General features: G+C 40.4%; 1 protein-coding gene across 2 annotated transcripts; it reads left to right on the top strand.

Moving 5' to 3' along the window:
- Window positions 1–4,536: 4,536 nt before the first annotated feature.
- CAND1 (cullin associated and neddylation dissociated 1) lies at window positions 4,537–34,091 on the top strand. Of its 2 annotated transcripts, XM_059816534.1 has the most exons (15): window positions 4,537–4,618; window positions 8,536–8,679; window positions 20,339–20,493; window positions 22,309–22,432; window positions 22,856–23,112; window positions 23,195–23,300; window positions 23,812–23,957; window positions 25,023–25,315; window positions 26,009–26,150; window positions 26,784–28,277; window positions 29,008–29,103; window positions 30,786–30,955; window positions 31,050–31,214; window positions 31,438–31,545; window positions 32,623–34,091. In XM_059816534.1, exons 1-15 carry the CDS (start codon window positions 4,551–4,553, stop codon window positions 32,845–32,847), a joined length of 3,693 nt encoding a protein of 1,230 aa, XP_059672517.1. In that variant the 5' UTR covers window positions 4,537–4,550; the 3' UTR covers window positions 32,848–34,091. The 2 variants fall into 2 exon arrangements, with proteins under 2 accessions (XP_059672517.1, XP_059672518.1); XM_059816535.1 differs by lacking the exons at window positions 20,339–20,493; window positions 22,309–22,432 and having other exon boundaries at window positions 30,858–30,955.
- The last annotated feature ends 37,998 nt before the right edge of the window (window positions 34,092–72,089 follow it).

Genomic DNA, 72,089 nt, shown 5'->3' on the forward strand with positions numbered 1-72,089 from the left:
TGGTCAAGCAAAAAGAAAAGCAACCTGGACTGATTTTCCGAAGAGGTATTAAGGAAGAAAAAAATCTTTTGTTCTGTAAACCGAGTTCATTTGGCATGAAAATAATACAATGATAAAAAGCTTTGAATCTAAGTTTCTGGCTCATATGTCAAATCAGATTTCATTTGAATGATTAATTAATTTCCTTTTTTATTTTTGGGTGGTTGTGGTATGTATTTGAAAAGTTTTGACCACAGACGCTGCAGAAAGCTGTGCAGTGTTTAGGAACCAGAAGGGAGATTTCTTTCAGCATTTTTGTGTTAGGTTTTTTTTTTTTCTTTTAATTAAGACTGTTATATTTTTTTCTTCAAGATATTACGTTTCCTGAAACTTAATCTTATGATGATGGTGCTATTGGAACTCTCTTCTTTTAGAGAGGCAATTTCAGTCCATTTGACAGTTGCTTCAGTCCATTACTTAACCAGATGCATATATTATTTTCAGCACTGTGTTCCTGATCTTTCTCTTTTTAAAGCTGAGGGAATCAGACACTCAAACACTTTGCTTTGCTTTACGTTGCTTTACAGAAGTGGATTACCTGGGTTAGGAAGGAAAGGCCAGGCAGTTCACAGCTGTAGATATTATTTATTCTTCTTGGTAAGTGTGTAGAAGTCTCTCCTAAATGAGACCGACAGTATCTTCTATTGACCAGAAATGAAACAGTCTTATGCGAGAATCAGCACAGTAGCACCAACTGCTTTTGGAAAGATGCTTTGGGATTCTTACTTAACTTGCATGTGAACAAATTTTCAGCTTTAGGAAGAAAGAAAAATGTAACTAAAACTTTGGCTTATGAGGTGAAAGGCAATCTATTTACTTCCAAATGTGCCCTACTTTGGAAATTGCTATCATTTGCTATGGAATGTCATTTAACTTTAAAAATCAGGAAAACAGAAAATAAGGGGGTGAAAACCCCCACCCTTAAGAGAGCATTGCTGTGATTAAGATTCCAAAGCCAAGATTTTAATTCTACAGTTAACGCATCTTCATCTCTTGGAACATAATATTTCATACAATGCTATACAGTGATAACCTTAATGCCTTGAAACACACATTTACCTGTGTGACTGTTCTAGTGTAGGTTATGCTGCTTTTTCAGTTTGTTTGCTTTAACTTAAAGATTACCATACCATTCCTTTTTGTTTCTTTCGTATTTAAATCTGGATCACTTCTTTGACACCATCTGTGGTTTGTTAATATAATCAGCCAATACATTTGTAAAGACTTCCTTTCCAGGCATCTTTTTAAAAATTCAAAGTTCCGATGTACAAAGCCAGTCATGTATCTAAGTGATAAACCACGACTGTGATGTTCTCTGGCTCAAATATCTGCTTGCAGCGGTGAGCAGCTTTTGACTTAGAACAGCAATTTTCCTTTTATTTCCTCAAAACCAGCTGTAAAAAATGATAACCAGCTTTAAACTTGTCATCCTAAAGGATTCCCTTTAAGCTGAGTAAAGCTGTGTGGTATAGCTCTTTCCTCACTGATAGATGAAGATGCACCACATTCCCAATGTCCTCTGCCGATCAGTGGGTTCACAACTCCCATGTGAAGTGAAAGGGCAAATTGGTGAGGGTTCAAATTCTAGTGCTGTGAATGCACCTCTAAACTAACTCAGCTCTTCTCTCATCTTCAGCATTTGGGGAATATATTTGCAAGTCTAAAGCAAGATAAATCCTTCCAGGTTCCAGCATTTAATTAAGCTTTCAGCTATCTTTGTGAATGAACCAAGAGCATCTAATATGCATGTCTACAGGGAACAGATCAAGAGTACCACTCCATCTGTGAAGTTGTTTGCTATCAGCTGGAAAAAATCTCTTCTCAATTAGCCTCTCTGTGTCTGACTTCCTCTGGAACATCCCATCTACTATAGCTGAATCCCAATTGTAATAAACGTACTTGAACAAAAAAATACTTTGACTTTCACCATGATGGCCTGTGTTTCTGGTAGTAATAGGAAATCAGATTTATGCAGTGGCAGGCTAAGCTGGCTGAGGTACAGAAACCAGCATGGGAAGGATGATGTTAAATGATTTAAAAATAATTTAAAAAGTGTTCAAGGTTGTATAGCAGACCAGAGCAGAATCATTATGTAATTGTTCTGGGTTTTTTTTTTTTCTCTCATACACTCTCTTATTGTAAGTAAATGTATGTATGATTCCCTAAGTGGCAAGTAGCTTGGTTTAGTGTCTAATTGGAGATTGTAAGGATCTAAAAAGTTAAATCACAGCTTGAGTGGATCTGCTTACAGGGACCGCTGGCAATGCTTTACTCCACAACAGCAATCAACATAAAGACCTTACCTACCATACAGATTTCTCTATCATCTGGTTGGTCTAACATGCTTATCCAACAGAATGCTTCATGGCAACCACGTAGGCAGAACATTTTTGGAACAGATGACCTTTCACTACCCCATAACTACCTGATCCCCATTTAGTACCAAATCCAAAACCAAAATCATGAATGTAAATAAAGACCAGGTTAGAACGGTCTTTTCCCACAGTATGTGAGGACTGATAATGTGACACTGACATCTCAGAATAAAATTGTTCCTGGGAACTGCAAGATGCTCAAAAGTCACGGTCACCAAAATGATTTAGAATAGCGCTAACGTTCACATGGCAAAATATGAATCAATGTGCCAAACGTCAAACATCTGTACTTCCAACTTTTAATGTCTTAACTTCAAAGAGGAGCTACAGAGTTTTTCTGTGTGTGGTATAATATCATCACAATTCAGATGTCATAAACCATTTTCAGCTGTCACAACCGTGTCAAGACTGAGTCTATCTTCATCTGTGTTGTTCCAGCTGGCTTCCTTGAATATCCAATACAAGCCTTCAAGGAAAATGAAGTCATGCATTTCCTTCTCTAAATGTAACATCCAAATTAAGTATTCCCAAATCAATGGAGTGAATGGCGTATTTAGAAATCAGTCAGCATTGGGCCAGATCTCCTTCTGAGTGTTCCCTCACTGCAGTTCCTCTACCCATACTGACATTCCCCCATTTCTCCTCAGAACACTTGCCCCAGTCCTGACTACTCCCATCTTCTTTATTCCATCCCTACATCACATCCCACCTCAATACCACTAATCCAACACCATGCTGCCCACCTCCTTCTTACCCCATCCATCATTTTGCTGCACAGTGTTAACCTACCACCAAGCTGCTCTGGGGAATGAGACCAGTACTTATTAAGCTCTCTCTCCAACGCAGCTGCCAGACAAGTAACAGCATGAGTCTCTTCCAAAATAGCTGCTTGTACACTGTAGCTGGGTGACAGGCCGTGGTGGTGACACACAATTTCTCTCTACCGACTGAGTAAAGAGCACATGCTGTCCATCAGCTGCTGTGCAAGGCTGCCTGCAAGCTGCATGTAATAAATGCCTGTTTTAAAGAAATTTCCTTTTTTTAAATATACATAAAGGGATCAAAAAGCATTTCTTTGGGAGTTCTGCTGTACACACATGTAACTGAGAAGGATTAAGGCTATTTAACATTCTCATATTTTAATATGAACCTTAAGGAGGCTGGAACACATGGAAATTCTTCCCCAGTTCTCCTACTGCTCCGTATCATCTACACAAGCATAGACAGATCACAGGTTCAGCCTAAAAAAGTAATGAGATTGACATCAACAGTAATGAGGCACACACAAAAAAATCTCTCTAAAAGGTGCCCTTCGGCTTCCAAGACTTCTGAAAGCATTCACATCACATTTTCAAGCTGCCTGCTGCAAACCGTGACCACAACTCAGTGCGTTGGTGAACCCTTTTGATGCGGACAGCATCTAGGTTGGAGGAGAAGTTTATTTACGACTCCCTTTCAGCCGGCTCGCCCTCAAGCCCAGCCGAGCCGAGCCGAGCCGAGCCCTCAGAGACACCAACGACCACCACCTCCCACCGCGCGCCCTCCAGCCTGGCACCAAAACGAGGCTCCACATCCCAGCGGGCAACGCGCCGCGGAGGCCCTGAGGTCCCCCTAAACTACAAATCCCGACGTGCACCGCCAATAGCCTCGGTGCGACGCGGGCGCGATGCACGCTGGGAAACGTAGTCCTCGTCAGCCTTGCCCCCGTCTCCCGCCGCCGCCCGCCCCCCTCCCGCCACTCTCCAACGGCGGCCTAAACTTCCCGCGCACGCTCTGCGCCACGTACGCTCTGGCGTCACACGGCCGCGGACACCTCCCGCCCGCTCTCAGAGCCAATCAGGGGCTCCGGTAGCGCGAGGGGGCCCCTATCGACCTTTGACCCGGCGCCGAGCGCGAGCGGCTGCCCGCCCGCCTGCCCGCCCATCCCGCCGTGTCAGCCGCAGGCGCAGGAGGCGGCGCAGCGCCCGCCTGCCCCCGCTGCCCTCGCCCCTGCCGCCGGCCCCGGCTCTCCCCGCCGAGCGCCGTCCTCAGCAGCGGGCGAAGTGGAGCCGGTGAGGCCGGGAAGACGCCGCCTCCTCTTTCTCTCCTCCTCCTCTCCCTCTCCCTCCCCCTCCGCCCCTGGCCGGGTCCGTCAACATGGCGAGCGCCTCGTACCACATCTCCAACCTGCTGGAGAAAATGACATCCAGCGACAAGGACTTCAGGTGGGAGCCGCCGCCGCCGCCCCCCCCGCGCCCTCCGCCGCCCGCCCCGCCCCCGCCCCGCCGTGCCCGCCGGCCCCGCGCCCGCAGGCCCCGCGCCGCCCTGCCCCCACGCCCGCCTCCGCGCCGGCCCCGGGCCCGGCGCCGCGGCTGTCAGGGCGGCGGCAGGTGCCGGGCGGCGGCGAGGCCTGCGGGGCCGAGCAGGCCCCAGTGCAGCGAGCCCGGGCTGTGCCCTCCTCGGTGTCTCTCGGGGTGGGAGAGGGCCCCCCTCCCCGGGCCGCCCCTGGGGGCCTGGGCGCGAACCTGCTGCTACCCCGGGAAGAAAGTTCCTGGGAGGGAGCGCCTTTTCTCGCTGCCCGTGAAGGACGGGGCACGGCAGTGCCCGAAAACCTGCGGCCTCCACGCGCCGTGGGCAGAGATCCCAGGCAGCAGAGAGCAGCCGACCTGTGTGGGGCTAGGCGAGGAGGAGGTCAGCGGTTCAGTTTCCGTCGTCGCAAATGCTCAAAAGCCAAATGGACGAAGCCCTGAGCAACCTGCTGTAGCTGACTCTGCTTTGAGCAGGGCGGGTGGGCGAGATGGCCTCCCCGGCTTCCTTCCCAGCCTCAAAAGTTACGGATCCTGTCATTCTGCGAATAGGAGCAGCGGGGCCCACCCAGCACATCAGGCATGAACATTCTAAGCTCACATGCTTCCCGGATGCTGCATCTTGTAGACAGAGGAGTTTTGTGCTCCTCGCATAATTTGATACTGCCTCTAAAAGTCTGTGCATCCAGAGAGAGAAGTCCAGTTAAGCCTTATGGGGACAGGATTGGTGTATGTAATTTTGAGCTTAGGAGCTGTCACAAGAGCACTACTTTTTATTGGATCACTTGCTTGCTTTGTAATAAATTAATAGCAGATAAAATGCAAACATTTGAGTATCAGGAAATGAAATGGTATAAGCAGGCTATTAAAAACCAGCAGAGACCATACATTTACACAGCATTTCTAGCAAAGCATTAGGTTGAAAATAATTACATTTCTTTGTATTGTGTGCAACCAGAAATTCACATTTAAAGCCTTTATTTGCCAAAGAGAATACAGATAGGGAAAAGGCATAAAATACACTTGGGTTTTGTTGCTTTGCTGTGTATTACAGTGCTTAGTTTGTAGTTAAAGAACATGTTGATATCCAAACAAGTCTCCTGTTAATAAATTAAAATCTAAAGTAAAACAGAGGTGATGATTAAATAACCATTGAGTTGGATTTTGAATAATCTTGTTTGGTTTTGACATACTGTTCTGGCACTGAAAAATAGATTCAAACATTTTTTCCTCTAAATGTTACTGAAGATTTTTTTACTTACATCATGCTAATTTGTTTCTCTGATTAAATGAGCTTTCCATTTTGTGCTTATGGGGAGGATGACTTACAAAAATTCTAATGGATTTGCAACTAAATACTGATTTTGATATGTTTAAAACTTCCTGCGTAAAAGGGGGAGGTCACACCTGTCAAATGCAGTTGTAGCAAGCACTTTTTTTCCCCAGCTACATGTAGTTAAAACTTGTGTTGTAGTTGCTTTAGGAGAGCACACTTTTTAGAAATTACCTGTTCTACGAGCTTTGAACAACTTTGTAATTCCCAAATATTAAAAGTTTTTTTCTCAGCATAGATTAAAATTTGACTTTACAAACCACAAAATGAGTGATGATAGACCTTTACAAACTGGCTGTTAAGCAGTAACACATTTTATGAAACTTTGTGTATTTGCATAATGGATAAAATAGTGTTTAGTACTAATAATTGTAAGTGCATTTATTCTTAGATCATGTATATTTGAAGAGGGACACTGTAGTTAACTTGTTGATATCAGGGAGCTGAGTATAAACCACAGTTCAAGTAAACAGTTTACTGTAAAATTTAATCCTCTGTTTTTTGGATAAGCCGACTTGTCCAATGCAATTGTTTGTGGCATTTATTGTCTGGAAACTCGGACTTAAATTCTAAAATGGGCAGTAATGTAAGGTGGCAGCCACAAAGTAATGTGGCTGTGGGAAAAGTAGTGTCCTCACTGGAGGAGGACAATGACTTCTCTGAGTACAAGGTATGAGGAGCTGCTGACATGCTGCTGCTTTGCACCAGGTAAAGTTTGATGTGCCTGAGGAGGAAGCAATTGTGACTAAAGGCCACATCTAAACTACTCAAAGCCATGTTTCTAAATACCAGCTACTTTCAACTATAGTTGCCAGGCCTCCCCACACCATTGTGGGGTTTGGGTTGGGCTTTTTTTTTTTTTTTTTTTAAATGGAGGAGTCTGCCAGGAGGAGTCGTCAGTTGTAGTTGAGTGCAGAAGCTGCTAATGCGCTGAGGATGCACAAGCTCTGCTTAGTTTAGGAACTTTTCATGAGTAAGTGATGAGGGCGTGTGAACTCGTAAGGCTAGGAAATGGGAGCTATTGACCAAGGAAGTGACAGGAGGCTATTAAGAAGGTTTAAGAAGAGGAGGTAAATATAGCTGTAACATGGAGACAGTTTTTGAATGTTCTAGTACTGTGTGACTTCGTGTATATCCTTATTCCTATCCTATCTGTCCATTACCTGTACTTACCAAGTAGCTTTTTTCCTTGCTGTGCTTAAAAGCTGATGCCATTCGCGTTCATCATCTGTTTATGCGCACATCTGGTTCCTGTCAGATTACAGGCTTGCTTCAGTGGGACTGTTGGAGTGAATGAAAAATGAGTGAGGTCTTATCTTAGAAACACCTTGAGACTGTTAGACTAGAATTACTGTATTAAAAGACAGGACAAGTTGGGGTCCATTATGTGAGGGCAGGCATCTGGCATTTGTGATGCATATTAAGATTATGCAGTCTTGGCTTACATTTTCAATAAAAAAGTATCTAGCACGTCAGGCTGTATAGATAACCTTCCAAGTATGACCTGAGCTCAAGTGATGTCTGCTTGAGGCTGATGTGCCTGAAATCCAAATGTCAACCTTAACTGTTTAATTACAAACCATTTTTGTCTGGGGCTTTGAATGGGGGTTGGGATTGGTACCGAAGCCCATGGGATTTGTAATTGAGTAATACATCTGTATTACTTCTTCTGAGAAGAGAGGACGTTTACAAAAGAACAGATTGGAAAACAGAAGGAAAAGAAACAAAAGGCATAAAAGCAATATTTTTGGAAAGTAATTTCTCAGTATGTTCTTATATTGGTGGATATGACAGTGTTATTGAATGGTAAATTAATGGTTATGAAAGATTATTTTATTTGCTTGTTCTCTCAAGAATTAATCTTGGTCTCTAATGTGGCACCCAGGTTTGAGGGCTGGATAAATGTGATCGGCTGTTGTCTGGACTATAAACAAGCTAGTCCGTACAGGGGAAGAAAATTAAAAACACGTAAAACATAGCTTCGCTTTTATTTCTCCCTTCATTAATGTTTGGCTTTTGTGAATTTCATGGGAGAATGTTTGAAAAACTCTGTATTTTTCTTCTTGCTTAAAAGTTGTTTTAAAATAAACTCAGAGCAGAGATTTAATTTGTTTTTAACAAACTTGAAAATAAAAAAAGCCTGTTTTTTACAACATCAGCATAGCTAATGAAAGGTCTACTTAAAATCCGGGAAAGCGTCAATTTTTCTTTGTGGAGATCATTTGGAATATAATGTAAACAGTGGAAGTAAAATATGTAGCTGTTCTCATCAGGGAAGGATGATGACCTAACTAAAAGTTATTGTAATTTTTAAATAAAATTTTTCTCCTTTTTATTGTATAACTAAAACAAATGCTACTTGCATCACAAAACACATAACAGTAATCCAACGTTAAATGTGATTTATTTGATAACATATGGTGGAAACTGAGAATCTTGAATCCCGAGCACTGTGAATAACCCATATCCTTTTAGCAATAATTATCTAACTATCTTTTTTCAGGTTTATGGCTACTAATGACTTGATGACAGAACTACAGAAAGATTCTATCAAGCTGGATGATGACAGTGAAAGAAAGGTGGTGAAGATGATTTTGAAATTACTGGAAGATAAAAATGGTGAGGTGCAAAACTTAGCTGTCAAATGGTAGGTATTCTTTTTCTGTGGTGTAAAGAATTGTTTAATGACTGAACAACATAAAGCACTTTTAAAAAACTTAAAGGACTACTGCTATGCAAAATAATTGTGAAATTGATGTTCACAAAGAAACCCTTGTACTTGTAGGCTACGTGCCTTAATTGTAGTTTCTTACAGAACTATCTTTTGTTGACGTTGTGGATTAACATTTGGGGTTTCAGGTGACAAATAGCACATGCAGTCCTTGCTGAAAGCATATGAATGACATGCCTGTTCTTTGGTGATAATTCCTGAATGCTAAATAGATTTTTAAAAGATTATAATTCATTGGTAGTTGCCACATTGACATTTGACTCTGAGAAGGTAGATGATGTGTCGGGGAAGAATTGTAGTATCGGAGTAGTTTTCAAGCAGAGATGAAAACATAAAAAGATAAATATATGGTCTTGGTTATCAACTATGGAACTTACCTCTTCACTAACATTCAGAATATTGTGTTAATGGTTTTACATTCTTTACAGGAACTGTAAATGTTTTATGGGGTCAAGGTGCAGTTACTTGCATTTCAGAGACTTCTGTTGCTTCAATACCCTCTTTCCCTCATTTTATTTAACTTTACATGTGATGTGGCTTTAAGGAGGACCTCGCTGTTAAGAAGCTTCTAGTGTTCCTGAGAGTCTTTCTTGAGCTCAATTTTTTTCTTTTTAATATTCCATCTATGCTACTTATATTCCATGAGGCATGGATTGAAGTAAACTTGCTACACAAGAGCTTGGGACAGCTTTGAAGAGAAGTTTCACATTGTGACTAGCTGAGTTAGTTTGGTTTTTTTGTTTTTGTTTTTTTTGTTAGTTTTTGTGGGTTTTTTTTTTATGGTTGGACTTGATGATCTTACAGGTCTTTTCCACCTTAGTGATTCTGTGTTTCAGCTTGTTATTCTTTACAGTTTGCCCTATCAGACTAGCAAAGCAGAAAGTTAAAACCTGTGTGTACATCTGCTTATGTACTTAGAAAAAGTGCTTGCTTCAGCTTCTGAAATATTTTACATGATGGTGGCCAAAACCTTGCACAGAGAAACTAGTGTAGGCATAGCAAGTTTCAAGCCAAAGTTTAATATTAGCAGTATAGGAATATTATTGTCGCTACTTTTTCACTACTCTAACCAGGGTTGCAATGTTGTTAAAATGTATCTTGCCCCCACCCCCCTGCCTTTTTAAACAAACAACACAAAATGCCATGTTTCTTTTGAATTCAGACTTCTGAAATGTTAAAGTTTTCTTGTGGTACAGCTTAAGTTCTATGCCTTTGAAACAGATTGCTTGTATTCAATCAGAGGAGTGGATTATTATGAAACTTGGCCCAGGCTTAGAATTGTCTTTGTGTGAAATAGCATTTTGTGGAAAAGTTACATTGCAGCATACATGCAGTACTCAACTTTAGCATGTACATCCTAAAGTTATCCTGAAGTTTAGATTAATGCACATAGACATCGCTTATATATGACAATCTTTAATGGCAACATTAGAATTTTGGACCTAAAGTACAAGTAGTTGTTATTAAAACATTAAAGAAAGATTGCAAAGGGAAGAGAATGAGAAAATAGATGGCTGCCTACGTGCGCGTGTCCTGTTCTTTTCTTATTAACCATGCCTCTATTTTTAAAGTTTACTTTGACATACTGATAAAATTCTTGGATTTAATTAAAATGACAGGATCTATCTAAAGTTTTGGAGTCTTTTCGATAAATCCAAATAATGTTAAAGAACAGTGTTAAATTTACTGTAATGGGGCAAGAAACATGATGGAAAAGTTTTCAGGTAAATTGTGAACATTCATCTAGAATGTGTACATTCTTGAATGCATCAAGGTTTTTTTGGCAATCACAATCACTTGCAGATACACTTTGAGTACAAAAAACCCACCCTAAAAGAGTATTCTCTTCTTAAGGCAGCTTATACTCATGGTATAAGTGAGTCTAACCTGCTGCTGCTGCTGCTCTGCTGTTCTCGCCCTCCTTGTCACTTTTCTTGTACTGTTGCTTATCTGATTTTCTTGTAGACTGGTCTGGGGACTCAGTTTTCTTCTGACTTAGTGCTCTCCTGCAATCAAATGAGCATTAGTAGAAACACTAGTGGGGGTGAAGCATGGGAGAGGTTCAACACTATTAAGCTGTAGTTTTTCTAAGATGGTTCAAGCTGATCTAAAGTCTTCCATCTACTACAATACTGGGTGTAAGCCCAATTCATTGGGAATTAAATTCAGGCAGCATGTTTTTCTTGACTTCTTGGTTTTTACGTATTTTGTGTTGTCTTTTTTTACTTGTGTTTACTGTTACGGATTTGCTGGCACTTTCAGCTGAGCAAAGCATAAACTGTGTTTAGATCTCTACTAATTAAATGCTCTGGTGAACTTTAGAGACCATCAGCAGGAACTTTGATCAGACTGGTACTTGATGACCCATTTAAGTATAGATTCCCTCTCATAGAAAAAGGATTTAAGACAACCCTGTGTACCTTTGAATCTGTATTTGAGACAGATTTTTCCTTGAGGAAGGGAGGAAAGGTTTGCAGTTTGTTAGGGGAGCTTCCTCTACAGGTAGATCAATGGAAACACTGTGAATGGCAAAGGATGGATCACTCCTTTAGCAGGTAAGCATCTCTGCAGGATGATCACTCGTTCAAGCTTTGATTCTTGAGGTCACTGAACAGAGCAGATTTAAAACAACTCAGAGCAGCCTTAAAGCAGCGTTTATTTTTAGGAGAGCGTAGCAACAAGCAAGCAGTGTTCGTGGTTTTGCCTTATCTGCTGCTTGCTTTCATATTTGGGTAGGAAGGGCTCTATTGGTTAAAATGCTGATGAACTTGTTTCTTATTATCTCTTGAAAGCTCACTAGTGATTTTGTTCTTGATCCTTTCAGTTACATTACACTGGTTTTGGACAGGATAAAACATGTTGTTCTTTGGTTAGCAAAAGTCAGGTTGAGTGTTCGTGGATATTTGGGTAGCTACTGTGCAAGATGATTGTGCAGTTCATTTCTGAATAAAAATGAAAATTAATGAGCTGCCTTAGTACTCTTGGAGTAAAAGTCAGCCTGCTCTAAGCTTTGACCCTACAAAAAGAAAAGGAGGGTATTTGTCAAGCTTCTGTTATTGCAGGTAGTAGATGCAAACTAGTTCAGTAACTGCAGGTTGTTCACCTTGTTTTTCTTAAGAGCATCTAAAATTTTAAATGTATTATTGTTGTCTACATTTTTTTTGGAGTTGTTTTTTGCTTCATCTGATAGTCATAGGCTGTTTTACAGTCAGCCAATACAGAAAATGCTATTGGACATTCTTACAGCATATTCTTCATTTAAGGCTGTTAGCGTAGTCCGGCATGGTATACTGTGCATCTTATGGCAGTGGTAGTTAGATGGCCTGTAGCTCTATCCAAGCTTATGTGCATCTGGGTTAGGCAAGGGGTATGGTTTGTCTAAGCATAGGTATTGTGTTGGATGGACTGTTTGGTCTTCATTGCTGATAATGTTGTTAATGTTTTGTTGGCCCAAATTGCATGTTTTAATAGTTTCATATGTTGATTTTTAATAGTTCATTTTTAATAGTTTCATATGTTCATTCTTGCAGTTTAAGGATGAACTGCTGCTCATTTTGAGCAGTTATCTATGATTTGATATTCTGCCATATAGGTTTATACTTAGAAATTTTTGTTTCACACTGTGAAATGTTTCCTGAAACCTGTAAAAAAAACTCAAACACGCGCGCGTGCACACACACATATATATGGAAAAAAAAAGTGGGATTAAAGTAAGTACTTTCAGTGATTCCTTCCTTATGATACTGTAGTTTTTCTGCATTTATCAGTGTGACTTCTCTGGGCAGTAGTTCAATACAGGAAACCCTGCTTGACGCTGAGTGTGAGTCATTAGTGTGAACAGGATGATGCACATATTGGCTGTTGTGTGGCTGATCCGGTTCAGCAGCTTTAAAGCATTTTGGATGCTGTGGTAATGCACTGCCACACATCACACTATACTGGTTATTTGAACAATTTTTTTTTTCCATTTGTGAATTTTAGCTCTTCCCAGTAAGTAAATGTGCTTATTTGATAGCCATTAAAATATGCCAGTTTGAGACTATAATTGATTATGAGTTGGTGTCCCTCTTCCTAATAAAGGAGCTACACTATGAAAAACCTTTATATCAAATGTGTGTAACTTGAAGCAGACAGTGTGTTATAGTCGCTGTTTATTTCCATAGGCAGCTGAATGAGCTTTTGACATTAAGAGACACTGGACACGAATTATTGGTTAGTGAAAGGGAAAAGATCAAAGAGCACTTAAAACAATATCTGAAACTGCTTTCAAATGTGTAAAATACATGCTCAAGTGCAAAAGCTTTGTATTCAGAACTGATTTTATAAAAGAAGGTTATAGTTTATTTTCAATTTCTGATAAGCTTAGTTTGTAATCTGGGACTAATAATAATGTATGTAAGTGATATATACTGATTTTAAAGGCCAGAAAAACTTGAGGCAATCTTTTTTAAAATTTACTTCATAATCAGTATGTCAGCTTTATTGAACTACTGGGCTGAATAAATAGGACTGAAGACGCTAATTCAGGTAAAATCTGGTTTAACACTTTCTAGAAACTGTAATTTCAAGTGTTTGTGTGAATGACTTTGTCATTTCAGTGGTTTGGTCATCTCTAAAACATCAGCAAAAAAGTTTCCTATACTTAATTGAGATGGATCTAGTTGACCAGCCTTTGCTGTGATTATTTCAGTCACTCACAGAGTACACTTGAAAAATAAACATATTTAAATCAGAAGAATTTAGTAGTTGTTCAATGGTCAGGTTTAAAAGAAATCCTTACCATCATTTCAGGTATTTTCACTTATGGAACAACTGTTTTTGGTGGAGATCTGCTTCTGGTCTGTCAAAGTCAATGTGTAAAAGGATGGTGTCAGCTGCAGATCTCTAGGATGTGGAAGACTGTAGAGCTGCACAAGTCATTGCAAACTGCAAAAAGCAGAAGACATGACCTTTCTAGCAGTGAGAGGAGGGATGATATTGCCACCTGGAATCTCACCAACCAGATAGCAAACTTGCTCGCTACTAATCAAAAGCAAACTTTCAGGATTGCTACTCTGAAGGCTTGCCATATTTTTGAAAGGATACTGTTAGTTTTATATGAATATGCTTCCATAATTGTACATGTGCTTGTTCCTGCTTCCTGGTGCTTCTATTTACAGTACTTCTGTAATGCTGCATGCTCCAACAGATGTGAAATGGTTTCTACAGATTCTGCATTTGCACCCTTGTATACCATAGTCTGTTGACTGAAACGCACAGGGAATTTGTTTGGACTACTGTGGACAGTCATCATACCTTGGAGTTGTAATTGTTTCTGTTCTAGGTGATTTGTGCTTGTGTTGCTTGCAAAACAATTTACTATGCACCAAGGGTAGACGAGTGCAACAACACTGTGGGTAGCCACTGACTGACAGTGGTGTGTATTTGAAGAGAAACTAGTGATGTGTCAATGAAACACTCTGAAGGGAAAGCTTGGCTGAAGAGTGAAATCAAGTTGTGCAGAAAGCTGTGAGCTTTCTGAGCAACTGGAGAAAATGTTTCAACTTTCAGGAATGCAGTCAGGGATGGCTTGATGTATTAGAGGCTGGGAGATAATTCTTGGTAATAATCTGTGTGTTGGCAAATGCTTGTGTAAAAATTTATCAGGAATTTATCCATTGGAGGAAAAAAGTCTTTACCAGTGTCAGTGTCCAGAAATTATTTTAATAAGACTGTAGTATTAATTTAACATGATTGAAACAGTAAAATGACCAGATTAGATTGTGGATGCGGTCCTCTAAACCCCTACTCTCAGGGGTTTAGTAGCTGTGGAGATGGTTTCTTGGAGTCTAAAGATTCCAGTACAGTGCCCTTTTCCTAAATTGAAGGGCAGTGAGGTTTGGCTGCTTTTAACAAAGGGTGCTCTGTCAGAGCTGTTCACTTCTGCAGGAGTGGGTGTACCTGGTGAAGCAAGTGAGAAACCATTCCATTACGTTTTTGTTTCTGTGCACTTAAAGGGCTTCTTTTTATGCCTGTCATCAGATACCAGCCAGTATCTCAAGTAACAGTTCTCTTGAGATTACCTGTATGTTGTATCGTCTAGAAATGTTGCACCAAAGTTAGTTTTGTGTATTTATTTTGAAGATATCTGCGTATCTCTGTAAAATACTCTGCAAAATGAGTAAATTGCAATCTTCCTGAATTTGTGTCATTGGGGTGATCATAATGCATTGCTTTCAAATGTCTGTGGCCTAATTTGACTAATGTCAAATTAGTTCCAAGTTTTGTGCATTAACAAAACTGAGTTAGTTGTATGTGATATTTCAGTGCATGGTTTTGGTAAATGTTTTGCCTTTGGTGCTTTTTTTTTTTTTTAATTCCCAAATTGTCAGTATTTTCAGCAGGTTTTACTACACAAGTAGGGTGATGGTGGGTAAGGAGAGAAGGAAACCAAGCAGGTACAGTTTATGAAGGAAGGCATGGAAAGCAGTAGGTGTGATTGTCTTGGGAGTTGCATATTGCCTCAAGTGCAAACACTGGTCTGAGTTCATGGGGGTAGGGCATTATGAGCACGGGCATTGAAAGAGAAGCTCCTAAGTTTGCCTTACTAGGTGACAGAGCACTAATGACAAAACTTTGAACCTTACTCTGGTTACTATTGTATTGTAAGTCACACTTAGTGCTTGAATGCAAGGGCTTGCTTTATATAATAGATAAATCTTCTTTGTTCATGTCCTCCTTCTGTCTGCACTTCTTGCTTGCTGCCTTTTGCTTCTGTTGGGCGTTTTTTACGATAACTAGCTCTTACTGCTGTGAATTCTTGGACCTGGGAAAAAAGGGTAGCAGCAGTGGGGTACATGCAATAAGTTTTGGGATGGAAGATGTATTTTGGTTTTGTCCTACTGCATAGAGCCATGTCTGCTAGCTGTCCAAGAGTGAAGGCCATAAGTGAAGGCCTTTGAGTCCAGCTGGAATTACTGGCTTGCAGTCTTCTGAATCTGAGCCTACTCCTCCAGTCTAGCTCCCTCCAACAGCTGTGTGTAATGGTTTAGTTTGAGCTATTGGAACACTGTCTTTTATTTTCAGGAGTGAAGAAAATGGGTGTCTAGATTGGGTGGAACAATGATTTCTGAGGGTCTACAGTTGTCCTGCGGTGTGAGCTATATGGTGGAGAGGGATGGCTTTGGAACGACTGAGAGGACTTCTAAGGCAGGAAGTGTGAAGGGTGTGGGGAACTCCGAGTGTGTGTGGGAGCCTTTGTAGCAGAAGGAATGGAAAATGTGATGCTTTGAGACTGAAGAGAAGACTGAGTTTCAGAGGAACTTGGAACACGTGGGTTTGGATTTAACCTGTAGGTGCTTCTAAACTGTGTTTGACCAGACTGTTCTTTTTTTCCCCATGCACACTTGAAAGGACAATTGCTCTGACCAGAAGTGGGGATTGCTAAAGTGATTTGTTCAAAATGAACAAATTCATTGTCAAGTTTGACTATAGACGCGGAAGTTAATTCAGTGTGGTCCAAGGTGCCAGGTCACATTAAAAAATGGTGAGATAATACAAAGTATGTATAGGTCAACAAGTAAAATTAATACAAGATAACATTTCCTTGTTAACAGCACTTTGGAATTAAGCTACTCATCCTCAGATCTCCACTGCTAAAGCAATGCAGGAATTTGTCTTTTTTCCCCAGCAGTACCAGCAACGTGGTAAACATGTGGGGTTGTCTTGCTGTCATTCTTGGCAAATACAGTACTAAGCTCCTAAACTAACTTCAGTGCCTTTACGCTGAATGCCATAGCCTCAAGTCTTCCCTTCTGAATAGTGATCTGTGACCTGTGTGTTCCCTTGCAGCCACCTGGCTGACAGTTTTATTAGCTAGTAGTGAACCCAGGGTCCAGCTGTGTTCTTGGAGAGTTAGACTTAAACTTCAGAGCCATTTCCAGTAAAACAAGAAAAAACGTTTCGCTTGTCTCTCAATACATATAAATCAAGAAAGGAACTCTCCTTTAGACTGTAAAGACTCAGGAGTGATTTTTCTGTCTTAAAACACTTGTGGGTTTCTCTAATACAATAATGTGGGAATTAGATGATTTAAGCACTAAGAGTAAAATAAGTTTTTGCCTGAGTGACATAACTTAATTTGGATTTTGGACTATCTACTTTCAGAATAGTAGTCTTCATTGAGAGCTTTGTATCTTGCTAGCTTGGACAGAATTTCTGCTTGCCTATAGATGCCCCCCTGCCTCTAGTTTTGTGCAGTTGACTTAATGCCTGTGCTTTTTTTAATGTGAAACTTGCTCTTAATTCCGAATAATTTTCAAAATCTTACAAAATAAAACCAAAACATTTTTTCCCCATTGTAATCACTAAGGTCTGGAAGGAAGTACTTTGCATTCAGATAGTTTCTTTGCAGTAATCTGGTACAATTGGAATATGAAGTATTGAATTTACTAATTTTACTAGAGCTGCATACTGATATTTGTTAATCAGGATTTAGCTCTGTACCATGATCTGGCAACTCCATTATTACATAGTACAATCAAATGTATGAAATTGGAAGTTCTCTTCCCACCTCTTTCCTAATGTCTTGAGCTTGTTTATGTAAAGTGCTTTGAAAGGCTACTTTTGGGAGGAGGAAAAAATATTTACCCTTGTGTATCAAACTAACTTCTGACTAAACTGTTTTTAAAAGTTTGATAATTGCTATTTGTTTCAAATCAATGACAATTTAAGTGCAAATTAACATATTACAACTTTCCAAATATTACTGTTTTTTCTAAGCATGGGAAACCAGTCCATCTTTGGACAGCATACTCCCTTTGCACTTGACAAGTAGTTAAACTAGGCAATTAGTTCTAGCTGAAAGTTGTTTTATTGTTAGTTTTGTTGATCTATTTTACAAGTAATTTTATCATCTGCTTGTAAAACTTCTGCATACTTCTGATGTTTCAATAAGATCGTGACCATATGGTCTTAAATCATTGCAGTCTCGGAAGTCTGACATACTTGTAGTGAATGGTGGCATATATTTGAAAATTTAAACTTTGCTCTCTTGGTCTTAGTCTTGTTTTGATAACAAGTTAGTTCCTTCATTTTTCCTCTAGGGTTTCAGTTTGACTTCAACTCTCCAAAATTAGTGTTTACTAACCCTGTAGGCGTCATTTTAGTCTCAGTTAGCTTTGCAAGAATCAACTTTAATGAAAAGCAGATGTATACAGTATTAAAGTTCAGTGTGGAAAAAAATAAACTTTATATGGAGGCATCACATTCTAATGTAGCCCTAATATAATCAGTTTGTGATTGGCTTTAAGATGCTCCCTTTTCTGCATTTGATCATATGTTGATTTACACATATTTCAGTTTTATAGTTCTGATTTACAGAGAGGTTGTCTTTGTACATTGTGTACAATGTTGAAGGGCAGATACAAAATTTGGACCCTCCTTTGCAAGCCACAGAAAAAGCCATGATTTCTGATCCATAATGCTTGGCTCTGTCAGTTGCCGTAGGTAGCACGGCCTCTGAGCTCAGCACTTGAAACCACTTTAACACTCTCTGTCCTCACAGCACAAATCTGATGGAACCATGGCATGGTCTCGCTTTGAACTCTGTATTGCAAATTGGGTCCTGGCTTTCACAAAAACAGCAGTGAAACTTAATCTTTTGAAAAATGCTTCCTAAAAAATAACAACTTTGCGCATGTCTTTCCATTCCTCAAAATCTTAACTAGATTGTTTTGGTACAAAGGGCTCACTTAAAATCCTCACACTTTACTGCTCATCGAAGTTCACACTGAGAACACACATGTAAAATCTCTTGAAAATCTTCTGTGCTTTCTCAGTGTGGCTGAAGTTGAATTTGATGGTGTGTTTCATAGGAGGAAAAACATGGAAGTGGTGTTGAGAATCAGGCGGTAGGATTTCCTTGGTGGGACGTCTGGAGCAGCTACAAAACAGCTAGGGGATGGTCTGTGCACAAGACCAAGTCAGAATGCTATTCATTATCCCTTTGATTCAGATGGAAGAGCAAACAAATAGTAGTTTTCTGGAGACAGATCTGTGTTTCTGTTAATTCTGCTGGTGGGCTACACTTCCAGTTCATGATTACCACATTTTCTGTAGATGGTCCTCGCTACTGCTGTCTCCATTCTTGTCTCAAGTCATTGCTTTTTCTCCTGTGTGACTGTTGCACAGAGCAGAGCTCCTTGTCCTCCTGCCTTTGTTTCTGTCGGGGTCAGTGCAGAATCTAAGCTTGGCAGAACTTCAGCTTCATGTCACGTCTTGCCTCTAGTGTTGATGTCTCATTAGTAAGCACACTTTCTTGATTGGATAGTAATATTATGGATCTCACCACAGAGAATTAAAGAGAGAATAGCTGGCAGATCAACATACAGGGAACAGAAGCTTACAAAAGAAAGGAGCTATGTCTTTTAGAGTAGTTACTGTATGCATAGGTTAACTGAACTGTTTTTTCACAAAACATGGTAGGAATGCCTATAGCACAGCTTGTAACACTCTTTTTTCAGAATTTGATATGTTCATTTTTAATGTAGTATGCTTGAGGGAATTGAATTAGATTAAAATATTCGGTAATTTAAGTCTTTCAAAATTAATTTCCTATTTCTGAGATGCTTTGTCTGAAGGCAGGTATTTGAAAATAGGGAGAAAGCAGATAAGCAAATTTGGAGTGAGAAGTGGGAGGGGTAGTAGGAGAAAGAGTAAGTTCTTGGAGTTGTTCTTGTGGAGGTTTTTCACAGGTGAATGGAAGGAAATAGAGACAAACTAAAGCTCTGTTTTTGTGTAACTTCCCTTTTGGAACAGAACATTAACAATGGAGAGATGCTGAAAGTTGGTGGTAGGGCTAGGAAGATGGTGAAGGATGCTATATTTCTTCGCAATGAACTAGACGTTACTAGGACATCTATGGTTTTAGTATTTTGAACAAATGGGACCATTTGACAATGGAATACAAGATTGTTATCCTCAAAACAGCTGGAATGACTAAAAACTCACAATTCAGAGGAAGGAGAGGAAACGTTACTGTGTGCTGCATGTATAGTGGTGCTTGGAATCTGTGTGAAGGAGGGCATGCCATGTCATTGGTTTTTATTTTACTGTTTGCATTCTATTAAGGAAGGCACTCTAAGGTATAGAGTGAGTCTGAGTGTATATCAGATTGAACCCAGGCATTGCGTAGACTAAAGATGCAGTAATTAAGGTTGCTTACTTGTCTGTGAACTAAGCAGGCACTGATGGTCAAGCACATAAACCAATGTCTCTGGCTGGGTAACTTTTGTTACAAATCTTGGCGTAAAGTGAGAAGTAAGAGGGACTCTGGATTTGAGACTGAAGCAGCACAGTCATGCAAAAACCATTTCCTCTGCTGGATAAAAAACATGTACTAAACCAGTATTTTGTTACTACATTTATGGAGGCAGGTTATCAACCCAACCAGTTGAAGGTTTTCAAATTTTAAAATTCTGCTTTGTATTGCTACCAAAACCAACCTTAAGTTTGTGACTGGAGCATGAAATACTGAAATAAAATGAGGGGTTTTATTTAAGGTTGTAGGTTTAATACTTTTCTTCTGTTTGTACAGCCTTGGCCCTTTGGTGAGTAAAGTAAAGGAGTATCAAGTGGAGACCATTGTAGATACCCTCTGTACAAACATGCTTTCAGATAAAGAACAGTTACGTGACATTTCAAGCATTGGCCTTAAAACTGTGATTGGAGAACTCCCCCCAGCTTCCAGTGGTAAGGCATTTTGTACTCAAGACTATCTAGTTTTATCGTTTCATTACTAATTAAAAAAATGTAAAAGCTGGGTCCTTTAGTGCAGAGGATTCAGTTCATTTAACATTGGAACTAATTTCTGTAGGAGGAAAAATGCATGGCACAAATATCCTTTTAGTTTCTTCTTCTCTGACTGTATTTCCAGATTTTACTAGTTTAAAAACTTTTTTTACTGAAGAATTGCATTAATGTGAAAACCAAACTTACAGTATATGAACTTTGGTATAACAAATTGAGTGTAAAAGCTCCTATTTTCATAATTGCCTGGTGGAACGTTTCTAGGTTTTAGTAATAGCTAAATCTCATCTTGCTTTTTGATTGATAGTGTACTTTAAAATTGATTATAACTTGGGTATTTTTCTTTAATGATCTGATTTCTTGTCTCAGTTTCTGGTAAGTGTTCTGGAAAGTACCTTGTGTTTCTAACAAATGCCTGTTAAATTACTGAAATGCTTTACCTGTAGTTTTAAATGAAGGCAGTCTTTCCTCCAAAAGAGATGGTAATGATGAACAGCTCATCAGTTAATGGCATTACTTTTTTATTCAAGTGCTTTTCAGATATCGTAGTGTAGGATATGAATGAGAATAGAGATGTGATTAAAAAGGCTTTGGAAATGCAGTTTTTAGAGACTGAGGTTTCTTAAATTAAAAAAACCACTCTGATTTTAGCATCCTTTTATTTGAAAGTCCACATGTAAGTCTTGCTTTTATCAAGCAGTAGTGAGATGCGGAAACTTTAAATAAATAATAATTTTAAATAAAGCAGTTTAAGCTTTTATTCTTTTGTCTGCCTACACAAAACAAAAGGAGATTTTGGGGTGTAAGTAAAGCTCAAACAAATGTAGCAAAATCTTTCAGTATAGTTAGTATTGCTAGGACAGAAGGAACCTAGGTGTTATTTCTTGCTTTCAACTCAAACATAGATTGTTGTCTTTTTTCTTAGCCTTTATGGTAACATATTTGACTGTTCAATTGCTATGTTTAGTTTTAGTCATATAGTTAGAATAAGCCATAAATATATATATTAAACTAGATCTAATATAAGTTGGAATGGTATTAATTAATTAATCGAAATTCCCAAAATGTGATTAAAAAAACTTCATGAAAATGAAGATGAGCACTAGCCATTGGCTAGCTTTTACCATGACATGAATTTCTTCTCTTCTCATAATTACTCTGAGCAACATTGAGACAGTTGGGGGAGAGGGGAACTCTGGAGTTGTGGTTAAGACATTTTTACTTGAATTTTAAAATACTTTGAGTATACATTTTTTCCCCTTTCTTAAATGTTTCAGCAGTATTTCAGGTACTTATTATTTAAGTAGCTTCTTTTACAAAATCATTTTATTTTGCTTTTTCGTTTTACAGCTGTTCTTTAGAGGTGGCTCTATCTACTTTTGTGCTTCCCCTTACCATTTAGCTATTTCTTTATTTTTACCTATAGTCCTTTCATTTATTGTTCTAGACTTGTCTTGGCCTTCACTTTCCATTGCTTGCCCTGCTAAAACCAGTGTCTTTTCTGTTGTATATATCTTATGGGACAATTAAGAAGCCTTCCCTCTCAGTATGTTTCTACACAGATAGTCTTTCAGCTCTAATGCAGAGCATACATTACATTAGCAAACAAACTGGCTGTTCAAGCTTGTTTTGTTGGATGGGAAAAGCTTTTTTATGTTGAGATCGGGTTGCTTTCCATAGTCACAAACATGATCTCTGGTGTTAAGAACTGTATTTTTTTTTAATTATGAAAATGCTGAGGTTTTGTTGTACTTTCAGGTTCTGCATTAGCAGCTAATGTTTGCAAAAAGATCACAGGGCGTCTCACTAGTGCTATAGCCAAGCAGGAAGATGTATCTGTTCAACTGGAGGCACTGGATATCATGGCTGATATGCTGAGCAGGTAAACATCCCTCTTCCAAAACGCTGGTAAATGCTGATAAATACTCCTTAAAGCTCAAACTTTCATTTTCCAAATGTTAAATTTAAATTACTTTAAGTTATGTGAAAAGATATGCTAAGGTATTAAGTATAGGTGAGACTTCATTTGAAAAAAAGAAAAAGTGAATGCATTGGAGGTAAGTTGTTTGATAGATCGATTATTATTTAATCTTCTGAGAACTGTAGTTTTAAGCATATTTTAATGTTTATTGCTTTGAGGGTATATTTTAAACTAATTTCTTTTAGAAGTTCCAAAACCTTAAATTTAAACACTTAATTTGAATCTTTGTGATGTTTTGGGAATATTTAAAGGAATTGTTGTACAGTATATGAACAAAGTTATCTAGATTCAATTGTTTTGAGTTTGTGTTTTGTCTGTTTTAAGGCAAGGAGGACTGCTTGTTAACTTCCATCCTTCAATTCTGACCTGTCTGCTCCCCCAGCTGACTAGCCCCAGACTTGCTGTGAGGAAAAGAACCATCATTGCTCTTGGTCACCTGGTTATGAGTTGTGGCAATATGGTTTTTGTTGACCTCATTGAACATCTGTTGACAGAGCTGTCTAAAAATGATTCCATGTCAACAACTAGGACCTATATACAGTGTATTGCTGCTATCAGTAGGCAAGCAGGTCATAGAATAGGTAAGAAAAATATATAAATTATCTGTAACTTCAAAAGTTTTTAGATGAGAGTAATTACTTTGCTAATATTATTCTCTTATAGGTGAATATCTCGAGAAAATAATTCCTTTGGTTGTAAAGTTTTGTAATGTAGATGATGATGAACTACGAGAGTATTGCATTCAAGCCTTTGAATCCTTTGTTAGGAGGTAAGTTATTCTCGGGTACCTATTTCAGGCTTTTGTAAGATCTAATAGTGTGCCATTTGGTTGTAAGCTGTCAAGAGACAGTCTCCTTTGTACAAAATATTTTTGCAAGCTTTGAGCTGGAACTGTTTCTATAACTCTATCTTGTAACTTAACTGTTAAGCAGTGTGTTATGTCTGTACTTCAGAAACTTATTACTCTGCCATTGCTACTGATGCAAATGCAGTGGTGGTGGTGATAGTATTCTAATCATTTGTTGTCTGATAGTGGTGACAAAAGATTGATACCCAAAGGCATCTTGGTCCTCCACAACCTTCCAGTCTAGCAGATCCAGTTACATAGTAGCATTGCCCTTTCTGACCTTCCTTTCTGAATTTCTGTAATTCAGACGGATGCACTGATGGTATTTGGTTTGGCAAATGTCTCCAAAGTACAGTATGTGGCATGAAGTCTTTTAGAAATATTTTAGTTCTTCAAAGTAATTTGACATTGATTGTATTTTTGTATTACACAGATGTCCTAAAGAAGTTTATCCTCATGTGTCTACTATTATAAACATTTGTCTTAAATATCTTACCTATGATCCTAATTATAATTATGATGATGAAGATGAAGATGAAAATGCTATGGATGCTGATGGTGGTGATGATGATGATCAAGGTATACTCTTCTTTTTGTTTTGGGGGGAGAGGAAGAGCTTGTGAACCTGCACTCATCTGAGAAAATTGACACGGGTGGTATTGCTACTAAGTACTAGTATTTGAATGACTTGTATACTTTTGTATTCGATTTTTGTACTGTTTTTAAACATACCTTATGAACTCACTTCTTGGAATAAAAGTATAGATCTTGTTGCTGGAGATAAATAATTCCAAGGGTGAACATAAAGTACAAGACAAATACATTAAAATACTTGAACGGTGGACAAAGGCAGAAGCATGTAGGATGATATAGCTAGAGTGAGAACATCAGTTAATGAATTGAAAATACATATTTAGCATGGGAGAGGCTTCTCACTACTTTCCACTGTAACATATGGTTACCTAATGCATAAAATCAGAATAGATTGAAAATTGCAAAATACTCCGTATTTTTCTGTAGGATAAAAAAATCTTTTAGACTGAAAGGCATAACATATTGTTAATATGGTGGCAATACCTTGCCATATGTAAGCTTTGTGAAAACTTGGACACACAGGTAATCTGAACCCAGAGCATAACATTCTCATTACTTCAAGAATGAATGAGCTGCATAGTTGTTGCTTTAGCACTTAAAAAGTCAGTTTGTATTGTTGTATATTTTTGTTGTAATTTTGGGGGGCAGAGTATGGTTTGTTTTATTCTTAGAAAGAAACAAACAGAATAATTTGTTGAATCTTGGTCAGCTAGTAATTGTTGTTGCGTTGTTGCTTTTGTCACGAATGAAGAGGAATATAGTTTAAATCAGTAGTCAGGCTGTAAATGTGATGGGAACCACCTTGTCCTGCTTGCAGTTTAAATTAATATATGTGTAAGACTAGTGTGAAAAACTGGCAGAGAAAATAATTAGCCTTATGATTTAGGCAGTTTAGAACACTTTTTATGTATGGTTTTTAACATACTCTGAACCTATTTCTTTGGTGTGCCTTATTCAAAGAACTCAAGTGTGTTCTTATCAATTGTTTAAAATAAAACTTGATGCTTTGATTGTCTAGACTTGAACTTATGCATAATTTATTTTTTCAAGGGAGTGATGATGAATATAGTGATGATGATGACATGAGCTGGAAAGTGAGGCGTGCAGCTGCTAAATGTTTGGATGCTGTGGTTAGCACACGGCATGAAATGCTTCCTGAATTCTACAAGACTGTGTCTCCTGCTTTAATAGCCAGATTCAAAGAACGTGAAGAGAATGTTAAAGCAGATGTTTTTCATGCATATCTTTCTCTTTTAAAACAAACTCGACCTGTGCAAAGTTGGCTTTGCGATCCTGATGCGATGGAACAAGGAGAGACACCTTTGACAATGCTTCAGAGTCAGGTTATTTGTCAAGATTTTTGTTATCTTTGAGAAGATACACTGAAGTTGTGCCCTGTTCATAAGGATAGTTCTTGAAATATGCCGTATCATACTTTCTTCATACACAGATTTACAGTTTATTACTGTAGTGTTAACATAGAGAGCAAGCCAGGTAAACTGGCCTGGAAAAGTGCAGCAGTCTTGGAAACTGAAATTACCTACTTATGCAAATGTGCTTATCTGACTTCAGTTGTTTACCCTCACCTGTAAAAGTTGCATGTCCTATGAGTTTAGCCAAATTACCAAAGCAAAATAGTTATTTTGTGCATTCTGTAATGAAGATGTAAGCTGTAATGATCAAGATAAAACTTGATTTGCTACAACGTATTTTATTTGCAGAATAAAAAGGATAGTGCTGAAAAACTTTTTCTAAGTGAGTTATTTGGGTGACTTTTCAGTTGTTACTCTCTACAGTTTTATTAATGCAAATCTAGTTTTGCTTTGTTTTATCTCACATTTTCAAGTTAAATTACGATTTTTTTGGATAGCAATTCTTTTGAGTCTTGATTTGCCAGTGTTTCTGACTTCTCTGGTTCTGTAGACAAATCAGAAATTGAGGGGTAGGACACACATCTTTCTTTATATCCCCCCAGTGATCAAAGATGAAAGAAATGTCAGCTATTGAATCAATTAACAAATGTGCCATGATTACAGGTCCCCAACATAGTTAAAGCCTTGCACAAACAGATGAAGGAGAAAAGTGTGAAGACTCGTCAGTGTTGCTTTAACATGCTGACTGAGCTAGTAAATGTATTACCTGGAGCCCTAACACAACATGTTCCTGTACTTGTACCAGGTATGAGAAACATACTATTAACTTCAAGATTTATTAGTAAATTGGATGTGAAGTTTTGAAATCTTTGTCTTGACTGTGCTTTTTGCAAAAGCTTTGAAGTGTTGCTGCTATTTAAAGAAATTGGCAAAATAATCAGCTACTGTGTGGATCCATATAAATATTTTAGCGACATATTTCCATTAATCTTGAAAACAAGGGTTGGCTCTGAGATTGAGATTTTATTCTGCTATATCTAAAAAGAAGTTAATTTGCTTCTTAATTGCAAGATCAAATTGCCTTCTTGCTCATCTCAACAGAGCAAAATACTGTCCATATTTTAGCTTTTGGGACCTAAAATGTTGACTTTTGAAGTAACAATGAAAAGTAAGTTTGGAAAAGTTAAAGGTTCAGAATCCCATTATAATTAAGAAAATACATCACAAACCATCAAATGGCCCATGTCCTCTGTGTAAAAGAAGCTTGAAAACTAATTGATTGAATAAAATGGTGAGAGGGGCCTGGAAGCATTCAGGAAAGGCTGGCAGCAGAAAAACATAAATTAAGTATAGCTGCCTTCCTTCAGAAATTTTGAAGTGTTCTAACAGAATATAAATACCTAACCTAAAAATACATTTTTCTTTTTTTTTCTTCCAGGAATAATTTTTTCACTGAATGATAAATCAAGTTCTTCTAATCTGAAAATAGATGCTTTGTCGTGTTTGTATGTGATCCTCTGCAATCATTCTCCCCAAGTCTTTCATCCTCATGTTCAAGCATTGGTACCTCCAGTTGTAGCTTGTGTTGGAGACCCATTTTACAAGATAACATCAGAGGCGCTTTTGGTCACCCAACAACTTGTGAAAGTCATTCGTCCTTTAGACCAGCCTTCTTCCTTTGATGCTACTCCTTACATCAAAGATTTGTTTACTTGTACAATCAAGAGATTAAAGGCTGCTGACATTGATCAGGAGGTGAAAGAAAGGGCAATATCTTGCATGGGTCAAATAATTTGTAGCCTTGGTGACAGCCTAGGCACAGACCTGCCTAGTACGCTTCAGATCTTCCTAGAGAGACTGAAGAATGAGATCACTCGGTTAACTACAGTGAAGGCCATGACATTGATTGCTGGTTCTCCTTTGAAGATAGATTTGAGACCAATCCTTGGGGAAGGAGTTCCTATTCTTGCTTCTTTTTTGAGAAAGAACCAGCGAGCTTTGAAACTGGGCACTCTCTCTGCTCTAGATATTTTAATTAAGAATTACAGTGACAGCTTAACAGCTGCCATGATTGATGCTGTCCTGGATGAGCTTCCACCTCTGATTAGTGAAAGTGATATGCATGTATCACAGATGGCCATCAGTTTTCTGACAACGCTGGCTAAAGTATATCCTTCCTCACTGTCAAAGATTAGTGGGTCCATTCTCAATGAACTTATTGGGCTGGTGAGATCGCCTCTACTTCAGGGTGGAGCACTTAGTGCCATGCTAGAATTTTTCCAAGCTTTGGTTGTGACTGGTACAAACAATTTAGGCTATATGGATTTACTGCGCATGTTAACGGGTCCAGTGTACTCACAGAGCACAGCACTTACTCACAAGCAGTCTTATTATTCCATTGCCAAATGTGTTGCTGCCCTTACTCGAGCCTGCCCTAAGGAAGGACCAGCTGTTGTAGGTCAGTTCATTCAAGATGTCAAGAACTCAAGGTCCACGGATTCCATACGGCTTTTGGCTTTGCTTTCTCTTGGGGAAGTTGGGCATCACATTGACTTAAGTGGACAAATTGAGCTGAAGTCTGTAATACTAGAAGCATTCTCTTCTCCTAGTGAAGAAGTCAAATCGGCGGCATCTTACGCATTAGGCAGTATTAGTGTTGGCAATCTTCCTGAGTATCTGCCATTTGTCTTACAAGAAATAACCAGTCAGCCTAAGAGGCAATACCTTCTTCTTCATTCCTTGAAAGAAATAATTAGCTCTGCATCAGTGATTGGTCTCAAACCATATGTTGAGAACATCTGGGCCTTACTCCTGAAACACTGCGAATGTGCAGAAGAGGGTACAAGGAATGTTGTTGCTGAATGCTTGGGCAAGCTTACGTTAATAGACCCAGAGACTCTGCTTCCACGACTCAAGGGATACTTGGCATCAGGTGAGTAGTAGTAACTCATGTACATATTGTAGCAAATAGTCTTATGCTATCTATTAATAAATTGATCTAGTTTTGCAAATTATTTGCTTAAATTTTGTGATACTCTTGAATTTTTGCTTTCCTTCCACCCCAACAATGTGAAGCTTAGATGGTTCCATTTTTACTAGAAGTTGTTAGTCATACATAACATGAATTAATTTTATGGGCTGCTTTCAGCCTGTGGTATTTCAATTAATGATGTTATGTTTAACTAAGTTATAAACTTAAAGGGGAAGGAGCATGGGTGACAAAGTGACAGCACTACTTGACAAACCAGTTGCAGCATGTTGACATTTTGATGTAAATTACAATTTTTAAGGATTAGGAAGGATCATTGTGCATAATTCATTTCAAGAATATTGACATGTTTTCTTCATGTGCTTCTGCTTTAAAGAGGAGAGTAGTTTGTAAGCCTATGTGGTGTATTAAAAAATCTGTCCTAACAGGCTCATTACTTGAGTTTTCTGTAGCAGATAATGTTAAATGTTTGTTACAAATGTTATGATCTCTTTTTCCCTGTTTAAAATGGAACACAAGAGCATCTATGGAAAAAACATACTGCATTGATAGTAATAAGTTTTAAGTGTTCTTAAGACCATTAGAAGTCTAGAAAGAATGGAGTTGTACATTATTTAAATTCTGTAGTTTTACTGTTTTAATGTTACATATTTACACTTTTGTTTCATATTAGGATCTTCATATGCTCGAAGTTCAGTGGTTACTGCTGTCAAGTTCACTATTTCTGATCATCCACAACCCATAGATCCACTGTTGAAGAACTGCATAGGTAAGTTCTTTAGTGACAGCTTCTACGTTTTCAAGCAATAGAACTGCACTTTAAAATTGTTTGTTGTGTTTTCAAAAAAAAAAATATTTTGCGGGTACCAGAATTAGCTGCTAATGGTAACTGTTGGAACATACTAGCCAACTATTTCTATTAATTCTAGCTTGTTCGAATTCTCAGCAGTATAAGTGTGTGGAAAAAAAATGGTATGTATTAAAGCTGCGATGGGCAAAGAACAGAGGGAGCTGGGGCTTTTAGGAAGATGGTACCCACCCAAAAGCTGGTTTCTTTTCCTATGGTCTTGCCAAATTATATCAATTTGATGTAGTAAGGTACTGTCTTTACCCAGAAGGGTGGTCTTGGAAATATTTGACATTCAGTCATTTAAAATACGTATGCGTATGTGAATTCTGAGTATTGCTGGGTGGCGAATTGTAAATTTAGGTCCTTAGGATTCTATAATGCTTTGTGATCTGAAAGTTATTGGAAGCATGTATATTTTTAGAGGGATAAGGTAATCAGAGCTTTCAGTATAACATCAGTATTATGAAGAGCTTTGCAATGCTGTGTTTTTTTGATCTTTTTTCTTTGTATGACAAAGTATTGTAGATTTGTATTAATATGCTATGGTGAATGCTTTATAGTGGCTTGATCACAGGTTTAAAGATCTGTAAAAATTGTGTATACTGCTAAAACTAATAGAGGGGGAAAAGTATTAATCTTTGAAAACATACAGTTTTGTAGAGAGCAAGCTTAAAATTTTTTAATAATATATTAAAGAATTGACTATGCTTGTGGGTTTTTCCCCCTGCTATCCTTCCCACTCAAGCTGCCTCTGGTTTCTGGAAATATTTACTGATTATCCAGTCAAAAAACTATTGGTATCTAGTACTTAAAAAATCTCAGTTGTCTTTAGTTTTGTTACCCAGGTTTTTTTTTTCTGTGTAGAAGTCACTTTGATGTTTACACCCTTTATTTTTCTCCTTTTAAAAATTTAACTCCTCTTGGAAGTTACTAGTAAAACTTCACAAACATTGGGGAAAAATATGATTTATTCCTGCAAGTATTTATTTTAACAAGGCTGTGTTATAGAACTATGGACATTCTAAATTGAAAATGCCCGGAGAGTGTGGTAGGGTGGGATGGTATGAGAGAGGTGTTGCTACATTAATAGATACTGAGTGGGCTTATCTTCTGGTAATTTAGGAATTCTCAATATATGCCAGTTTAGGGTTAAAAATCAATATATTGATAGTTTCCTTAAGTGGTGTTCTCTAATTCTTGAACTGCAGAATTTAAATTGGTTTTCTAATGCATATGCTGAGGGACTTTAATGGAGAAAAGGAAAGGTTGTGTTAAATATAATTTTCATTAATTTACATGCTATACCTTTAAAAAAAGTTGAAATATCATTAAGTGATAGCTGGTTTTTTTGGTGGTGGTTTTTTTACTTGTTTCATTATCTGAAATGTTATATATCTCAATTATATAATACTTTTGATATGATTATAATTAGATTTATTTGTGTAATCATGCTAAAATAGCAGGTATTGGTCTGTGTTACGTCAAAATCAGTCCTGCACTAAATATGTCTTTTTGAAAGGTTAAAACTAAGCAAAGATATTTTTAAAGTAGCAAATGAAAAAGGTCCTCATAGGTTGACTTACTTCTGTACATGATTGCAGGTGATTTTCTGAAAACATTGGAGGACCCGGATCTCAATGTCAGGAGAGTAGCCCTAGTGACATTTAACTCAGCTGCACACAATAAACCATCATTAATAAGGGATCTCTTAGATACTGTGCTTCCTCATCTTTACAATGAAACAAAAGTCAGAAAGGAATTAATCAGAGAGGTATGTTAAGTAAGAAAACCAGTGCTAAATGCAAGTAGATTCGTTTTTTTCTGAATATATTACTACTTAACTTTGTTTTTTTATTCGCTGGCAGGTGGAAATGGGACCATTTAAGCATACAGTTGATGATGGGTTGGACATAAGGAAAGCAGCTTTTGAGTGCATGTATACTCTTTTGGATAGCTGTTTGGATAGACTAGATATATTTGAATTCTTAAACCATGTTGAAGATGGCCTGAAGGATCACTATGATATTAAGGTTAGCTGTCATTTTTCTCTGTATAAGCAGTGACTTAGTCAAAATGTTTTAAATAGTGAATAGACTGAAATGGTAAAAATACTACTTCATATGCTTAAGTACTTAACTATATTTGCCATTTTCATTAAAATGTTGCTGTTAAAAAGGTTACGCAGCATTGTAGGAAATTACTCTCCATATATGTGCTGAGCATAACTGTTGAATTGGTTTTCTCTCAACCTAGATGCTAACCTTTTTAATGTTGGTGAGATTGTCTACCCTTTGTCCGAGCGCAGTGCTACAGAGGTTGGATAGGCTTGTTGAACCTTTGCGTGCTACATGTACAACTAAGGTATTGTTTTAAATTTAACACTTAAGTTAATTGTGTTGTCTTATAGAAGTATAAATGAAGTCGTGTATGAAGATTACCTCTGAGAATCTAGGTGTATTGCTGCAGTATTTACTGAGTGATAGTTCATAAGCTGCAGTAGGGCAATATAAATATGTGGACCCTTATATGTATTACATTTCTTTACAGTCCAAATGGAAGAGTAGACTTGTTAGCTTCTTTTTAAAAATCCTCTGTTTCTGTGATGCCATTTCTTTTGTTCCTTAAAAATCTAGCTGCCGCTTGGGCAACTTGTAAGTCTCATTTCATTATAAATAGTGAAACTGGAATACTGAGAGTTTTTCGGTCTTCTAATGATTGCATTGTTGCAGGCAAGCATTTGGGTGACCAAGGATGGAGGCAGTGTAAAGCGGTCCTGTTTTTGTTCGGTGTTTTTTTTTTTGTTTTGTTTTTCCCTTCTTCATTTATATTACAAGGTTCTTGGGTCTTGGCACAGTTAATCTTCTTCCATTTCTGTTTTTGTCTTGATCCACCTGCATGCTCTGACAGTCATTTAATGCCTGATTCACCTTGCTTGTCCATTACTGTAATCTGTTATATTTCACATCAAGAAATTTGACTGCTTTTCATGATAAATTGTTTGTATTGCTGAAACATCTTTGAGAATTATAACAAAAGGTTAAGCAGTTATTCCAATGAAGGTAAACTTTTTAAAAATTTCTGTTCTCTAGAAGTACTGTGATGATATTTTAATGCTGTTTACTGACCTTGCTAGCTAGAGGTTGGCTGCTATAATGGTTTTGATTTGGTAATTGATTTGGTTAGCTTACAACCTTTTTCTGCTTAGCTTGCAGTATTCAAGTTTCAGTCTTATTTGTAAACTGCTGGTAAAAAGTCTGCTAAAATGTAAATGTTTGGAATGGTTTTTTGCCTTTTTTTAAAGAGCTTAGGCCATTTTGAAAGCTGTGCAAAGTGGTAGTATGGAAGGAAATAGGCCTTTGTAAGACGTGGGTTTTTTAAGGTGGGTGTAGAGGGAGGGTTAAGCAAAAGTTTCAAACATATTTTCGTTTTTTTCCCTAGGTGAAGGCAAACTCAGTGAAACAGGAGTTTGAAAAGCAAGATGAACTGAAACGATCTGCTATGAGGGCAGTAGCAGCGCTTCTAACCATTCCAGAAGCAGAGAAGAGTCCATTAATGAGTGAATTTCAGTCACAGATAAGCTCTAACCCTGAGCTGGCAGCCATCTTTGAAAGTATCCAAAAAGATTCATCATCCACCAACTTGGAATCAATGGACACTAGTTAGATGTTTGTCCAAAATGGGGACCATTAAGTTGAACCATATAATGCACTGAATTGACAGGTTGTGAGTAAGAAACAGAAAAAGTATCTAATCTACACACTGTTCCACTTTATTTACCTTTACGGAGACAGTTGGCTTTTCCCATTGTTGCTTTTCTAGCATTTATTCCAGAAATGTATTTCCATAATCCAGAGTTTGTTAACCACTCTTGTTTTAGTGGATTTGGCCACATTTGGGAATTAAAAAGTTGATGCATGGTGTATGGAAATAGGTTCCAACATCCATTTGCCCTGTAATGTTTAGGATTAAAATGTCAAAATTTTGTGACCATGATTTTTTTTTCTTTTATTCACTCTTTCTACTTGTAAACAAAAAAAGGGGGGAGGTGGGAATCAAGTGTCCAGGTGCACCGTGTTTTTGTATAACTTTTTATTCTTTTTTGTTTCAGCTTCATAAATTGTTTTGGCTGGCAGATGAATTCTGTGTAAGATTTATTATATTAAACAGAGGGTTTTGGCACAGTTCAAAAAAGGCAGGCATAAATGTCATTTTTAAAGGTGTGGGGATTAGAAAACAAATATCCCTGTTGTGCACACTAATTTTGCATGAGCAAGTTTACAAATATATATTGTCTGTAAAACAGCATGTGCAGTTTATTCGTAATGCAAGTTAAAATAAGTTCTACTGTATCAGTGCAGTTTTCAGGTATTTTGACATACAGAACATTCATACAGGAAGGGATGAAGGAAGGTTGGTTGTCTTAACCTGCCTTTTTTAAATGCCAGTAGTATGACCCTGCAGATGTTCTTATAAGTAAATATGACAACTCCTGCAGTTTTCATTGTTTTTCATACTCAAAGGCTGGATCTCCTAGAATTGAGCTGGACAAATGAGAAGATTGGAGGGAAATAGGGTGAGATGGAGGTAAAATAAGCAGAGAACAATAGCTGCTTAGTGGCTGCTGAACTCTGGATTCAACTTTGCTTTTTTTATGGAAGTACGAAAAGAGGTTTCTTCAGTGGCTTCTACCTCCTACTCTTCACCCCACAGCTTTTGTTAAGGAACTAATATACAGTGTTACCTAGGCAAGTATTTCCAGACCATCATTTTGTGCCTGTCAGAATGTTTTCTGGCACGTGGAACCACCAGTAGATCGCAGTGCTGCAAGTGTCATACAGTATTCTGGCAAGATAGGAAACAGGGAATGGTCTTAAGACTGGAGAGAGATAGAAAGCAAACAGATAAAAGAAAAAAAAGTCAGCCGTGAATATGCTGAGGTAATCTAAAAGTGGACGAGAAGGTGATAGCCGGCAGTCCTGCAATGAACTGGATTTGGGAATTTAATAGCAAAAGGTGGGGAACCACTGCCACAAATTGAGACTTGTCATTACTTGGTTAATGCAGTTGCTTAGTAGTCTTTTTTGTCAGATCTGAATTTGATTTTTCTCTAGTTAACTGGTATTTTTTAGCTAGTTTGCTATTTTGGAAACCTGTTACATGGATATGTGGCATAAGCTGCTACGTGACTAAACAAACATACATTTTTATGACCTCAGAGATTGTTTCCTGTGAGCGCTGGGGTTCGGGGGCAAATTCTTCACCTTACATGCTTGCAGCTTGGGAAAAGTAGGGGAAATATTGGTGCATTTTACTTTATTAAAAGGACCTGAACAAAGAGATCTGTGAGCTCATTCAGCAGTAACGATTTTAATGCTATAGAAATTTTTGAAATTGTAGCTTTTTCTGTCTCCAAAGTCTTCATACTAATGTAACAATTGTCTTCTAGAAGTAGAAATAAATGAGATTAAATGTACCAACATATCTAAATGTCATGAAAAAGAATGGGATGGCTATAGAGAGAAACCAAATGGTAGAAAAAGCACTGTGAAATAGGTGCATTTTATCTTGCTGTATAACTCATCTACTTCAATTACAGCAATATACAGGCCTCCTAATTAAGAGTTTGTTGTGCTAATTAGTTGTCAAACTAATCTTAGAACTTTTGTGTTAAGTTTTCAGAATGCATTAAAGTGTTTTATAGACCTAAAGCTAGGTGTGAGAATGGTATGATAAACATGAAATGTGAGGCTAAAATATGTAAATGGGGTAGGTGACAATGGTAAGTAAACAGAATACTTACATTTGTAGTTGAGAGATTTATGTGTGTTTATGTACTACCATAACACCTAATGTGGTGGATACAAATAATCTTCGCTTTGTTTTACAGTACATTCAGTGGTGTGAAGGTTGAGCTATATTACATAGTGAATGTTTTCTTGCAAGAGAGTAATTTTCACTTTGACCACCGATGAAGCAGGTGGGAACATAAGAATGAAGTCTTCTCTGTAAATTACAGAAATTCTAAGACACAGAAAGACAGGCTCATAAAGGTTGTAACTGCACCATAATTACTGAAATTATTTAATAGTTCTATAAAATCTAACCAGGTTAGGTGTTTAAATTCCACTGACTTTCACTGGATCGCTTAATTGAAAGGTTTGTTAGTTTTCCCCACTGTATGTGCAAGTATTTAGGTAAATCTGGTGTATTTATGCTTTTAGTGCAATTAGCTTCGGGTAATTCTGTTAAGGATGGCGTCAGGAATACCTGTAGCTGTTCTTTAAATGCTAAATATCTAAAACTAAAGTATGAAATTGCTCTCACTAAAACAAAACCAGAATTCTGAAAGGCTGCTCTTAAAGATTTTTGGTATGATTAGAACTTTCTCTGGTGTTTTTCATCATTTTGCACACAGGCAATTGAGACCAATTAATAAGCTTGCACATAATACAGAAATAGTTGGCTAGTCCTCACATTGTAGATTCTTGCCTTTAAATATTTTTGTATCTCAAAAGTACTTAATGCTCTCATTTTACATGAAAAATCTTGCCATCCTTGCAAGGGAGGTCTTTTCTAAAATCATAAATTGGAAATTTCAAGTACCGTAAGAATGCTGCACTTCAATCAGGTAAATTGATTTTTTGAATATAATTTTCCTTCAAAACGTTACATCAAATATAGCACTTGACAAAATAAGAAGAGCTGAACTACTTCCAGATTGTATTTTTATGAGGTGAACAAAGCAGTACATATGCATGTAAACAGCATTGCTTCTCTCAAATGAAGGATTATTTTAACATTTCATCAGCTCAAATTAGAAATAAGAATTAAAAGTTCATATCTGCTACTATTGTATTTGGCTTAACAGATCCACTCAGTAATGATGCTTGGAACAAGTTCATCCTGCTCTGGTGGACTGGTTAGTAGTAGTGATTTAGCAATTGTTCTCATATTTAATGGTACTTTCCCTTCCTCACCTCCCCTTGAGGTGACTTTAAAAGCAAAGTAATGTGGCCTTGGAAGTGTGTGGGCATTTTTGTTTTTGTTTCGTTAATCCAGATCATTCTGACTGAAATGACACCTGTTTCTACCAAATACCAAACAGTTAAGCCTGCAGCACCTGGGTTTTATTTTCCTGTTGCTCTAAACTTCAGATAAAAAGTACTTTTTTGTTGTTAGTGTTCGTAAAATGAATTTTGGAGAAATGAAAAATACTAGTCAGTTTATTACTTTCTTTTTGTCCTTGTTTCCTCCCTGCTATGAGATGGAAAGCTTTGATTGCTGCACTGTTGAACATGAACAGGCAGGCATTGTGACAACAAGCGTTGCCCCCTGCTCTAGAAGAGCTCTTCAGTGTAGAGTTATAGCTCTTACACAAAAACTGAGCTTTTTTTCATCACTATCCATTTATAATTTTTCATTGTGTCTGAGTTTGGGGGAGGAGAAGGAAATCAGAGTTCTTGAGAATAATGAAGTAAATTAATCTTCCATGACCAGTGTTGGTGAAGCGGCGAAGTTTTGTGCAAGAGGTGCTTTTGTGAGGATCAGGCAATTTTGTCTTGGTAGGGAGTTAGACTGCTTTAGATTTGTTTCCACCCCATGAGGCTTTAATGTTTCCACATAATCTTTGATAAGGAGAAAACTGCCTTCAGAAAGGTCATCCATCCCCCCAAACAAACAAAAGGGTTTCTGTTGATTTTTGTCTGTATATTATGGTTTAGAACATAACCCTGAACCAGCGAATAAATAAGAGTGTGTTTCTGAGAAGCACAGACTGTCTGGAAGACAGATGTTACCTGAAAGGTAGCACTGAGAAAGAGAAAATGAAATTGTAAAATGAGAATATTTTAATTTAAAATAGTGCGCCTTTCTTTTGTGCTCTTCCTTTGATCATATTTTTGAAGAATGGGAAATACAGAAGGAAAAAAAAGTAATCAGCAAGCTGTGAACTTCTTTGATCCCAGAACTTAAGGGTTTAATTTCTATTCCCTGGGGCTTCCTTTAAAAAAAAAAAAATCCAACCAGAGGTATTTTGACAAAAGTACATAGTAATTCTGAAAAGACTTTTATTCTGAAGGAGTTAAAAGTTTTATATTACATTTTCTTTTTTTTTTTCCCTGAAGAAATTCTTCCCTTTGGTATGTGGATTTCTCCAACCTGACACTTCGGAGGCAGTTCAATATGGCTGCTGCAGACTTTAGGAAATAAGCTGTGTCACATGGTTCAGCGCAGTGAAGATATTCCTGTCATAGAAAAAGTTTGCAATTCACTCTTTCGCAATGTGCTTTTATTAATAGATTTTAAAAAAAAAAATTGTTCACATATGACTGTAGTTTCCATTCAACCTCCAGCCTTTCTTCTCTTCAACTGAATTAAGTATTGGACTCTTAATCATCTGATCACTGTTACTTTGGTGCCACCCTTCCTGAGGATTCTTGATGTTGTAATCTCAAGTCCTCTAGAAGACCTTTTTCTTTCTGTAGTCCTTACTAAGGTTATTTGCTAGAAGGCTCAGGTTTATCTGCCGTATCTACGACATTTCCATTGTGCATGAAGACAACTCTTTCATGAATTGCATATAGTATCCATTTTACAGAGGGATTTCTTAGAGAGATGCTATACTCAAATGCAACTGATTGCCATTTTTGAAGTTCACAGTTCAGCCACTCCCCCCTACAGTGAAAATCCAGTGTACCTAAAATTCACTGGAATTTAGAATATTAAAAAAATATATACATTTCCTTATTTAAAAACATACCTAATGACAAAATAAAACAATTTGTTCCATATGCAGCACAACTAATGGAATGTAGCGTCATGTAAATTTTTCTCTTGTCCCTCGATTTGTTAATGCTTGCACTGTATAAAATGATCTGTAGCTCTAGACCAGGTTGCCAGTAAGAAGGTGTTTTGTGTTGTAACAGTGAAGTTCTGCCTACTGGTGGAATGTATGGGAGGAGCCACTTTGATTCTTTTCCCTCCACAGCTACTGATCTTCACACAGGTAACAAACTTTGAAATGTCAGACATGTTTGATAGAAGGGTAAAGATTGACCAGCGTTTAAAAAAAAATACTGGATTTCGCAGGATCCTGATTCCTTTTCAAAGTCAAACAACTTTCCCATATTTTTTTCAAAATGCAAAGATGATCAAATGAGTCTTTATTACAAGGAAGATACTAAATTTAAGTGTCTGAGTTGCACTGAGTTCTTGTTTTTCCTAACACTGTACGTTGAAAACCTGTATCTCTGGTTTGAATTGTGACTTGTTTACAAAACCCATCTCATCATCAATATTAGAAATGTGGAACTGAAGCTGCATATGGATGAGATGGTTGATTTTAGTACCTTGGCAGGGGGCAGCTGAAGTAAAACACTAAACTCAGTGCTGCTTTCTCACATGGTACCAATTTTGGCATATAAAGTGGGTTGAATTCAGCTCTAATAAAATGGTAGAATATTTGTATCTCCAAGTAGCTGATACAAAAGATTAAAAAGTTGTTTGACATGGAAGTTTATATATGGTTCTGTTTTGAGTTTTGGAGATCATATATGTAGACACAGTGACCTTAGTTGCAAGTCACTTTCTAAGAAGTTGACAATTTTTTTTTTTCAGTTCTCCTTCACTCCCAGCTTTTTAAAATAAGAGGAAAAAACCACAAGTCTGTAATTTTGTAGTGGTGTTGGTATTTGATTTCTGCAGGATAATACTTTTAATACTTTTTTTTTTCCCCCCCTTTTGAGTCTTTCCAGGAAAAAAAAAGTAAAGTGGAAATTTGGTTGAGTGGCTTTCTGCCTTGTGGATTCAGTCATTCTGTGTAGAGTTTTGTAAGAAAAGTGAAGAGAGGTTACTTATCCACAGATAAAGTAATGTTTTCTCAATGGTTTGAATAGAAGTATTCAGGCTGAAACAGTTGAATATCATCAAGGGGTATGTAAGGACAAAGAATTTTCTGAAATCGTAAAAATTTCTGGTAGTCCATGAACGATTTATTTCAGCTCTGTTAGGTGGCTGAACATGGCTGGTTCAGGAAACTTAAAGCTAAAAGGGAGGGCAAGGGCAGGCTACTGCATGTAAATGTGGATCTATATTATATTGCTGTTTGGCAAATGGTTAATATTTGTTGTTCTGTTTTTTCTTAATACTGGTGTCATTAGGCATTTATTGCTCCAAGACTTTTTCATAGCTTAGCTATCAACAAAATATTCTACACATTATCCAAGTTCCCTTTGATTAACGGAGAATGAGTTGTAAGGATGGTTTGGGAAGAGTGCCGAAACAGTTGGACAGGTGACTGGGGTTGTTTTTTCCCGTGTATCATTTAACATATGGAAGTATGGGAAAAATAAAGGTCTATCAGCAGGTTTAGGCATTTCTATAGAAGGTGGTCAAGAAGAACACTGCAGAATATAATGAATTTTCTTTGGTCAAAGTATTTTTTGTTCGCTGTCCTAGAGTGCACACCAGGGACAAAAAAAGTCTAGTATGGCTAACCAAATAGACCTGGTAAAATCTTGTATGTCTGTGTGGGACCAGACTTTGCAGTTGAGAGAACAGATGTGTCCTTGAAACCTACAGGAATTAATGAAGAGAATCAAACATGTTTAAGAACAACCCAAAGGTTGTTCACAATACAGATGCCATTTTATATGCTTAGCTACATCATATAAGCAAGGCACATTCTGTACTACAGAAAAAAGAGAACTTGGGAGCTGTTTCACAATGTGCTTGTTACGCGTGTGCAGCGAGGAGCCATAGTTGTGTGTAGTATGGATGTTGAGCAGAATACACTATTGTGAGATGAGGACGGTGCAGCAAAAAAATCTGGTCGTGTCTACCACATTCAATTCACATTGCAACAGGTAAGAAAGTAGATGTAAGGGAGCTTTGTTTTACTTGAGATAATGGAGTTATGCTCGTTTGCAGGTCTATCCAGTGTGCTGTAAGGCTGCAATACTCTTTACTTTTGACATGTATTTGTAATTTTAGTAAGTGCACAATTACATTTTCAAGAGAAGGTTCATCCTAAAAATTGACTTGCTTCACTGATCTCCTTTTGGAGAATTCACCTCAAAAATACAGTTTTAAATAATTCCTCTGACAGCATTTAATAGCTGAAGGTAAGAGTTAACAATACTTCTAATCATTCCAATAAATGAAATTTATTTCCAACGAAGGAAACTTTAAAATGCTGCTATGTCAGCTAATGAAGTAAAACAAGCAACCACAATGCACAATTCCCAGGATCAGCTAAAACATTCTGCAGGAAATGAATCCCATGTTCTTCTTGCCTTCTGAAGTGGTAAAGAGCAAGTGGGAGAACATTTACTCTATGTTCATCTCCTTTATTTGAGTCTTAACATGGTCTAGTGGATATAAAAGTGATTTGAAATCAAGAATGCTTGTGCCTTAAAAAAAAAATAATGCAGACCTATTTAGCAACCTGTTTAAATTGACGTTGAAGGAGACCACTTCTGTCTTCTCAGAAACCGACCTGCCACTGTTGTAGACTACAACTAATACTTGAAGACATCAAGGAGCAATCTTTGGATAGTGCTTTGAAAAGGCAAAGGGTATAATACAAGATTTAAGTATTTGTAAAGTTAGCCTTAAATGTCACCACGTTGTTTCTGTGCTGCTGTACTATTTGTTTACAAGATAAATGTTCCAACACATGCACTTCAAGATTGTAAACAGATGACATCTTTTATTCTGCACGTTTATTTGCTTTATGCCACTACAAAACCCAGTCTTGCTTACCTTGATTAAATCTTGCGTATTTCCTGTAGTTTTATCCAGAGTTCAGCCTATAGCAATGAAAACAGAATTTGTTTTTGACAAAGCTAATGTTACAGAAACAGAGAAGCCCTAGGAAACGTCTGAGGACTGCACACAGAATAGTATGTTTACTACAAAGATGTCATAGTTAATGCACTCCATTTCGCAGACCAGATATTTCTTTGGCAAAGTAGTGGAAACAGGTTTATTAAAAGTATACAGTATTTGAGAACAGCATCAGAAGCATCTTTGATAAATCAGTTCTTACATCTGGTTGATCATGTGGCTAAAGAAGAGTTGATTCACAGTGAAGTCTGTCTTCATTGCTCATCAATGGCCTTTGTTAAAATAAAACCCAAATGTTTCTTCCTGGCTGGATTAGTAAATACACTATCATATGTTGATAAGCTTCAGCACTGTGCTGTATTTATTTTTTTGCTCAAAAGTAAGATGCTGCATTATGTGCAACGTATTCCTGTAGCCCCAACTTACCCATTTGACAGGGGTTTATGAATAAAGTTTTAGTGACTGCAGACACTACGATTTTTCCAGAGGGAGACATGATGCCCCAAGACTATTTTTTTTTTTTTGCATTTTTCAGAAAGAGCCTTAAATATCAAGCCCTGAAACCTTTTAATGAAAGAAAAGTTGTTTTAAATAACTGAAGTATTTTAATCCTGTAGCTGTATTTTTCATTGTCATCTGACAATTGTGGAGTTGGATGTGGTAACAAGCACACTGGGTACAATCCCACTCAATGGGATAAAAACAAATAATGTTAATACTCCTGGAAACAACTATTGTTTCTTCATGATAATGTCAGCAGTAACCCCAGATGATAAAGTACATTCTTTATACCACATAACAAAGTTTTCAGAATGCACCGTGAATATAACAAAGTACCTAGGAATATTAACATCATATTTAGCTGCAGGATTAAAATACCTGCTTGCTAGTAATTCTTGATTAATGTGTTCTGTTCTTTCAAGTGGCTCTCTAATTTAGTACACTATAATCTCCACGAGATACCTCTGCGTATGTATACGTACATGTATCTGAGAATAGGTAAGGTGTTAACCTTTTTTTTCAATCTTTCAGTGTTTTAATTTTTTGAAGCTACAGTTCCTCCTGGATGCAAGTAATCAGTATTGCATTTGTGGAAGTTATTTCAGTCATGTGAAAAAAATGACAATTCTTTGATATTTTTCAAATGCTAAGTGTTAAATAAAACCATACAGTATTTTATTTTAAAAAGCTAAAATTAATTCTGATGAGCATTTTTACACAAAAGTAGTTTTATTGCTATGAATTTCTCAGTCTTTTTGTGAAGAAATCAAACATAAATCTAAAATAATTTGTTGGTGGTATTTTAATTTTACTGTAGTTATTAGCCTTTTGGACCCGCTGGTTTTATACCCTCTGACTTGAACCAGAAACCCTTTAGTTTCTCTTTGGATCAATGAATGGCCAGACCTGTTTGAGCAGGTCTGTGCTCTCCCAGTGCTGGTTCTGTAATTGTGAATCTGCTGTTGCCTCTTGAAAACATAGCATAAATGATTCCTCTCAAAGGGTTAGAGTACAGCTAAAATCAACCTTTTCATTCTTTCCGGTTGATGATGATATAATGAACGGTTATTCATTATAACCATTTACAGTACGTCTACTAAGGGAAAAATGGTTAATACGGAGCGTTTGCCCATCTGGTTACTTCACCTTGTTACACTGTCATGGCAGAATCTAGTGTGTTAGCTGGCTGTATGAGAACAGTTAAATGAAAATTACATTTCAGGAGCAATTCCAGCAACTTATTTTCTTCCAGGAGATGGCGATGTAACCTCATTAACAAATGCCAAACAAATTAGGTGGGGGGGAGAACCCAGCAATATTTCCTCACAGATAAGAAATTGTAGGTGTTTGAAGCATGGATTTAAAATGGATATTGTAATTTTATTTTTCTTCACAAGATACTGAAGCTTTCTGTTATGACTGGCTTGCTTCAAAGTTCCTTTTCAATCTTTTACAAGTCATTTCTAAACTTTCGTACTGTAAAATTTGGCAAAATTTGTGCAGGTAGGTGGTCACAGGGCAGTGCTCATCCTACAGCCAGGTGTTTGGTGGTATGGTCTGGATGGCTTGGTGCTGCTGCAAGGAGTGGAATAAACCACTGGGCCCTCTGGCTGAGTGTCATGGCTGAAAAAGCAGCTTTCATAGCATGATTCCATATTTTTCTTTCTACTTTGCTAATGATTCCCTTCTCCCAGGCTTTCAGCAGGCAGCTGTAATGGGAATGGTGGCCCTTAACATGACAGACCTAACAAAACTAGGTGTCAGGTTCTGGTGAGCAGACTGATGTGTCAGCAGTGTTTACTTTCCTTTTAATGAGTGCATTAATTTCTTCCCTGGAAGTGCTAAAATCGAAGTGTTTGGGTAACAATACACTGGTTTGCTTTACAAGTCTGGAGTTTTAAAAAAAAAAAAAGGGGTGCATTTTTAATTTATATTTCTAATCTAAGTTACCATGGCGAAGTTACCAGAGCTTTTTTTTAATGGGCTAACCAACAAAATCCCATCAGGTATTGTTTTAGAATTTGACCATAAAACAAACAAAAAACCTGGACAAACCTCCAACTCCAACCATAATCTGTTATGCTGCAGAACTGGGGTTTCCATTCTGGAAAGACATTGACCGAAAGGAGGAGAACTGTAGTAATAATATAGAACAAACTGCATGCAATTCTAATGAACCACAACCTGCAACATAATTCTAAGTACAACTGGGGAAGGTAATTGCCTAGCAGTTGTCACTGGACGTGTGTGTGTAAGCCAACAGCAGCTTCAGGAGCTCACAACCTCATTGAGGTTATTTTGGCAGGCTTGGGGCCAGGTTTGCACTGCATCCTTCAAGTACCAAAATAAACACTGCTGCTGTATCAAATGCTGTTTGGGATAGTTTTCAATAAGAGCCAAGCAAAGAATAATTTTATTTGGAATGAATTGTGTTATACAGGTGTGTGGATTGCTAAAAAAACAAAAATCCAAAAAGAAACAAAAAAGCCCCCAAAACCAAAAATCCTTACCATTCCAGTAAACCTCTGTACTTGATGTCGAACACTTAAAACCAAGTGATTAGTGCTTTGAATAGTCTGTCCATCCATGCTGCAGCGGCTGGAGCTGGAGCCTTTCTTACCTTTGCAGGCAGCAGGAGAGGTGGAAAGAAAGTGTCTGAATCCAGTGTGGGCACAAACTCAGACCAGAACGTGTCTTTGGAGACTGCAGTTCTTTCAGCCACTGCTGTGTGAGATGGCATCATTTGGATGTCTGGCTGAAGCTTGTTTTATCTCACTTGTAACCAGTTTTGCATTTTCAGTCTTGCAGCGTTTTTTGTTTTGTTTGTTTTTAATTTCAGCCTTTATCCTGGCCCTCAGGTGCCCTCAGAACAGGGCTTTTCTCTAGCCCACACATCTCCTCAGCACTTGCTGTGGCATGATGCTCGTCTGGGGACCAAATGCCACTGTTTCTTACCTACTTAGTGCCAACGGCTCTTACCAGCATGAGACCAAAAAATGTTCAGTGTCCTGAATGGCTTTATTGTCTCACCGAGGAGCATGTTCTGTCCTAGGATAGTACAGTGTGTATCACATCGTGCTGGAGTTGCAAAGGAGTGTTGTCTTAGGGTCTTGCTAATGAAAAAAACCAGAGCAGCAAGAACTGGACCCAGGTATCAGGGAAACCAAAGATGGGGCACAGCTGTGGACTGGCTTGTACTGCAACACGTGCTCCCAGCCATGGTCCAGAGCAGGCTTCACTATTTCCCATGCAGTTTCATTGTTAGCTTCCCAGTGGCTTGAAGTAGTTTATTGCTTCTCAGTCAAGGAGATCTTGAGAGAGAAGGACTCATTCCAGAAGGACTAGTTTGGTGAGTTGAAGTAGATTCTGATTTTCTAAGTCACCCAGCTCAGCTGTCCTTGCTATTTTAGGCAGTTTGCTTAAGCTCAACAAGCCTGCGCTCTTTCACAGTTTCATCCAGGATGCTGAGAGCAGCCTGTATGCCCATTGCCCTCCTGTGGGGGTTCTTTGGAGCCTTCTGTTCAGTTCAGCACTGTTTGTACACGATCTACTTTGCTGTTCCCCTGCGGAGGGATCCTTTTGCTCTGCAGCATCTAAATTCATCATTCTTATGCTGTCTCAGTCTCTTTGAGCCCAGAACTGTTGCTATGCCCTGTACCGTGTTCCACAGCACAGGTACATGGCATCCAGGCTTTCGTGACAGATCAACAGAGTTTTCTTGTCTGATAGACTGTTTCTCTGATCCACCTTGTTTTTCTGAATTTCACCTAAATCAGGAGATTCATTCACTGCGTGGTTTCTCCTGCCATGTACAATGCAAGGAACAACTTCTCTCTCTGGAAAAAGTAATTTGCTTTAGCCTCAGAAGAGTTACAGGAACTGCACAAGCTAGAGAGAAAAATACTGTTCCCCTTTCTGTCCCTGCAGAAGTTATCTGGCTCAGCTCTAACAATCTGGGCTGCTTTATCAACCATGCAGCACCGACTTGACAATAAAGATTGTCTTTTCAGAGGGAGGAAGCATCCTGAATTTGCGAGTGAGTTACTGTCAGAAGAGAGAAAGCTGGAGGAGAAAGAGTGAGATGGTGTGATGCTGCCATGGAGCCACAGACAGCTACTTTCAGGGCTTTACTAAATATAGGCATATGGCTGTGGTTAATAAATTTATGTATATGGCTGTGGGGAGGTGCGAGATGGGGCGTTCCCTGATCCATCCAGATTACAAGCTAACCACGAATCACCACTGAAGGAGCTACCCCCTACCAGTGATATAAAATCCTTTGGGAATAGGACATCAAGAATAACTCTCTGTGGAGCCCCCAAAAAGGGCCATATAAGCTGAGCTGGGGCACAGTGGACTATCAAGTCTTTAGAGCACTTCCTAACGAGTCCCTGAATTTGCCAGGTGGCCTGGCACCATTGTGGGTGTACAGCTTTGGAGGACTGTCTAATCAGTGGTGCTAATAAAGACTGTGTTCGTGTATGCCATTCCAGAAATGCTGATTGCTAATAACGAAAGTTCTCTTTGTTTTTGTTTGGGTGGGGTTTTTTCCTATTTTGCCTTTTTCTGTCTGTGTTGTTGCTAGTTTTCTGATGCAAAGCAAGGCTTGTGGAAGGAAACCCCCCGCCCAAAGCAGGGTCAGCTACAGCAGGTTGCCTAGGGCTGGGTCCAGCTGAGTTTTGAGACTCTCCAAAGGTGGGACCCCAAAACCTGTTTGGGCAGCCTGTTCCAGTGCTTGACCACCCTCACCTAAAAAAAAAAAAAAAAAAAAAAAATTTTTTTCTTTCTTTCAGCTATACTTCAATTCATACTGATTGCCCCTTGACTTGTCACTGCACATCACTGAGAAGAGCCTGGCCCTGTCTTCTTTACTGACCCCCAGATTGGGTATTTATATACATGGATGAGATTCCCCCACGAGCCTTCTCTTCTCCAGGTTGAACAGCCCCAGCTCTCTCACCCTTGGTATGTCAGGCGCTCCAAGCCCATAATGATCTTTGTGGCCCTTTGATGGAACTGCTGCAGTATGTCCATGTCTCTATTGTACTGGGGAGCCCAGGACTGGACCCGGCACTCCAGGTGTGTCTCACCAGTGCTGAGCAGCAGGGAAGGATCAGCTCCCTCGACCTCCTGGCCACGCTCTGCTTGATGCAGCCCAGGAGGCTGCTGGCTGCCTTTGAATTAAATTCAGGTGCAAGTAATGGCAAAACTGAAAGAATCACTTTCTACACAAAAATCAGATGACTGTTTTTTTCTTTAGTGTAATGGAAATATTGATTAGTAGAGCTACTATTGCAATTTCCTTACTAGGTTTCTCCCTGTGCTATTGCAAAATCACTTCAGAGTACTATTGTTTTAAAATCCAGAGCGCTTCTTGATAGGAATTTGTGAAATTGCACATGTAAGTGAATTATGAATGCTGGGCTCAGCCTCTCATTTAGACATTGCTGACAAGAGGTACTGTAGCATCTGCCAAGGCAGGATCCTGCTGCTATTTTAATGTCAACCTTCAAAGAAAAAAAGGCTGGGTTTTAGTGCCCTGTCAAAAAGAAAAACATCTGGAGATAAAATATTATTTTTAAATAGTTAACTAATGTTGACAGCCACAAGAGAAAATTTGAGAATGAAATGTAGCCCTTTCCTACCCATGCCCGCATAAGCAAGGAGAGTGGCTACCAGCCAGGTGCATGTGCCAGTGAAAGAAAGGCCAGGTATTTTGCAGTATTGCCAAAGGCTGATGTACCAGTGTCATGGGGTCATTTACCACATTTAATTACATGATTTTTTTTTTTTTTTTTTTTTTTTTTGCAAATAGTAGCATATTTTCTGTTTCCTCTCATGTGGAAAATGAGTAATTGTACAAATTAAATGAAAATATATCCCATGTTTAATTGCACAAAGACTCTTCGAATACTAGAATGGATGTGATATTTTTCTGTCTTAGTGTTTCTGTTGGAAAAGGCTAAAAATCCAGAATAATCATTGGAGGTTCTAGACAGTGAGCAGGAGTAAAAATGAAATATAAATCTTAATTACTTTCTGTGGGTTCATATATTGACATGCATTACAATAATGTTTAATGTCTCCACAGCACTTCACGTTTCTATTAATTTCCAAAAAAGAGATTGCAGGCAGTAGTGAGAGCATCACTTTCATCTTCTAGAGCTTGAGTCTGGTTTTGTTCTTTGTTTGGTTAAGATCTGGAAATTAAGTTTCAGTGGCCTAAACATGAGACTGTAGATTAGTCTGAGGTGAGTCTCCCTCAAGGTGCCTTATTAGAGGTGTTCTGCTTTGTTTAAATGCTCTTATTTAGATAAAAACCAGATATATAGCGGAGCTGGGACTTGAACCTTCATCTCTGAATGCCCCAACAGAAGGGGTGATCTCTCTCCTGTCCTGAGATTATTCATTACTCTGGAAAGCAGAACAGTTCAAAACAGAGATAGATGACAGTAAGAGATAAATAACAGAGTAAGATACAGGCTCATAGCTATACAACATCATCTCTGGGGTGGGATGTGTCCTCAGCAGCCCTTCAGCTGGTGCCTGCAAGCTGGTAGAGAGCATGGGCCCTGCTCTCGAGAGCTCTGCAACGCGTGCTCGACAGGTGCCCCAGGAGCCTGGCAGACCAGCTAACGGCAAATCCAGTGCCTACCTATGTGCTTACACACGATGCTTATAACCAGAAAGCTTTAGAATTTGGGGGTAAATAGCATCAAGGATTAAGTATTTGATCACAAAATTGGAAATAGTTATGAAAAGGTAGGGCATAAGAAAAACGTAATTGGTATTTACCTTTTGCTGTAGCCATCACTAAAAGCCACTCAGCTCTTGAGGACAGTTCAGCATTCGCTATCAGGGCATTTCTTTTTTTGTTACAGTCACTTATTTATACCAACTGCAAATAAATCTTGATGGTGTAGACTCTGTCACCCTGAGTGTCTCTCTTCCTGTTAAATGTGAATGTAGCCCTGTGCTGCGGTTCCCTTTCATTTCTTCTTTCCTGCTGTGCTCAGAGATGTTGTGTGCTGCCGGTGTGTCCGTACCAATGAAGCAGTACCAAGTGTGCATCCTTGAGGATGCTGGCTGAGGCATGCCTGGCTCCTGAAGCAGAACACGTGTGTGGGGAGGGCTTTCCACACTTTGGCAGTGCTCCTCACAGCCACCAGCTGCTTTACTACACAACAAAACTTCATTAATTGTATTTTAAGTAATAGCTAGCGTACAGGCTAACGTGAATACTCTATGGATACTGCAGTAGTCGCTGGATCTTCGTAGAAACAAGCTGTTGCATCTTTTCCAACACTGTTGTTTGTGTCTGTGTTTGGCCAGAAGGACATTCCTTCCACAATGGATTAGCTTCGGGGACTCTGTTACATTTTATTTGAAATAATATCCCTAATTTTCTCCTTACCAGCCAGGCACAGGGGCCACCTTGGCATTGCACTTTGTTGCTTGCATGTGGGGCTGACAATAGATAAAGAGAAGCGTAGGCTGGTCCAAATCTGTATCACTGTCCAACGTAAAATAGGGCAAGTTCTTAAAACAGTCACTCTTTTAAACATCTTACTTCAAAATTTTCAGTTACACAGAAGTTAGTCATGTTCTTCTAGCTGAGTTTAAGCCTGTTACAATTATTTCTACGCTGTGAATGGGATAAGTGATTTATTAGTGTTCATTGATTCTGCAATCCTTCATAATGGAGCAATCAATTTTTAGATGTGTGTTTTGCAGAAAGAATGAAGAACTGATATTATGAAAAATATCACCAGAGAATACAGCTTTTATCTCTGCTGAGAAATGATGACAAAAATGCTTTCAGTGGGACCTGGACCAAACTGCTGTGTCTGAACAGATGCTGAGCATGGCCTACAATTAACAGCTTCTTGAGCTGTTGCATCAAGTCAACAGCTATTGGTAATGTTTATTCAAGTGTAGACAAAGCCATAGGGATTCTGCACTGCAGCAGGCATAACAGGATGGCTGAATATAATTGAAGTTTTCTATTATCGTATAAATAACACTAGCAGTGCACAAGCAATAGTCCATGTTGGAATCCAGACCTTCAGAGTAGCTGAGTCGAAATTTCTCCTGGATATTTTATTGTGAGATTTTGATCAATAGTTTTGGTGCATTAGAAATAGAGAGAGAATAGATCTGATTCTACCGTGAATGAAGAAAAACTCATTTGGGTATATTACTGTATTTATAGACAGTTGCAGTGTGCTTCATGTGAAAGTGTTTTTTTCAAAAGTACAAATTCCATGTTTTATGAAAAGTAGTTGAATAATTTCCATTGACCTTACAGTAATCCAATATTGCAGTGTATGTCAACCCAGCTAGAGGTTTGTTGGCTTATGGAATAAAACCAGCATTTGAGCCAGAAAATCTGAGCAGGCAAAACTTGAAGTTGCCAAACCAACATCTCTTTATTTGCTCAGTGCAGAAATGAGATGGCAAATTCCTTTATCACTTTTAAAATAGTCACTTGGAATGTTTTGGTTGAAATGAAAATACTGAAGGAGAAAAAAAAAAGACAATTAAGTCAGGCATTGTAGCTTTGCTGCTCAAATGAAATGCGGTTTGATGAAAGATAACAAATATAGCATGAAGGCCATTAAAGGTGAGACATGTCTGAGTCCTTCACCAGTGGGGTAGGGCTCAAGCTCTGGAAAGATCACCCACCCTTAATCCCTAACTCCCTATCAGTCTCTCCTTCAGAGACAGGAACATCGACAGGTCAAAGTACACTACTGAGCGATATCTTTGTGTCTAACTGACCAATACAATTTCTGTTGATTTTTGTACTTATAAAAGTGCAAGTGTTTCCCATTCAGTGCACTGGTTAATTAAAAGGAGTGCAGTGTGTAGGTGAGTGAAGAAAAAAATTGCCTGTGCATACTTGTCATTAAGAAAAAAGCAGCAATTTTTGTGGTGAGCAGTGCAGAATGAGTGGACCTCGTGAATTGGCAACATGCTTGACTGTGAAACTGGCATTTCAGCTCTGCCTCTTTACAGCTTCCCAGAGCCTCTGTGTATGTACAGCATTTTGCTTAATATTAGCTGCTTAATATCTAGTGAGAAGCATACTGAATTGGTTTGGGTCCTGTGCTTTATTTTTTTCCTGGTTCTTTGAGTAACTGTGCTTTTCCCATGTGCTCAGGATCATCAGAAAGCATCATTAGCCCTGTCTGGCATAAGTAGCATCAGGTTAGCAGCAAGGCAATAAAGAGAGCTGCCCTGCATTGGTTTTTTACTGTGAGAGAGGGATGAGGGAGCAACAAATGTTTATTATTCATTCTCTTGGGAGGGTTTCAAATGAAAGGAAAGGCCATCTCTGTCACCTTCCCTGAAACACTTTCCTTTCTGCCGGGCTGTTGGCTATTTGCTATGGGAGCAAGTTGTGTCTGATCCTTCTACAAGTTTTCCTGTGACAGAATCACAGAATCACAGAATCACTAAGGTTGGAAAAGACCTGTAAGATCATCAAGTCCAACCTAAAAAAAAAACCAAAACAAAAACAAACCAAAAAAACAAACAAAAAAACCCCCACCAACCCACCCAACACCACACACCACCATGCCCATCAAGCCACATCCCACAATGCCACGTCCACACGCTCCTTGAATACCTCCAGGGAGGGTGACTCTACCACCTCCCTGGGCAGCCAATTCCAATGTTTCACTACTCTTTCAGTAAAGAACTTTTTCCTAATATCTAGCCTGAACCTCCCCTGGCACAACTTGAGGCCATTTCCTCTAGTCCTGTCACTAGTCACTTGGGAGAAGAGACCAACACCCACCTCTCTGCAACCCCCTTTCAGGTAGTTGTAGAGAGCGATAAGGTCTCCCCTCAGCCTCCTCTTCTCCAGACTGAACAACCCCAGTTCCCTCAGCTGCTCCTCATAAGACTTGTGCTCCAGACCCCTCACCAGCTTTGTCACCCTTCTCTGGACACACTCCAGCACCTCAATGTCCTTCTTGTAGTGAGGGGCCCAAAACTGAACACAGTATTTGAGGTGCGGCCTCACCAGAGCCGATTACAGGGGCACGATCACCTCCCTGCTCCTGCTGGCCACACTATTTCTGATACAGGCCAGGATGCCGTTGGCCTTCTTGGCCACCTGGGCACACTGCTGGCTCATCTTCAGCCAGGTGTCAATCAACACCCCCAGGTCCTTTTCTGTGGGGCAGCTTTCCAGCCACTCGTCCCCAAACCTGTAGCGTTGCATGGGGTTGTTGTGGCCAAAGTGTAGAACTCGGCACCTGGCCTTACTGAACTTCATCCGGTTGGCCTCGGCCCATTGATCCAGCCTGTCCAGATCCCTCTGCAGAGCCTTCCTACCCTCAAGCAGATCAACACTCCCTCCCAACTTGGTGTCGTCTGCAAACTTGCTGAGGGAGCACTCCATCCCCTCATCCAGATCATCAATAAAGACATTAGACAAGACCGGTCCCAAAACTGAGCCCTGGGGGACTCCGCTTGTGACCGGCCGCCAAATGGATTTCACCCCATTCACTACAACCCTCTGGGCTCGGCCATCCAGCCAGTTTTTACCCAGCGAAGAGTGCACCTGTCTAAACCACGAGTCGCCAGCTTCTCCAGGAGAATACTGTGGGAGACAGTGTCAAAGGCTTTACTAAAGTCCAGGTAGACAACATCAACAGCCTTTCCCTCACCCACTAGGCGGGTCACCTGGTCATAGAAGGAGATCAGGTTGGTCAAGCAGGACCTGCCCTTCATGAACCCGTGCTGGCTGGGCCTGATCCCTTGGTTGTCCTGCACGTGTCCCGTGAGCGCCCTCAAGATGAGCCTCTCCATAACCTTCCCCAGCACCGAGGTCAGGCTGACAGGCCTGTAGTTCCCCGGATCCTCCTTCCGACCCTTCTTGTAGATGGGTGTCACGTTGGCAAGCCTCCAGTCATCTGGGACCTCCCCCGTTAACCAGGACTGTTGATAAATGATGGAGAGCGGCTTGGCAAGCTCCTCTGCCAGCTCCGTCAGCACCCTTGGGTGACCCTCCCAGTTAATGGGATGCTGGGTTTTGGCAGCAGTAGAGCTATTTGACAGTTGCTGATTTGGGGTACAGGCTAGCATTACATGCTTCTTGCATCAGGAAGGAAGAGCAGGACTGAGGCTGTGGCTTATGAGGGGTACAAGAAGGCACCAGTGGAGACTTTCTCTCTAACCCTCTGTCCGCATGAGTGTTTCGGTGCTGTGTAGCACGAGAATTTCTCTGGTGTTGCCTCTTTAAAGCACACAGTTTTAAGCCAGTTCTTTGACTTGGGCTTTACAGAACACACAGCAAAAATATCTTTAATTACTTCATCTTATTATAATTTTAAAGGAGTATGAAGAGATTTTGTGTGCCTAAACCAGCAAGTGTCCTCCAGCTGCTCTGGAGAACATGGGCCTTGTCACCTGGACCTGTGAAAGTTTCATTCTGAGCTCTCTTACACTACATAATTGCTAGTTATCACCTCCTTTTGGCCTTTTTGAAGAAAAAACTGGTCAAGAAAATCTCTTAGAATTGACTTAAAATTTAGTACTGCAGTGTTTGTTCTTTCACCCTCCTCGCGTGTCTGGGGATGAGTCCTCTACGCACCCGTGCTGCCTGCTAAACTGCTATTATTCTAATGTATTCTCATTTATGGGCATTTCTGAACAGTTCACTGGTTCATTAGGGATATTCACCAGAAAGAAGCAGCAAGTAATGCAGTCTGTGCGCTTTCAGGTACTCGGGCATTGACCCTACTCCAAAGTGCTTCCTGAACAGTTGGCACCTGCCTCTAACGCGGCAGTCAGCAGAGAGGAGCCGTAATGCCATCACCAACTTTTCTAGGCCCAAGAGCAGCAACAGTCAGTAACGCATTGCAGGCAGCCGCAGACGTTACGCTCCCATTGACCTGTATTTAATTTCCCATGTTCACGCATGGAGCTGGAGAACCTACATCTGTCTCCTACAGGCTGGTCGTCACTGTGATGCTCTTAACATGTAACCGACCGGTGGAAGGGACGTTTTTAAAAGCAGCAATACCACAGTATAGTTCTTATGGATCAGAAACTCTGATCGTTCTGGTGTTTTGAGAATAACCAAATAGATAGAAGTTTGCTTGCCCATGGCCACTTGCATTTGAATCTGTCCCTAGCGTTAAAAAGTCAAATCTTTTTTCCATTTTCCCTGAAACAGGGAGCGCACTTTCCATTTTGACACAGGCATTTTTCTTGAATGACTACCCAAAATGCTTCTCCCTTCTAAACAACATTTAGTCATTAGCAGTTCATATTTTAAAATGCTATTTATTATGAGTGGAAATATGCAAAGTTTCCTTAAAAGCTGACTTGCAAATGTTAATACAGGGATAAATGAACAGTTGATGAATAAGTCCTTCAGAAGCAAGCAGCTTTAGAAATGCTCCATGAATTTTCCCCATTACCACATTTAAAAAACATTTAAAATAATTGTTGGAAGTCACTGAGTGCTGATAACTCCGCTTTATGAATGTGGACTAACGGAGTAAAGTGATAATTATTTAGCTGCTGTTGCATTTTAATTCAATCATGCCGTGGCTGTTAGAGTACAGTGCAGCCTTTGCCTTTTTATTTTCTATAGGCAAATAAAATCTGCTTGGTGGTCTCAGGTAATAGCCATTGCACTACCTCGCTGGGTCGGGGGAAGGAAGGCAAAAACAATGCTGAAGACTGTAGATGCTTCTGTGATGTGGAAACATCCCCGCAGTGCACTTCAGTGGAATCTGATTTCCAGGTCCTGTCACAGACAAGAGGGATCAGAGCGTGACTGTCACCGGAGCCACCCACAGAAGGCTGGTGAATGTGATGCTCCATCTATGGGAGCAGGAAAGGGTGGGTTGCCTTAGGCCACTTCAGGGCCTCTCGGGCCCCACGCTGACCCTGTGGCAGGTCTGCCAGCCCACTGGTGCTAGCTGGGACACCTCAGGGCCCCCCCAGCACCCCTTCCTGGTCATACATGGGCAACTGCTTTGAGCCATTGACTGCAAAGCTGGGGTTGTAGTTGCTTCCACCTCTACAGCCTTTCCCAATGAACTTTCTGTTGAGGTGGTTACATGCTAGTAAGGGCAATTTTAATGAGGTTAAATTTTCTTTTGCACTTGGTCTTTCTTTTCTTTCAAATAGTTGAGCTAGTGTGAGGTAGCAGCATGTCCCACTTCGAAGATGGATAAAAGCGATTGTGCCCATCTCAGAGGTGACAGAGAGCAAAGATAAGACCGGTGCAGCCAAAACCATCCTCCCAAACCTGCCTTCTGCAAAGCATCTCTCCAACGACTGGTAACAGGGACCCAAATACAAAACCACACATATGAAGAAATGAAATGTGCTGCTTGACAGCAGCTACTGTAAATTAGACATTTCAATTCAGTAATACTGTAAGAAGTCAGTCTTTGGGTTATTCTATACCTACTGAACCTAAGAATATGAATATGACTAAGAGCGGCTCTTCAGCATATTCATGGTGGCTGGCTGAAGTGCTGTGATGTCACCAAGCAGAGTCGTGCTGATGTGCCAGCTGCCTTCCCCACCCAGGGAGAACAGAAATCTCTGTGGCAGTTCCAGTACCAGTGTGCTCAGAGATGTGTTAGCATCTAACCCCATCACCACTCAAGGAATTTTCTCCTTTCTATTACTTGGACCCAGTCCTGGACCAGACACAGAATCAACTGAGACTCTACATGAATTATACCACGGAGTGTATTCTAAGGAGATGCTCATATGCATATCTGCATAGTCTTCAACTATCAAAGAATGCTTATCTGTTTAAAATGCTGAAATAATTCTATTAATCCATATGACTTCTGAAGTGACAATGAGAGGTGTCAAAATGTCATTAAAATGCCGAAATCGCAGCAGTCAAATGCAGCCTTCTCTGAAAGGAGACTCATAGCGTCTTATCCCAAGTAGCAACATCAAGTTAGAAGTAACTGAAGAGTCATTCAGAGTTCCCCAAAATCTGAAGAAAGAAAGATACAGCTTAAAACACAGCAGCTTCTAAATGGGCTGGACGCACAGCTGAGTGGGGGCCATTGGGCTTCCAACGACTTGATATGCTTTATAAAATCATTCTGTTAGATCAGTCACTACATTCAGAAGAATGGTTGTAAAGACCATCATACTTCAATGAAATCACCGCAGTGCTTGGCTAGCTCTAAATAGCAGTGTTTAAGAACTGTCATAGCAATGTAAAGCATAATTTTCAGCATTTCCACTTGTAGAGTTTTACATATTTCATATCACATACTGCCATGATCTCTGCTGTACCCTGTGGTTTTATTTGCAACTGTGATAGCAAACCACGTCTGAAAATGGGATCTTTGAAAGGCTGCAAAAATTTCTATTTCTTTCTTCTTTTTGCAGCTCTAATTCTGAAAGATTTTTTATCTGGTTTCATTAAAGATTTTATAGCAAGCTAAGTGTATTGGAAAACCCATGTCCTCCAGTGGTAAACTGGTTAGCTAACTATCCATTTGCCCATAGCAGCTGCAAGCCTGCATAGCTAATCCCTTCAGAAACACTGATGCATCACGAACACGTGCATTCCAAGAGCTGAGGTCTGCTGCCTCATCTCAATGGAAAGGGTTTTATGAATCAATATCACTCTGGATTTTAAGAGTACTTTGACAGAACAGCTAGTTTTTTACAGTTATACAAAAAATTATTGGTTTCTACAAATATAATGCTACTTTTTGTAGCATTAGGTGGAAAATTTTGCAAAGGAAGGTTGGTAATGTTTGAAAAGAAAGGTCACTGAGAAATGAGGGGACAGGAAAAAAATGTCACCTTCTAACAAAGATGGTGAGTGTTCATATTGCAGTAATGTTTTGCTGCTGTACGTGAACATAATTGAAGTATCTTGGCAAAGGTTTTCTCAACACCATCCTGAGCACGATGTCAAGCTACTACCTACTGACAATTTTGTAGAGGTTTTACTCATGCAGTGGCCCAAACTCATCAATGCTGTGTGCTAGATACCTGCTGAGGAGCACCTCCTTGGGCCATGTACAAAAAGCATAATTTGCCATTGGCAATTTAAAGAGCCCCATGGGGCCATCCTCACCCTTTCATGTGCATGTGTGGGCCACTTGTGTGGCCCAAGCACTTGGAAAGTTTCACAAGCACTAACTGCTGAGGCTCCTCGCCTGCAGCCCCCCCACGAGCCTGGGGCTCACATGTGGCTGCTCCACTGCCAGCTCTACTGCTCTGAGCTATTTTCCACCTGCCGCCAGCCCCAACTGGCACAAAACTGGTCTCGGAGTGTCCCTGGAGCTGATCATCCTTGCCTTGAAGTAATGATGCTTTTTACCATTGACTTCAGCCAGCTGGGAGTAAAGCCCTGCTCTGATTTGCATTTAATCAAGGGTATTTTTCTCCTTTCCTTTTTCAGCTTTGCTTTGCAGCTTATTTTTCTTTTTTTGTGGATATTAAAAATATGCAATAAAAAGGATCTGTTAGTGTTCAGCACTCTAAAAATCAGGGTTTTGTTGTTCCCTGGAAGCAATTTCTGAACTTTCTCTGCCTGACAGTGCCAGCAGATTTTCCAGAGCCAATAATGACAAAATGTCAGCATTGCTAAATGGGGACAATAAATTTTCAAACAGTTCCATAACATGATTTTACCAGACATTAAAAAGGTCAGGCATGAACTGTAAATAAATTCCTATCTTGCAGCTATATGCCTCTTTAGTTAGAGAGTAAATTACCATTCAGATAAACAGTCAAGCAGTTATTCTCCTGTTTTGTAATGGCCCTATATTTTGCTAGTTAGATGGCTGGGCTCTCCTGCGAAGATAAGGAGTTAAAGTATGAAAATTCCTCTGCTGTAGAAAGAAGTGGGAAGAAAATAAAGTTTGGAAAGAATCTTGGATCAAATGTAGATTATAAAGCTAGGCATCCACTTTCTGCGACTTTCTGGAGCTTCCTGGGACCATGTGAGCAGACATCAAAAGGCAGGCCTAAGCAAAGGGATGAAGAGCAAAAACCTTCCTCCCCTTTCTCACTGGTGCCGTGGTGAACATGGACTCTGGTTTCTTCTCTGGGAGCCTTCTGGATTTGTGCCTGTGCCCCTGCCGGGGGGATGATACACAGTACCAGTGCGGGAAGTGGAGGGAAGGTGCACGATTTGCCTTTCATGTCCAGGAAGGGGCATGGCAGGGGGATGCCCACATCTCACCTCCTCACGGAGACTGAAGGGTCTCACCGTGTCCGTAGGGCAATTCAAGAATTGCAGAATCTGCTTTTGGGTACAGACAGGACCTGGCTTTCTGTTGAACCCTCTGTGCCCTCTCAGCACTTGCAGGAACAAGTCACTTAGAAGACCCCAGAGATGTCCAGACCACCACATATTCAACAGCTGTTTTGGAAACTGGGCAGGATTTCCCCCACATAGCTCTATGCTTTTTACCCCAACCAGCTCTATGCTTTGTCCTCTCAGAGCAGGGGCCGGTGCGAGCACGCTTTGAACGTGATCTGCAGATTGTCGAGGCTGGCTGGAAAGCTGGGCTTGTGCTGGTGGCTTCCCTGCATCCAGTGGAGAGCTGAGTCTCCGCTTGCCTTTTGCTAAGGACTCGTGTGTCCCAGGGCAATTGCCGGTCAGGTTTGCTCAGTGGGAAACTGGCTGTAGTTCTTGTTCCTGCACAGCGAGAAGATTCAGCTGGTGTCTTTCCTTGGTCTCCACCATTGCTGCATGAGCCTCAACTTGTACTTCAATAGCAAGTGAAAATACCAACTGAATCGATGATTTGCCATTAGGATTCAGACCAGAGTCTGATCTCTTCTGTTAAAAAATAATGGGTCACCAGCTGTACGTATTCCACCTCTCGTTTTTTAAGTGTCACCAGAAGACTTGACAAACAGTTTGCCTTCGAGATGGTAGGAGGAGGGGAAGCAAATTAACTCCAGAATATTGCCTGCCACCAGGTGAGCTCCATGTATGATAAATTCATATGGAAATCTGAACATTTGGTCTCCTGCCAAGGCAGAGAGGGAACTCAAGTATTCAGACAAGTCCGCGTGGACAGGTCTGATCTCATGTTCACTGCAGACCTCTTCAGACCCACGTACTGGTTTGAGTGGCCCTTCTTATTAACACCCATATTCAAGCTTTCATGTATTGGAGCTGTGGGGCTGTAATTCTGTGTAGTGCAGTCTTGTCTTTTCTACTTGGGAAGTTCAGAAAACTTAGAGGTCTTCTTGCACTTTAGCAAAACCCCTACTAATTTGAAGCCTCTGTTTAAGTTAAGGTACAGGGAAAAGGGATACTGTCAGATTTTACCCATAACCTCCATAATCGTCATTTCCTGTAGGATTTAAATGACCTTTATGGGGAAGAAGTGGAGGAGAGTTCTTGGAGGCACAAGATGGTCCTGCCACCACCAACTCCTCTCCTGGTCATCAGTAGTGTGTGTGTGGGAGTGATTTTTAGGAGGATGAAGGAAGAAGTGAACAGAATGGAAGTTTAGATGAGGAAAGAAAGAAAAAAGTTAGTCATAGAAAGACTTGGAAAAACAAGGAAAAGAGAGAGGCAGGAAGAAAGAAAAAGATGGGCTGGTTTGCAAACGGAAGGAATGGACAGAGCAACTGTGGGAGACATCGGTAATGAAAGAAATGCCTCCCAGAGCAGCAGGGTCCATGCATGCCAGCTGGCGCTGCCTTTGTAGGTGGCAGTGGAGCATCCCAAAAGGTTCACATTGGGATCCTTTGCCCAGGCTGGCTCTGCTAAGGAAACTGGGATTAGCAGCACATGTGGAAAGGTGAGTTTGTCATTGCAAAGACAGCTGTGCACTGTTCAGTCTATCAAGGTGACCTGTTATCAGGGTCTTGTGGAGCAGCAAGGAAAAGATGAAGAAAGGCAATTATTTTTCATGTATTGTAGAGTTTCTGTATGCCCCACTGGCACTCCTGCTGAGGCCACCTGAAGATTTACACTGCAATTGTAACAAATTAGATTTTTCTGCATTCTTCAATATGCAGTAAAAAAAACAGAAAAAAAAACCCAGAAACTTCTTGTGGACATGCTGTAAGTGTCCATTAAAACATACAGTGTTGATCTGTTGCCCCAGTTTGCATTGTGCAGAGCATTTAATCACCTTGTAGCTTGAAGAATGCTCCAAGGTTGACTTTTCCAAAGGAAGAATTCTTGTGAGATGAAAAAAAATGAGATGAATACTGCAAACTTAAAAGGCAGCTTGTCTTTGATGTAAATATATTTGCTTTGGTGGAGTAGAAAGTTGAGATATAGGAATGAAAGCTTTCCCAAACATTCATCTGGGGCACATAGTTGAAAGGAGACAAGAAAACCGATAGAGCAGAAAGTTTCTCAAAACTGGTGGCCTAATCAAAGGAAGAAAAAATAGATTTTCAACATTTTCATTGGCCAAAATAACTTTTTATTTGATTAATTGATTAATCCCCATGTTTGCATGGGATGAAATAGTCCTTACTGACACAGGATAGAAAGGTGATGCTTTGATGCTGCTAGAGCAGATTTTGCCCAGAAGCCCTGGGTGACATTCACAGGTAAGACGTCTCCATGGACCAGCCAGCATGGCTCAGTTTAAGGGCCGGGGACTGGCTGCGCTGGTGCATACTGGTGTGCTTCCCTTGCTATTTTCTTTGACCTGGGCTTTGTGCCAAGCTAGCTCTGCCCTGGAGCTGGAGTTGTTCCTCTCCCGGGGTGTCTGGTTCAGCTGCATGAGCTCCTGCTCGGCTGGTGACCACCAGGTCTGGGGAGCAGACCAGCAAGCCAACCCATCTGCTGAACTCTGCTGAGCCAGAAGTGGGGAAGCCCATTGAAGGTGGTTTTTAAACCGCTGGTTTGGAAACTAGTTGTAATTTTAATAACTGATTCCTCCAAGCCAGGCCAAACTGCTGCTGACACCTCCCAGAAACCTGTCTTAGAAAAATTACGCAGTGCCCTATTAACTCAGCCCTTCCATCAGGTGTGTTTGTACGTGAACCCAGCCCTGCTGTTCAGTGGGGACAAGAGCTTGGCCCACGTCCTGCCCAAGTGCTGTAGCTGGCAAGTCACTGTGCATAAATAGTTTTTCCAAAGACAACCGCCTCCCTCCATAGGGAAGATTTATTTCTGGAAAATGTTTCCAAGTGTGATTATATAGCATCTGACATAAATTGCCCACACAGAGTAACTGGACAGTTGGATGATCAATTAATGCTGGCTGCTTTCCATCCTATTGTTTCAGAGGTATCAGGTAATGGATGGTTCATATGCTCTATGCATTATATAAATAATTTAGCTTACATCTAAGAAGATATGTTTTGTCCGTGAAGCAGAGGATTACTGGCTCTATGGCTCAGAGATGGCTCTAAACCATTTCAGTCAAGCTTAATAAATTAGGATACAGTGAAAGCGTTTATTTTCTTCACCATTGCTGTTATTTGATTCAGCTACTGCAAAGCTCTGTGTGAAATCCTATTGCCTGTACAAATATTACAACATAAATTTTAGAGTAAGACACAAAGAAATTATGTAAGATCAGAAACAATATATGTACTGTTGTAGGAAGGGTTCGTGGGATATCTGCTTACATCGTTTCAAAGAAACAGAAGCTTCATACTGCTTTTGCTCAGATAACTAAAATTTTATAGTTTTAAGCTATTGCTATCAACCCAATGCTCCGAAGAGGGACTTTTCCCTAAAAAAGAGCACTGGAAACACCACCCAAAGCCTGACCACATTTGAAGTCAGTGTTGAAATTCTGCTGAGTTACAGAACAGCATGATTTTTCCCCAGATGTTTCTGTTCTTTACCGACGCACATGGCTACACTTTTGAAAGCAGTTGAATTACTATTGCCTAAGAAGTTGCCACCCATTGGGATGCTTAGTTTGCCTTAACTGGGATTTTTTGGATGTATTTCATTATGTGACTATAACAGGAGAGTCTTTAGATTAACAGCTTGTCAAGAAAAGTTGACTTCCTTCAGAGTTTTCTCTTGTTCACTTTTCCTTTGATTAAGAACCTTTTCTGTATGGGGGCAGCAATTAAGAAAACTCTTATTTTTAATTAATGGATCAAATTATCCATATCTCCGTCCCAGTCTTGTTTGTTACAATACATAACCTTTCTTTTTACAAGCAGTGCATCAACAAGTCATAGCCATTTCGTATTCTAAAACACCTTAACCACCCCCAAAGCAACACTATTTCATCCCTACAGTATATAGTAGAGGGGGCTGTTATACTCATAAATGAATTGCATTATCCATGGGGGATGTTAGAAAGGTAATGAAAAGTTAATGTGGTATTTGCTTCTTTTTTATATACTCACTAAAATTGTTTATAACCATGATGTTTATCTAAAAACACAATTAGAATATTAGATTAAGTGTTTACTTTTCATGTCGTACATGTAATTTTGTAGGAAGCCAGAATACAATTTCAGCTGAGTGCGTAGGGAATTGACAGAACAACTCAAGTTGTTTCTCAGTTAATTACTGTTCTAACTTGCTTCACCCCCTCTCCAAAAATGTCTCTTAATTAGAAGGGGTAGGTACAGTATTGCACTGGCATGTACCGCCTTACAAAATCAAATTGGTCTTGTTTCCATAGCAAATAAAATCTACCACGTGTTTCAAATGCAGACCAGTGGTTAGAAACCAGGCCAAGCGTCTGTGGATCTGTGCTCTTGGAGGGGCTGTTTGTGGCTGGTGTGAAACAAGCTGATGGGCATAGCTCAGGCTCTCAGCAAGGAGGTGTCCGTCCCGCAGACGGCAAGCTAATGCAGGCTGGGAACCTACTAACACCCCACAGACCTGCTGGGTCTCAGGACAGCTGGCCCTATGGGCACTGCTGAGCGAGGGTGTTTTCAGTGGTAGAAAAATCATCTGCTTTCCAAGTCCAACAGCTTCTTTCCAATTTTGGGATCCCACACACCCGGTCAACAAGTTGGTGAATTGCAGGTGGGACTAGTCAGTGGTGCCTGAGATATTGGGTCATGGATCTAAGGGGACAGGGTGCATTTCAGTGGTGCCTGAGATATTGGATCATGGATCTAAGGGGACAGGGTGCATTTCATGTCTATTGAAGACCAAGAGGAGTGGAGCAGGTTGGGAGGTGCTGAGGCAACAGCACACAGAAGATGAAACATCTCTCCATCCTCCCCACCAGCCCAGCTCTTTGGCAGAGGACAAGCCAGGGTTGTTCTTTCCAGCAGCTTTCAGAAAGTATCACACAGGGTAGCATTCTACACAAATCTTGGATAATTTGGTGGTATCTGCTCCCAGAAGTGGGAGGGAAGAGAAAGTACCATGCAGTTCTTTGGGAAAACAAAAGCTGAATTCACAGAGAAAACATTAACGAATAATAGACTAATACATGGAGGTCATAAGGATTTCTGTAGTCAGCCTGATCTGCCTTCAGCCGCTCCTGAAATAGGAGTCTTGGCCCCTGCGTGAGGTGGGCAGGATCTGCCGGGCAGCCCTCACAGCAGCCGGCCCCGGGGCTGCTCTTGTTGGCCTCCGAGCTGGTGGAGGCTGTAATCCCCAGCACCCTCCGCCGCTCCCCTGGCTCCCGCTCAGCCCTCGGGAGGTGATGGCACACGCGACCAAACCACACTGAGAGCTTTGTAGATAGAAGTGGAAATAGCTCCTAAGCAGGCAGCAGCTGTGCCCTATTTCTGGGTGGTTTTGAGGCCCTTCGCTGAATTGTCCTGTCCTCTCTGCATGTGTACAGAAATGACCAAAGTCTGTGGTTTCTTCCTCAGGAAAAGCAAAATCAGCTGCAAAGGGAGCGTGTAATTTCCAGCACATCTTCCACCCACGCCCAGGAATCGGTGACCGCCTTTGGTTGGTGTGGGAAGCTCTGCAACAAACTGGGTCTTTGATGGGTGGGCTGGAATTCCTACGGACTGCAAGAAAAAAATAATAAAAATAGCTGACTGTTCCAAATGACGTTTCCAAAGCCACTAATCCAGCCCCAATACTGGTAAAAAGCCTATTCTGTGTACGACAATAGGTGCAGCTGGGCATGCACCCCGCTGTAAAAGCAGAGTGCAGCAGACAGTTCCTGTCCTGTAGCCCTTGCAATAACAAGGAGTACACAGGGGTGGGGATGCACAGCCAAGTGAGGTGGAACATGGGACAGCGGCAAAGGCTACGTTATTTCCATGGCTTTTTCTGGGAAGGTGAAGGGTAGACGAAGAGATGAGCAATATGGAAAGAAAACTGAGGGAGATGAAGAGGAGCAAGTTGGAGGGCCAGGAATGAAGTGGAGCTGAGATGAAGAGGTGCTGAGGGAAGGATGGAGCAAATTCTGGACTGGAGGACTGAAGCAAATTCTCTGCATACACCTCCTTTGGCTGTTTCTTCCTCTGGCAGCCCTCCTCTATGCCATGGTGGGGCAGAGGCAGCAATGACTACTTCCCTGTGGGCAGAGGTTTGCTTTTCCTATAGCAAACATGGTGCTATCCTGGGTGCACTGACGCAGGGAGGGACGTGAAGCAGCCTGGTACCTGGCTGAATAAAACAGCAGCTACATCTATATCTGAATGAGTAATATTTATTGCCTTCGAAACTTATGCATTGTAATGCTGGTAGCTGCTCTTCTGCAGCAGGCAGGTGGGGAAAATCAGGACATCTCCCAGGAATGCTCCAGCGTGGGTGCCAGGAAGCATGCCCCGATGATTGCATTTTAGCTCAGTGTTGATAGAGAGCAGAGAGAATTCTCCACCAGGTAGGAGAATGCTACTTGACTTTCACCTGCTGATTTCTGAATGGTTATTTGAGGATTGTGAGTGGCACCAGTGATGCTACTGAAACATAGCAAAAGTATAAAACCACCTCGGACTTAATGTTGGGAGTTTTGCCTTGGCAGCGATGAAGTGTAATTAAGCCTCCATTCTCACAAGCCTTTAGCTACCTGCTTCCGTTTAGCTTCTAACTTAGCATCAGCTGAGATCAAACATATTGTCAGCAGCTTTTCCAAAGCTGATGGTAGCACAAAGATAACACTAACATGCCTCACATGCGGGCACAAGCAGCATGCCTTCACCAGGGTGGGGTCAATTGCAGTAACAGCTCATGATCTTCACCCGTGCTATAGGGATGCCCAGTAGCGCTGCCAGCATTTGTGTCAGCATTTTCTTTATAAACTCCTTATTTTTATCACTTGACTGACGAAGTGCCAAATGCATGTGCTGTCACCTCTAAGCTGAACAGAAAGATGTGAGGAACAGTGTTTTTCTGCTCCTATTAATTGAAGAGAAGTGTTGGTTGGGTTTCAAATTAGTAGGTCAGATGCTGAAGTTCATGTCACTGGAGGTATTTTGGAGTGGCTGACGTCTGAGTTAACCCCTTTTTCCATGCAGGAAAAATGGAGTTTGAAAGTTTGGAGGAGACCAGACTCAGGGTTGATCAGGGCTGATCACAGACATGCTATTTCCCACCATCAAGGAAATAGACATGTTATTTCCAACCATCAAGGGTTTGATGCTTTTGTGTCTGGGGACTGATTCTTCATTGCACTAACGTAATTTCATGCTGCTTCAGTTGTGTGAAGATGCGCTCACATAGGCAGAACCTGCTCCTCCTCCTTCTGCTCTTCACTAATGTCCTTCTCCCAAATATCCCAGGCACACAGTAGCCTAAAATAAGGGTTCCTCCGCTGGATCCCAGCTGCCAGCAAGATGGACCAGAGCACAGGCAGGCTGGAGGGCACTTGCTGAAGTTGTCTTTACCTCACTTCATCGGCTGAGTGGAGCAGGCTGGACCAGGGTGCAGCCTTATGGTGTCTTCCCCTTGCACCAGGGACTGAAAAAAATGGTTGCTGATCCCCAGGAAAGTGTGTTCCCACCCCATCCCAATTCTCTGACTGGGTATCAGGGCACTGGGCTTGGTGTCTACTTCACATCTGCCTCTTTCCTGTGTCTCCCTCAGCAGGTTAAATGCCACAGCATCAGCTGTGTATCCTCCTTCAAGGACTCCATGGAGCTTTTGGAGCGACTATCAGATCTTCATTCCGCATCTCATTTGACCAAAAGTGGTTTTTGGTTTTGCTGAATATTGCTACTATGCAACATAACAGCAAGCAGCTGGGCGTGATGTTGGATGGAAAGGAGTTTGTGGCAATAGCTTTAACTGCGATAAAAACCATGTGCTTAATGCTATTTTTAGACTAGTGTATGTTAAGAGGTCATAAAGTTTTAATCTAAATACAGCTTTGTATAAACACACAGCTCTCAGGCACCTTAATACTGAGATCAGTATGTGTCCCCAGGTTCAAGCTTGCTTACACAATGGAAAAATCAGAGTTAAATGAAGAAATTAATAAGTCCTTTCAGATTCCCTTCCTGATTTTGTTTTTCTTCAGGTAACACCTTTTTAGAAAGAAAATCGTTGCCGTGATTGATGGATCTCACAGGCCAGGGAGTTGTGCTGCTGGGAGGTAGGGACGACTGCAGTTCAGGCTGAGGCTCGCAGCTGGTCTCATCCATCCAGGGACCACTCTGTACTGGTGCTCATATTCCACTTCTGAGAAATCCCCTTTAATTTTATCCCTTTGCCTTGTCTCTCGCAAGAAAAATGATGGGTATCCCATGTCCCTGCCCGGAATCTTTCCCTCTATTCCCCGCTTTCATGTGTGTGTGTGTGTGCACATGTGCAAGCACACACATGTTTGTTAACCCATTCACCCTTGAGCTTGTGTTTGGCAGTTGCGCTCCTCCAAGTCAAGCAGCACTCTCATATTTTTCTAGCACCCAGGAATCTGGTTGACCTTTCTTGAAATTTTGGACTTAAGCTCAGGTTTCATTAGTCCTGGTGAACCTTATGACTGAGTCTTTGCACTTGGGGTTCAAAGACCCTGTGCTAGCAGGTGTGTAAGAATACGGAGATGGCTGAGATAGCGCCTGAAGGTTTCATTTGAGAGGTGGCCCACAGCAATCTTCTCTTATTTCCTCTGCCCTTTCACAAAGAGAAAACCTCCAAGAATGACCTTGGAGGAATGAAAGTATTGTCTTGTTTTATTTTCAAAAAAGCAGTTGATTTTTGTGTTTTTTTTTAACGGGACTGTTGTTACTCATAAACCTTTAAACAGGGGTTCCATTAATACTTAAACAACTATGAAGAGAGATAGTTTTCAATCTGGAGTTGTGCTAATTTCTAGCTGACTTCTCTTGGCTTCTCTGCAAATCCGTTGCTTGTTTCTCAGGACCATTCTGCCCTCCTCTGTGAGTATTAAAGGCAGCTGCTCTTGTTGTTGCGGATCTTTCGTCACTGATGGAGGAAAATTTCCCAGTAATCCTGTTGGAGGCAGCAAACAACAAAGAAATGGCTAAAATGCAGTGATGCTTTATATCCAGAAGGAAAGCCCGAGCACATCAGTCACTGCAAAGCTATTTGTAAAATGCATGCAGAGGCTCAAGGACATTCCTCAAGGTCTGTGGCAGCAGGAAGGTGACCTGGCACAGAAGAGTGCAAATGCTTTAACTTGTGCTGTATTCACTGCCTGCCCAGCTCTGGCTATATTTACTGTCCACAGCACTTCTTCTGCATAATGGCTTTTGTCATTCTCACTACTGTGTCTGCCTAAATGAGTCCTTGGAGATTTTAACTTAATGCAATCATTCCCGTTGTTTCAGAAGGAGCTTGGCTTTTCATAGTGTCCCATGCTGTTGTCACACGCCTGAGGGCAAGCATTTCAACTTGTCACTCACTGTGAAGGCAAAAAGAGCATGTCTATGGTACTGAGGGGACATAGCTTGAACTTAAAATCTTAGATGCTTCCCTGGTATAGCTCAATTCCCTGGGCTACTCAAGCCCATGAAGTCGTGCTGGCAGAGACATCAGCCCTCTTCGTTTCACACTCGTATCTTTTGGCATTTTAATGGCCTCTCAGGATCACACAGGGTGGCAGTGGAAAAGAAAGGTTACCAGGCAAGTACAGTAGTCTGAACTGCAGAGGAGAATAAAAGAAGACAATATGTCAGACAGATGTTTGTCACAAAATCATATGTATTTTTTGGTGAAATTCACAGAAGTTGGTGGTTTTTACTCACCATGGGATTCCAGTAAGAGGCAGTCAGGTACACAACACTCACCAGAGCTCGTTTTGACCTCTGCCAATGGAGTCAATTATTTTCTCCTCAAAGGTCTGGATGGAGGCTCCATCACCATAGCCGTGTGGGGCAAAATTCCAGCGCTGCTGGTGGTGATGCAGAGCCTACGAGCACTGCGAGGACATTTCAGATGATGCACAGCAATACATTTCACTGGAGACCACAAGACCAAATTCAGGCCTTTTTACATCACTTCATCCCAGAGCTGGTTCACTGGGTTTAAATGAAGAGGAGAAGCAGTAACCCAGTCCTGATGAAGCATCTCTTTGTGCCAACAGCCACAAGATAAGAAGTAAACGGAGGCAGGATGTGAGCCATTGCTGATCTCTTTCCTTTTCCTGGCTGCTAGGAGGGAAATCTGTCTTCTTTATTTCCTTCCTTAACACTGGAATAAGCTGCCCAGGGAAGTGGTGGAGTCACCATCACTGGAGGTGTTCAAGGAACGTGTGGACAAGGCATTGTGGGACATGGTTTAATGGACATGGTGGTGTTAGTTGATGGTTGGACTTGATGATCTTACAGGTCTTTTCCAACCTTAGTGATTCTGTGATTCTGTGATTCTCTTCCCTTGATCTTGGCTGCTCACTGGGGATAGGTTTTGAGCACAGCCTGTTTCCACCAGCTCCTCTCCTCACTGATAGCTGAGTGCCCAGTGCTGCTGGCACCGGTAGCCGCGGGGCTAAGTGAAAAGGAACTGCAGTCAGACTTCTGGTCTCTGTTGCAGCCTTTTACCTATAACGGTTTCTTTCAAATCCATCTTTAAATATACTAATCCAAATGGACTTTGTCCCAGAAGAACAGATCCTGGGCATGGTGTGCTTAATTCTGAGTCACCAAAACTCAACTGAGAGGTCCCTGAGCAACCCAATCTCAGCTGTCCGTGCTCTTAGCAGAAGAGTTGGACCAGAAGACCTCTGCAGGGTCCCGTCCAGCCTGAATCTTCCTCTGAGGCTTTGATCAGTCCCATATGGGTCAGTCCAAGTAGCACAAGCAACCTTGCACAGACACTGCAGTAGACTTTAGTGGCAAACAACAGCAGAACACTTTGGAGGTGACCTCAAAATTGCATTAGGAAATTATCATTAATGCAGTATTGGCAAACTGTGGGATATGATGCAAGTTTTCCACAAAAAAGGGTCTGTCACAGGTGTTTGTGACCAGAACTGCTTCAGGTCTAAAGCTAAAGCCCCAGGATCCTTCTCTGACAGCTGCTTCTGCCTCTTCTGGTTTTTTTTAACATTGTTATCCAGGAAAGATTATAATTCCCACGAACAGCACAGGTTTCTTCTATTCCTAGGCTCTTTTAATTAGACAAAGAAAATTTCAAGTTCAGCAGCATCAGCAGCTTGTACACCATGGATCATCATGGGCCTGGCCTCGCACATACCAGCACAGCTCCTTTATGACCGAGCGCTGCTTCCTACAGATCTATATGGAGATGGCAGGGCAGCATGCTCGGAGAATGGGCCTGGCTCAGTGCTCTGGCAGGCAGAGCCAGGAATAAGGACAAATCTGCTGATTCAGGGTCCCACAAACATAGCTGATCTCATTGCAGTGAAAATAGGTCACTAATCACGCATGGCCAGCATCCAAAAACTAGCCAGGAAATTTGAATATCTGCTGGTTGAAAACTCTGTTTTACTTGAACACACAGAGAGAAAGCAGTCTGCTTTAATTTGTTTAAAACAGCCGTCGGATTATGTGACCAGGAGATGAAGACAAGGATCTCCATCCCCTGTTATTTTTTTAAGCAAGCAACTCATTTATTGTTCCAGCCCATCCTTCGCTTCCGTTCTCACACATTAAAATAACGTGTAGTTCACACTTCTGTTTTTAACCTCAGTTACAGCAAGCAGGACTGATTTCTAAAGAAAAAAATTAGTATTAACCTATATGTTGATGACAATGATTTCTTTTATAGGCCTCTGTCTAGTGAAACAACCGAGCTAGTATTGCCAGAATTAGATCTTTCTACATAAAAATAGCATCAAGGTTCCTGGTTTTTTTAATAAGAAAAAACCATTCATTTCTTTTTAGATGATTCTGAGTTTTCTTTTTAAGCTGCTTGCCTGTCCTGACATCCTGAATAATTAAATGGGAGAGCACTTAGATTGCAACAGTGCTGAGAGTTACTGATGTGGAATAAGTGTACCCTGATGTTACACAATATGTACGGTGGGAGGGAAAGGCCAATCAATATAAATGAATCCCTTTTTCCATTGAATAAATGCTCTCTCTCTCAGTCAGTAACTGGGGAGAATATGGAAGCTTTGTAGAGATAAGATCTGCTCAAATTTTAGATCTGTCTCTGTCTAACTGAGATCAGCTCAGGCAAGTTTTCTCTGCTGAGCATCATGACCTGGTAGGCAGGACTGTTCTTCACCTTCACCCACGGACCAAGTGGTGACATGGCCAAGTGAAAACGATTATAGAAATGGGAATAATTGTTGTTAGACCGATTAGAGGAGTTGGTCAGAAATAATTGAACAGAACTTGCACTTGAACAGAAGACCCAAAAGAGGCTGGTTAAAAAAATTGCACATGCAATTTTGTAGAAAATTATTATATATGCTCTTCAATATTCTTAAGCTGCGTTAAAAGCAAAGCAGTGTGGTACTTGAGAGCTGGGTATGCAAGAACTGAGTCTACCTCACAGTAGCACTTGAATTGCCTGCTGATTATGCTACAGGCTTTAGTTCCAGCCAGTTTTTTACCCAGTGAAGAGTAAAAAAAAAAAAAAAAAAAAAAAAAATTACTGGCTGGACAGCCGAGCCCAGAGAGTCGTGCTGAATGGAGCGAAATCCAGTTGGCGGCCGGTCACAAGCAGAGTCCCCCAGGGCTCAGTTTTGGGACCAGTCTTGTTTAATATCTTTATCGATGATCTGGATGAGGGGATCGAGTGCTCCCTCAGTAAGTTTGCAGATGACAACAAGTTGGGTGTGTGTGTTGATCTGCTTGAGGGTAGGAAGGCTCTGCAGAGGGATCTGGACAGGCTGGATCGATGGGCTGGACAGGCTGGATCATACCCAATTGTATGAGGTTCAACAAGGCCAAGTGCCGGGTCCTGCACTTGGGTCACAACAACCCCAGGCAACACTACAGGCTTGGGGATGAGTGGCTGGAAAGTTGCCCCGCAGAAAAGGACCTGGGGGTGTTGGTCGACAGCCGGTTGAAGATGAGCCAGCAGTGTGCCCAGGTGGCCAAGAAGGCCAATAGCATCCTGGCCTGTATCAGAAATGGTGTGGCCAGCAGGAGCAGGGAGGTGATCGTGCCCCTGTACTCAACACTGGTGAGGCCGCACCTCAAATACTGTGTTCAGTTTTGGGCCCCTCACTACAAGAAGGACATTGAGGTGCTGGAGCGTGTCCAGAGAAGGGTGACGAAGCTGGTGAGGGGTCTGGAGCACAAGTCTTCTGAGGAGCGGCTGAGGGAACTGGGGTTGTTTAGCCTGGAGAAGAGGAGGCTGAGGGGAAACCTCATCGCTCTTTTCCATTTCCTCTCGTTCTATCACTGCTCACTTGGGAGAAGAGACCAGCCTCCAGTGCCTCAAGTTGCGCCAGGGGAGGTTTAGGCTGGATATTAGGAAAAATTTCTTTACTGAGAGAGTGGTGAAACACTGGAATAAGCTGCCCAGGGAAGTGGTGAAGTCACCATCACTGGAGATGTTCAAGGAATGTGCGGACGAGGCATTGTGGGACATGGTTTAATGGGCATGGTGGTGTTAATTGATGGTTGGACTTGATGATTTTACAGATCTTTTCCAACCTTCGTGATTCTGTGATTCTGTAAGGTAATATTTTTTTTTTCTGCCACTCGAGCTGGTTCTTGTGCGTGTGCTCTGGGGGCAAACTGCTCCTCCCCATCGGCATCATTCCTGCTACCCACCCCACCTCTTGTGTGCTGCGAGGGGTCCAGGTGCTTACCCAGGAGACAGTCACAGTGTGCTAACCTCCCAGGGAGTTGTTTCCCACCCAGGCAGGCCCCGTGCCGAGCCATACTGCCCAAAAAAATGATTCACAGCAGCCCACGCCAGGTAAAAAGAGAGAGCAGAGGAAAACAGCTTGTCTTTCCAGCAACTCAGGGTTCAGTAGTTCAAGTTTTGCCTTCATTTCTCTCTCACCCCATGGCCAGTGATCTCTTTTTGCAAGTAACAGGAAAGACTTTGTGTAGCACACATGGTCACATCAGATTATGAGGAGGTCCTTTTAACCTGAGGGAATTTGTAGTGACTGATGTGGTAAGGCCAGCCCTGGCCATGCTGTCTGCAGTGTGAAAGCCACAGAATCACTGTCATGCATCAATGACATTTCTGTGCAGTACTTATGCCAGGGCTAAAGCAAGAACAGACCGTGTCATCACCAGACAGTGCTTAGCTTTTACTTACAAAGGTTTTGTGACTCTGAGAGTCTCTCTGTCGGTAGAGGATCCTTCTAGTCCCTTAAGGCTGATATCACTGA

This window comes from Gavia stellata, chromosome 4 (assembly GCF_030936135.1).
Source record: "Gavia stellata isolate bGavSte3 chromosome 4, bGavSte3.hap2, whole genome shotgun sequence".
In the NCBI taxonomy this organism is placed as follows: Eukaryota; Metazoa; Chordata; class Aves; order Gaviiformes; family Gaviidae; genus Gavia; species Gavia stellata.

Bases quoted from the DNA above. Each gene is read 5' to 3' on its own strand.
- CAND1 (XM_059816534.1), top strand. From the start codon at position 4,551: ATGGCGAGCGCCTCGTACCACATCTCCAACCTGCTGGAGAAAATGACA. The intron at 23,113-23,194 runs GTAAGAAAAATA...ATTCTCTTATAG, and splicing joins GCAAGCAGGTCATAGAATAG to GTGAATATCTCGAGAAAATA. The intron at 23,958-25,022 runs GTATACTCTTCT...TATTTTTTCAAG, and splicing joins TGGTGATGATGATGATCAAG to GGAGTGATGATGAATATAGT.